We start from the raw sequence: 69,432 nt of genomic DNA, 5'->3' as shown, positions 1-69,432 counted from the left end.
CATTTACCTAGAGCAGGAGATAGGGCATTCTTTTATTCCCAGATTCATTAATCCTTTTTCTAGATCTATTCATTCCTAGATTCGATCAATCTCTTCCAGATTCATTATCTTCCTGATTTATTTTTAATCATTTGTTCCCCGATTCAATCATTATTCTCCAGATTCATTTTTAATCTCATCTAGATTCATTTTAATCATTCTTCTCCAGATTCATTCATTCTTTCCCAAGATTCATTCATTCGTCAGTTAATTTTATTCAGTCAGATGCCGCCAAGGGTTAACTTGGATTTTGCTCAGTTGCCGCTAAGGGTTAATTTGGATTTTGCTCAGTTGTCGCCGAGGGTTTGCTCGGATTATGTTCAGTTAGTTACCGCCGAGGGTTTACTCGGATTATGTTCAGTCAGATGCCACCGAGGGTTTGCTCGGATTATGCTCAGCCAGTTGCTGCCGAGGGTTTGCTCAAATTATGCTCAGCCAGTTGCCGCCGAGGGTTTGCACGGATTATGCTCAGTCAAATGCCACCGAGGGTTTGCTAGGATTATGCTCAATCAAATGCCACCAAGGGTTTGCTAGGATTATGCTCAGCCAGATGCCACCGAGGGTTTGCTCAGATTATGCTCAAGTCAGTTGCCACCGAGGGTTTGCTCAGATTATGCTCAGCCAGTTAATGCTGAGGGTTTGCTAGGATTATGCTCAGCTAGTTGTCGCCGAGGGTTTGCTCGGATTATGTTCAACCAGTTGTCGCGGCTTTTACTCAGATTTTACTAAATTTTCACTAGACCCTCTGAGATTTATCTCAAATTTGAAGTGTACACACTTGCACATTTGTTTCATTAATCAAGAAGAATTTTCTAAAATTCAAATATCTGACGCTGTCAGTGAGAATACGTGCTCGAGGACCTGACAACATTTTAGTTCAATGAGAGTTTTACCCTCAAGGATCCGAACGCCCTGACAAATTGCTAAATCAGGTTGCAAAATGAACTGTCACTAGGTTTGGCATTCGGATATTACATTATCTATCGAAATAGATTTGCTATCTAATTTTTCTTCAACCCTCTGCCAAATAGGGGCATTTGTAGACACCCCATTTTTGCATTGATATGATAAATCAACTCGTCAAACCGATCGCGACGATTCCCAATGATGGATGATTATTCCAAGGCTTTATTTGTTACTAGATATGTTTCAGAAATCTGGATGAGGTATTTCAAACTAACAAAACTGTAGAAACCACACTAAGTTAGGAAAATATAACCCCCAAAACCATAGAGATCAACATTTTTCAGACAAAACGAAGCTTTACGATAAAAATCACTGAAAAATGACCAAATTACCAAAATACCCTTAATATCAAAACATCCCTAGAGCCTACATTACGCTTAGGAAAATCATTTCAAACACATAAAACAACAAATCGAAATCAAATAAACCATTTCGCCAATTTTTGACAAAATTATGAAAATACCCCTCATAAAGTTCACTACATTTCGCACAAAAAATTTCATAAATGACACAAACCAATATTCCCATTGAATTCCTTTTGCAAAATTGATTCCAAAACATCTTGGAACATTGAAAAACGACTTAAAACGCAAAAAGTCCTCTCCGAGGGCAAAACGGTAATTTTATAATTTTAATAATTAAAAATTCTGAAATTAATAATTAAAATATTAATTAATGTAAATTGAAATCATAACTAAAATCAAGTCAATCAAGTGAGACTTAAGTCAAAATCTTAAAATCAAGTTAATCAAGTGAGACTTCAAGTCAAAATCCTAAAATCAAGTCAATCAAGTAAGACTTAAGTCAAAACCCTAAATTCTAGTCAATCAAATAAGACTTAAATCAAAACCCTAAATTCTAGTCAATCAAGTGAGACTTCAGTAAAAAGTCTAGTCAATCTAATAAGACCAAAGTTAAACTATCTAAAAGAAACATAATTAAACTCTAAAACTATCTAAAAGAAGCATAATCTAACTCTAACTCTATCTAAAAAGCACCTAAAAAAATCTATAAATAGGGACCTCTACAACCTATTTTCGTAGGTCAAAATAAGTCCTAGAAAAAGTAGGTCAAAAAGTCTCCCTAGCCTTCCCCAATCCCTAATTTTAAAGTCCTAACTCTTTACCTAACATCCAAATCCCAACTTTTGCTCAGAAAACACCCAGAAACCCTTCTAAGACATTCAAAAATCCATAAAATAAAAATGTCATAAAATACTCAGATCTAGGAAGAAGATACTTCATCTTGGAGATCAGAAACAGATCCAGTGATGGAAACCAAACAAGATATCTCTCCGCCAGTTCTGAGGGAACCATCGTTGCGATCTTCAAGGTAAATTTTTTTTTATTATTTTATTTATTTAGGTCTTTTAGCAATGTAGTTTTATTTGAAAAAAGTAGAGACCGACGTTTGTCGGGCGGGGTTGGTGCCTAATACCTTCCAACCCCGTAACGTGATCCCCAGAATCGTGTTTTCTTTTGTAGATTAGTGTTATTTGCATTTTAGATTCAATGCTCAGTTCATAGACCATAATAACTAGGTGGTGACTCCCAAACCTCAAAAATCAAAAGCGGATCCGCACACCCTGCGGATCGAGGGCGCTTTCACATAATATCAAAAAATTTCGAAAGAGATATGTAATGCCTCAAAGCCTATCACTAATCCCCAAGACTTCATGACAGATTCCGAGTGTGAGATATTAAAATCCCATATATAAATTTGATAAATATAATTAACTTGGCAACTGTTCAGTTCTATCGTAATAATAGCGGAAGCAACTCAACATTCTATATATCAAAGTGTACACAAAAATCAACTCAAAAAGAGAGGATCATATATATATCAAAAGCCCAAGTATAGTATCATCTACTCTCCATAACTGACGTGTATATCAAAAAGAGGAACGATAACTATAATGCAAATATATACAACTGTATCCAAAAGATGACTCCAAACATTTTTGGACTACAAACGTTTTTGAACTCCTAACCTTTCATCAAAAAAACAACTATTGCTCACACCTAATAGAACTCTAGATCTAGATCACACTAGATCTAGATCACAACAAATATCTCTTTTTGGCATCCCTGAAGGACACAAGTCTCTGATACAGGGATATGAAATTGATGATTTGAAATTTTCTTGATAACCACAGAATTTTTCAATACATTGACCTTTATATTGTTTATCCTAGTTAGTTGATAATTTCACTTTGAATCAAATGAATTATCTTGTTTAAGCATATTTCATGATTGGTTGTAATTGACTATTAAAAACCTAAATGTTTTACAAATTTTTAGATGATTATACGATCATGTCATGATTATATGATATAAATAACAGTTTTTCTATTGGGTAAGTCCTATTACTCACCCCCCTCAAATCATCAATTTCATGTCCCTGTATCAGAGACTTGTGTCAAACTATGCTTGATTAGTCTAAGATATAGTAATAACTAATTTAATAGAACAAACAATCATTCATTTTCGGTTTTGCACACTTTTCCTATCGAAAAATATTGTGGTTATCAGGAAATTTTCATATTCATAACTTTTGTTGTAAAATTTAGGCTTCTTTTGAAAGCTTCTATTCTTCTCAACTTAAATTCATCAAAATCATGTAAAACTAACAAAACACTAAATCTATATGCATGAAAACTTAAAATAATATAGTTGAATTTAATCTTCTCACTTAAAAAAAAATGTCAAAATTGAGATTACATAACAAAAATGTAAACTTTTCTACATGATTGAAGAGTTCTAATGATTTTCCTTCAACTTTGGATTGTTGTCCCTCCTTCAAAACCTTTTAGGAATTGATTTTCAAGGTATTCTTGAGTTGAATTTGGTGTTAGAAATCTAAAATAAATTAGTTATTGTGGTTTAGTTCTTTAAGGATTTAAAACTAAATTATATAAGGAAGAAACCAGAATTTTATACCTGAATGTTTCTAGAACTTCTTCTTCTACTTGACTTTTTCTTCAACACTGTCTTAAGCCACAGATGATTGGAAAGAAGGTAGTTATTTAGTTTTATTTATATGTTATTGGAGAAGGAAATTGCAGAAGAAAAGGTGTTAGAGAAGAAAAACAAAAATTGAAGATGAAGATGAAAGCTGATTTTTCTTAGTTTGTTTCTCTAGGTCTAGTGATCAGAAAGAAAGATTTAAATTGTATAAAAAAATTATTTTTATATGAATCTAATGTAGTTGTTTGATGTTTTGTGGTATAGTTATTTTTTATGCTTATCTCATGCAAGGTGTTGACACCTACCCCTCCAAGAGTTAATACACTCATGACTTAAGCACAAGCTGTTATTTGACTTGGTCAACTAAAGTCAATCTAGTTGACTTGGTAAAAAACTTTGTGATGATCCGTTTTCAATCATTCAAACTCCGTTTCCGAATTTCAAATAGTTGATTCTTATTATTTTTCGAGATCCACATACTTGGCTTGCTATTTTTTTCAAAAGATTTCTCTATTAAAAAATCTTGTTTACGACCCTAATGCATATCTCAAGGTTTCTAATTTTTGTGTCAAACTTAGATTTGGTCATGTTTATAGTCTAAAAAACATTTTTCATCTATTTTAAAACTAATGGTAGAGTTAAATTATGTTAAAAACATGTCTGAAATAATTTAGGTATTCTATCGTTATATAACTAAGTTTAAACCTCAAAATTTGTGACGATCCATTAGATTCCTTATTTGTACTTGAAAAATGTAATAAAAAACTACGTCACATTTTACAACTAGGACAGATTGAGGATTTTTTATTCCAAATATGTAAACCCATTAGTTTTTGAGAGTCTAAATACTTCAATATTTTTAACTAAGAATGTCTAAGCCTTTGATGCTAATTCTTTACATTGCCTTTCATTCATAAGCCCAACATAGTAAACAAACTAGAGCTAGATTTGATGCTGGTATCAATCAAGATGGCCCTCTGTCTGATTTGGTTGATCCACCCATGGTTAGTTTAGTAGATGTCAAGCCATGACACTTAGGAGCATATCTTGTTGGATTAATGTGAGATTTATCCTAACGTTTGAATGGAAGTAGAAGAAAAGTAAAAGCAAAAGTAAAAGTTATGTAAGTTGTGTAAAATTTTAGTCCCACATCAAATAGAAACAACTAAACAGGGTAACTCTTATATAGAAGCTCTCGTATAGTAGAGTAAGTATGAGAAGGGTATGGGTCAAGCCTAAGTGCACGTGAGGGCTCATGGGTTCTAAAAGGGATTTGGATCCATTGGTCCAAAAAATCTTAGTGCGTGTGTGCGCATGTGATGCGCGCACAGGAGGAGTGCAAATCTTCGAATTTAATCATCACATGGGTATGTGTGAAAGACCCACTTTTGCTAAAACTTTATTGGACTGAGTTGAACTCAATGAATTGCAACTCGTGATTGTTCTAAGTGACTAGTAGAATCGACTCATGACTGTTCTAAGAGACATAAATGGTGTCTCAACTCTACAGACATATGTGTATGTTCAAATAGTCACAACCCAAACTCTACAAACACATGTCTAGTCGAAAAGTCACAACTCTTTTCAATAGTTCTAGTGACTGTTCAGAGAAACACTTCTATTTCTATAAATTCTCATGTATTCCCTCTTTCGTATTAATTCAAAAAAAAAATTGTGTCTGAAAATACAATTCACAGTACAAATTCATTTGTACGTGTACACTTAGAGTACTGCCTTGTACACGTGTAGAGCGTTGTATCTTTAGAGACGTCCAGAGACTATTGACACATCATAGGGGCGAAATCTGTCTCAAGGCTATTGTATCCAATACAAGCCTCGCTCATTTCAACATTAAGATAGCATATTTTATGATATTTAGAATATACTTTGTTACTTTATTTCACATCATTTTTCTATTTATTGTCTATAATCTAACATCAAAGGTTTTAACATATCTAAGGTGCAATAGATTTCAAGGAGACAAGTTTGTTCCCTTCTATCGAGTAAAAAAAATTGCTTCTTTCCTACTCCCTATAATTAAAAAATTTTATGTCTTTCAATCCTTAGCAAAGAAAGATTTGATGAGAACTCAAAAAATACATAAGCTATTATTGATGTCAAGTACAACTAAGACATCTTTGAGTTCAAGATTTCCGGAAGGAGTGCTCAATGATATATCACTAACATGAGAAATATTCCATTACCAGCATAATTTATCATACCAATGATATGGAGTGGTGTTTTCTAAGATTATTTATATTATTAGTCTTGTGAGTGTATTTGTGTACCAATTTGGATCTTGGCTTTTTAATAATGATATGATAATGAAAGCATTAGGTACTTATGTATATTGGAATATGTGGTCAAATTGCTTCTAGCAATGCATTGCCCCGTATATTTGACTCTTGATTTTTGCAAAATGACCTCCTGACTGATGGGTATTATGTAGGTTTAAATTTTATTGCGAGAGAAGTTGTATGCTAGGTCCTTTCTATTGCATTGTTGTGTTCAATGGTGATGGTGATTGGATAATATTTGGTTTGTGGAGAAGCGCCAACGCCATTATTCCTATAGTTGCTTCTTTGAGAAACAAATGCAATAATCTGATCTATACTAAGATTTTCTAGACTATATGATTCCTTTTGGAGTTTACAAGTCTTTAACGTTAATATAAGTTCATCATTGATGTAACGAAACCTTCATAATTTGTTAACTAGAAGACTTTGTCACCATCAGATGAGTCCTTGAATAGTAGAAAAGTCATCGCATATTGTAAACGATGTTTTTCGTTGGATACCAAGGGGTGACACGTGGCACTTAGGGATTCGAATTAAACACAGAGATCTAAGCCAACTCGTCCGAGGGTAAGCTTGGTGGCTCGGTCACAAACCAACCATGGGTTCAAGTCTCGGTTAGTCAGGAAAATATTAGGTCAATGATGCATGGTAGAACTGTTCAATCAGCCCAAATCCCTCAAAAATCAGGGATTAGATAAAAAATGATTAAAATCTTAGTGAGGTAATCTCTCAAGGAAGAAGGAATGTATGAGGATGGGATATTGATAAGATACGTTCCAAAATACCAATTAAGATCTCCTTCTAAATTGGATAAGGGTAAAATCGGTAACAAGATCTAAAGGGATTCTAGGATTTCATCTTTATAAATAGATGGACCGAAATACTAAAAGGTATTAATTCTCCCCCCTCTAAATTTTACACTATTTTGGTACTAAGATTCTGAATTGGACATCGGAAAAGTGTTATTGCAAGCACACCCATGGGCACAAGGAGTGGAGATCGCGAGTTAACGTCACAAATCTTAAGGTAGTGTCAGGTTTTGCATCTACATATATGACTTTGAACTTTCTAATAATTTTAACAACAGAGTTAGTACCTTTTCAACATAACTATAGTTTTTTTTTTTCATTGTAAGTATAGGATTAAGAACCTCTTATGTCATAGCTGCAGTCAAACAAATCTTTTAAGAGTGACAATTTTCTTCCATAAAATATACTCTAGAAGATTGGTATGTGCATCTCCCTCTTCAAACATAATATGCTCATTAGGTTCACAAATAGAATCATCAAGTTAGCCAAGAAATTATCTCCTTCAAAGAAAGGTAAGAACTAATAACTAGTTCAATTGTGAGAAGTTAAACGTTAGACAATTTGTGTTAGACGAAAATTTGAGTTGTTTCGCACTTGATAAATTCATGTTCAATAGCCTACTATGAACACTATGAAGCAAGAAAGAAAAACAAAGTTTTACAGATTCAAAACCTAAAGAGTGATCGGAAAAGGCAGTACCTTAGATTGGACCCTAAGAGAATACTTACAAAATCAGATCACAACTCACAAACAAAGAATACAAAATTGTAGGAAGATAATAAATTTTAAACTATAGAAAGTTACGCATTGAAGTGCAATATGTAGGTTAACAAAAGTTATTTAAAATAAAATAATATTAAATTAAAAAAAAAAGTTTGGTATGCAACTAATTATTAATGGTGTGCAACTAGTCGATCCTTAAGATATTGGTTACAAAAAAAAAAAAAAGTTATTTTTCAAGGTTGGTGTGCAAATAATTGGTCCCTTTTGTTTATTTATTTAAAAGTACTAAAAGCTCAATATTTATACATTTAACATAATTTTATTTATTTAACTCATTCAAGTCGACTTGCATGTTTTCAAGTTTTTAAAATCTTTCAAACACGACGACATGTCAATTAATTGAAAGTTGCCTGAAATAATAAATTAAATGGGGACAACGGTTCTTAACGTGAGACCAGCCTTTGATTTATTTCCTCGTGGAGGGAGGTGTGGAAATAGAATCGCTTGTGTCGGTCCCTCAACACTTTTTGGGAACTTTGGGAATCTCTCTCACCCCCTCTTCTTAAGTCTTAGGCGTAAGGGCCCACCTTTTCCTTTTCATCGATCATTAATCCATCTTTACGAGTTTATGCTTTTCGGTATGTATTCTCCCATATTTATAATTTATTCTTTTATTTTAATATATATAAATAAAGTTAAATTTGCCAAACGTGGATTGGTTTCGTTGGAACAGAATCTCCAATTTTATTTTATTAAATATGAACCAAAATTAATATAAATATAAATATAAAATCCTCATTATTGTCACCATACCCCTCCTCCTTTTTGGTGAATATCTGAGATACCTCTATGTTTTCAAACCTAAGATTAAGATATACCCCTCTTGACCTTGGTCCTCTGTTATAGACTAATGAAAAATAGTGTCGTTGCTCTTATCCTCGTCAATGTCATCATCTTATCCTAGGGGTTGAAATCACTGATTTTAGAAAGAAAAATTGAAGTTTATTAAGTCATTTTTTCATTAGTCTATAAGAAAATACCAAAGTCAAGGGGAAATAATAAATAGTGTACAGATTTATAGAAAGTTATTGATGTGGACCTCAGCTTCATGTTTCACAGATTATTTTAAGAAAAAATTACTTAAGGCAGTCTGTGGGAGGGACTTCTTTCTCAATCCCCCAATTTTAGTAAACTTTTTTCTTTCTTAATGACCCTGAAAGCCCTTTCAATTGGTGAGATCATTGATTCAAATTGTCGAGATGGATAATAAAATCATTAAGATTGACCTTTGTTCAAATCATCAAGATTAACATTCAACTTTTTGAGATTAATTTTATTACAATCATTGATCTTTGCATTTAAACATGAATCATTGAGATCAACAATTCAAATAATCGAGAACAATAATTTGAATGATTGATCTCAATGATTTGAATCGTTAATTTTGACTATTTGAGTTGTCATCTTATCGGGGTGAGGAAGCATTAAGAAAGAAAGATTTTACTAATTGAGCGGTTAAGAATTAAGAGCCCCAAAACTCAGGGTGCATTTAGAAACAAATACCTACCGCAAAGTCTAATATGTTATTTTCCCTTATTTTAGATCTCAGGTTGCCTAGATTATTTTATGAAAATATGGGCGACAATGATCCCACGACAGAAAAACCATTTGTGATCACTCCAGAAGAAATGAAAAAACAAAAGATACATAGAATTTGGGCAATTATATTCCAACGTCGAAACTTTTCTGAAAATTACATATTTTGGTGCATTCTCATACAACAAGATCAAGGAAAAAATAGTGAAAGCAATGGAATTAAGAAAGACCACTTTGAGTTAAATTTTTTTTTTCTTTTTTCTTTTGCTTATCATGGGTATCCCTACCCTTCGGGTGAGACTAATCCCAAGCTCACACACACTGTCCCCTCGGAAAGAATTAATATGAATGTAGTTTACTATTCTTAAGAAAGAATGAAGTTTCAGCATTTTAAAGATGTCTTTCTTAAATTTTCATTGAGAGAGATGCACGAGTATTCTCGATTCAGGAGATTTTGTGAAAATATTTTATATTAATTCCAAGAGAAAATGATGATGGAAAAATATATTTTCTAGGGAAATGAATTCCAGTGCTAAATTGCACCAAGTAAATTTTAAAAAGAGAATTGGTTTTGATTTTGGTTTTTAGTTATAAGGAGGGGGTAATGGGAGAAATTAATTATATTTGGAGATGATAAGACAATTGTTTTTTTTGGAGAGGTGTTGAAAATGATTTTTTCTGATAAAATGTACAATCATACACTTAAAAATATTATTTTCTAAGAAAAACTATTATTTTCCTCTAATGGCGTTTTGAATGAATGACCAAGATTGTTTGAATTTTAGTAAATGGTTTGATAGATTTGAAATATTCTTGTATGGACATGAGAAAACCATATAAGAAAATAGATGACATGATGCCAATCTTCTAAGCTAGAGAGCCCTGCCTTAAATTTTTGGAGTCACATTTTCCTCAATTTCTTAACTTTTCATTCTCCAGATGCTTCCTCTTTCATAGGGACTATAAACTCATATATGGCCTAGTTAGGGTTTCTATTAGGGCATAAAATGGGTCAGAATTGGTTTGGATCTAAGTATATCCATATTCAGATCTAGATAATAAAAAAATCTGCCTAATGAGGGAAATTTGAGTTTGAATAATGATTTTCTAACGCCCCCCTTTGACAGACACTCTCTAATGTGGCATGTGCTAGAACCATAGGTTTTTTCCTCAGGATACACAGCTGCACGTATGAAAATGTATGTACAATTGTGTATCCCAAGGAAAAAAATCTAAGTTTCTAGCCCAGGCCACGTCAGGGAGAGTATGTTAGAGGGGGCGTAAAAAAATCACGACTCTTTTAGTTTTACAGAGAAGAAGTGAGATTGTAAACCTGGTTTTCATGAAAATATTGAAAGGACTCATCATCTTATGTGGAATTGGCTATCTTTTTCAATCACTAAATTTTGTGTCATGTTATCTTTATCTTTGATTTTGATTGTTATTGTTACTTCTAGTACCTATTTTTCCACGTATTTTGTAATTAGTTTAGAAATATAGATCATGCAAGGCTAACACCTCCTCGTTGGATTAATCAACCAAGGACTCAAATACGACTAGCCTTTGTCGACTAATCAAAAGCAGTGGCTCACTCTCGTAAATGCAAGGTACTTTTATGTTGCCTCTTTCAACTTTGGAGAGATGAAGTACTTTAAATTTATAGAAAGTTTACAAATTTACAAAGATTTTACAGAGTAATCTCAACAGAAAATTTCTTATTTACAAATTACCAAAATGGTTAGGATCTAAAGATTGATATCAACCCATGAGGATATTCATTTGGCACAATTGGAGATATGGATGATTCGAAAGAATACAATTGGATTGAGCAGAGTTGTGGATTTCCTTAACAATCTACTTAACATGCCCTCGCAAACTCAATGGTCACAGTTGAAGATTGAGTTTGGATCGTAAGAAGAGGAATCGAGATGATGAAAGGCCCTTGGTAAGAATGTCTACGAGCTGATCCTGAGTGGGGATGAATTGGACTTAAGGTCTCCTTTAGCAACCTTATCACGCACAAAGTGAAAGTCGATCTTTATGTGCTTAGTTTGAGTATGGAAAACTAGGCAGGCAATCAACTATGTAGCACCAATATTGTCACACCAGAGAAGGAGCGTTTCTGGTAGAAATACATGAAGTTCATGGAGGAGAGATCGAAGACAAGTGAGTTCTAAGGCAGTCGAGGGCACAGTACTCACTTTTAGTGTTGGGGCAAGCCACGATTTGTTATTTCCATGATTGCTAAGTTATTAGGTTTGGCCCCAAAAAAGATGAGATCGGCACCAATGGACTTACGATCATCAAGGCAACTACCCCAATCAACATTCGAGAATGCAGATAAATGGAGAGAAGACGATATGAAGAGTTGGAGACCGTGAGAGATCATACATTTCAAGTAGCAAAGAATGCATTTCAACTGCCCAATATCTCTACTTCGGTTGGTGTAGACATACTTTATTTACGGCAAAAGTAATGTCAAGGCGAGTGAGGGTAACATAATACAGAGCACCCACCGTGCTTCGATAAATGGTTGGGTTAGGCAATGGAGTTCCAAAATGTAGAGATAATTTGGTGCTTGAAGTGATAGGTGTGCTAATGGGTCATGCTCCAATCATATTAGTGCAATCTAAAAGGTACAAAATATATTTTTGTTGACAAAGAAAAGTGCCTTTGGAGTTATAATGAGTTTTGACTCTAAAGAAGAAGTGTAGTAGACCTAAATCCTTGAGAACAAATTCCTGACCAAGAGTCGCTAATAGGTAAGATATAGTGCTTGGATCATTGCCTGTGATGAGAATATCATCGACATAAATGAGAAGATAAAGTGTAGTATCATCCTATGTGTAAATGAAGAGAGATGCATCTGTTTTGGATCTTTTGAAACCAATGCCCATAAAAAATGAACTAAGTCGATGAAACCAAGCCCATGGGGCTTACTTAAGCCCATAAAGGGATTTTTGTAATTTGCATATATAATCAGGATGTTGATCATCAACAAATCTAGGTGGCTGACTCATGTAGATATCTTCATCAAGATTCCCATGAAGAAATGCATTATAGACATCGAGTTGGCGAATGAAGCCATAGAAAATTGCTAGTGCAAGAATTGTACGAATGGTGGTATTTTTGACCACAGGGTTGAATGTTTCAGTGTAGTCAATGCCTTTTTCTTGATTGTAGCCCTTGGCCACAATACGTGTCTTATGTCGTTCAATGGTTCCATCAGCAAGTGTTTAATTTTGAATATCCATTTACAACCCACAAGGCATCGATTTAGAGGTTGGAGGTGAGGACCTAAGTGTCATTTTAGGTAAGAGTATTGAATTAATCGGCCATTGTAGTATGTCAAAGAGTGATTTTGCTATCTTGTGAATAACATGTGGGCTCAATGTCAAATGAGAGGGTTGATACAAGAGTAATGGGTAAAGGATGTTTGGGGGCAAAGTAGGTTTTGGGAACCATGTGCTTAACTGGTAATCATGTGGTGAGTAGGTTGCAGAGGGAGTGGAGATGGTTGAGGAGCATCAGATGATGAAGGGGTATTGAGGCACTATAAGTATCAATAGTGGAGGAAGAAGGGTGTGAATGGACTGAAGATAATGGGGCAGGGCTTGGTGCCTGAAGAGGTGAAATTAAGGGTGGTGACGATAGGACTTCAATGGGTGAAGGATGACGTAAAATATGGGTTTGATGAGAATGAATATTTCGAAATGGCAATTGTGTTGCATCGAATGTGATATGGCGTACAATGATAATTTTATCGGTATCCAGATTAAAATATTTGTACCCCTTGTGCATAGAACTATATCCAATCAATATGCATTTGGTGGAGCGACATTGAAGCTTGTGTTGATTGTAGGTTTGAATCATGACATAACAAGCACAAACTGAAGGTCCGAAGAGTGGTGTAATCTGGATGAGGACCAAATAATTTATGAAATGGTGACTCATTACTGATTGTAGAAGATTGTAGAGAACCTGTTTGCTAACATATGAATAAACCGATTAACCAAGTGTTCATTATCCCCAGTAATAATAAGATCGTCAACATAGACTAGTAAATAAACAAGATGTCCACTGGATTTAAGGACAAAAAGTGATGTATCAGTATGAGAGTTTTTGAATCCTGATTGAAGAAGAAAAGATCTGAGTTCTTGATACCACACTCGAGGATCCTGCTTTAAGCCATAAATAGCTTTGTGTAGCTTACAAATATGTGATGGGGAGTCTTGATCAATGAAACTTGGTGGTTGATTCATATACACATTTTCATTAAAAGTACCTTGCAGGAAAGCGTTATTAACATCAAGCTGACGAAATATCCAGCCACAACTGATGGTGGTAGGCTTGACTTCCGGATTGAAGGTATCATAATAATCAATACCTGGGCGTTGATGAAAACCTTTTGCAATCAAACGAGCCTTAAACCTATCAATAGAGCCATCAGAATTATGTTTAGTATGAAAAATCCATTTACAACCCACAACATTTTGACAAGGATTGGAAAGTACTAATTCCCATGTCCCATTCCAAATAAGAGCATCATATTCTTCAGACATAGCCTTATGCCATTTTGGATTTTTAAGAGCTTGGGTTGGTGTGGTGGGTTCAAGATCAAGAGGTTTGGATAATTGGGTGTGAAGATTGAGTTTTTGAATAGGTTTGCGAATGTTGTTTTTGGCTCTAGTTCGCATGTAATGGTTTGAGTTGGTGGTGTGGTGGTCCGGTTGAGTGGTGGTTGGCAAGGGATTTGTGGAAGTCATTTGATGTGGTTGGTTTTGGGTATTGGTTGGGTTGAGATGAGAAGTAACGGGTGCAGAAGCTTCACATTGGAGTTACTATTGAGGATGAACTGCAAATGGTGGTATGAGTGCTGAAGTAGTGGTCTTGATGTTGATTACCGGTGGTATCCAAGTAGAAACAGAGGTTGATAAGGTCGTGAAGCTTGTGTAAGAAAGGATTTAAAAGGAAAATTTGATTCAACAAATCTAACATGCCTAGAAACAAAATTTTTTGATGTGGAGGGATCATAGCAGAAATAGACACTTTGAGTTAGAGAGTACCCGAGAAAGATACATGGCTTGGAACGAGAGTTAAGTTTATGGCTAGTATAGGGGCGAAGCCAAGGATAGCATAGACAATCAAATACTTTGAGTTTTGAGTAATTGGGAGGAGTACCAAAAAAAAATTCGTAAAGAGAGAAGAGACTTAATGTTGGAGTTGGCATCCAATTGATCAAGTAGACGGCTGTGGTAAAGGCATTAGACCAATGAGTCAAAGAAATAAAAACATGAGAGAGAAGGGTGAGACCTATTTCAACAATGTGAAGATGACGCCGCTCAGAGAAGCCATTGTGTTCGGATGTGTGAGGTGGAGTAGTGAGATGAGATATACCATGGAGAGCCAGAAAGTTAGAGAGAGCAATGTATTCACCACTATTATCAAAGTACTATGTATGGAAGTTTTGATTGAAGTGTTCTTCTACAATGGCTTTGAATCTAATGAATATGTATTTCACTAAGGATTTCTGTTTTAGAGGATAAAACCAGATATACTTAGTAAAATGATCAACAAAAATTACATAATACTTAAAGCCATCATAAGAAATAATTGGTGAAGTCCATACATCTGAATAGATTATTTGAAGAGGACGATTAGAAGTAATTGTAGAATTGAAAAATGAGAGTTTGTGACTCTTATTACAATGACATACGTTACAAGAAAATTTAAAAGACTGGAAGAAGATAAATCTAGATTATTTGTAGAGATGGCATGCTTTAAAATAGGAAAGGTAGGGTGTCCCAATCTGTGATGTCATTCTGATGAGCTGGTTTTTGACACTGGAAAAGGCAAGTAGAGATGATGATACCGGCCACTCATATACACCATCCTTAGTTTTACCCTTTAAAAGCGTTGCTCCTGTGTGAAGATCCTTTACAAGAAAAGAAGACGGTAAGAATTCAATTGAAACATTGTTGGAGATACATAGTTTAAAAATTGAAATCAATTTTTTTTCATGCTAGGTACACAAAGAACATTGGTTAAGGAAAATTGAGCATTGGAAGTATGAAGAGAAAAGGAACCAGTATGTTTTATGGGAAGTCATGTGCCATCTCCAATCATAATGTCATCAGAGCCATTGTATGGTGCATGAATAGAGAGATTACTCAAGTTGGAAGTGGTGTGATGAGAAGCACCACTATCCAATAGCCATGTTGGGGTGTTGGAGGTATTGGCAGCAAAGTGAGTTTTTGGTTGCCAGGATGAGTTTGGCATTGCTGTACTGGAATTGGTGGATGTCTCAATTGGTATCAATCTAAAAGAGGGACAGCACTTAGCTATATATCCTTGAATTCTGCAGATTTGGCTGTAGCCAAGATAAGGCTTTGGAGAGCTGTGATCAGGGCGCTAGCCCGTATTGCTGTTTCCAGTATTGGAGGATGGATGTAGCCTGTGTTGTTGCCAGAGGAAGAATTAGAGTATGGCAGGTTGCGTGACCCATTGTAGGCACTATAGGCTAGATTAGCAGAGGTAGGGAAGTAGGATTGTTCAGTTTTGGTGGTGCTTTGAAGAGAAGCTTCAAAGTTGAGAAGCTTTGAAGAGAAGCTTCAAAGTTTGTGGGGGGAAATTCTCGAATATGGACACGTAGCTCGAACAATTCTCAGAAGCATGGACTTGAAGCTCGGATGGACTGCTTGATGGACACCGTTGACTAAACTCCTGAGATGTACGGACACTCAGCTCGAACATGCACCACCAACTCATCGTGTAGCTCGGATGGAGTACTCCATGGATATCAAATATTAGTATAAATCGGCAAGATGGATCTGACAGATGAGCCGTTGATTGACAGCTCTAACAACCCATAACATGTTAGATCAGTTCTAATTACCCCAGGATTGGCAGAGCAGTTGCAACTACCCCTGCACCTGACATGCCAGAGAGTAAGCAAACTACCCTGAGTCACATCAAACAATGGCACAGAAAGCGATCATCATAGATGCCTATATAAGGGAGAGGACCATGGATAAAAATGGAGGTTCTTTTTCTTCTTCTCTCTAAAAACTAGATTAAGATTTACAGATTTAATAGTCTCTAACTTGATTGTCAGAGTGGGCTAATTCGCAGGTCCGCTCGAGCAAAGGAAGGAAAAGTGTAGAGCGAAGATCAGCATCTACACTTTTCATGTAGTTCATCAAAGGTGATTGGAATATCTCTAGCTTGAACTGCCCGAACCAATTCTTTGTAGTCTTCACCAAGTCCCTCAAAAAAAAATTCTAAGAGATCTTCATCATCAACAGCTGCGCCAAGGATGGCAAGTTCACCAGCCCGAGCCTTAATGGTCTGAAGGAACTCAGAGACACCTATGGATCCCTTTGTGATTTGTTTAATTGATTTTTGACCTGGTTGATTCTTCCACGAGATGGTTTGGCATATGTATTAGCCAATATTGTCCAGGCTTCCCTTGATGTTTTTGCTCAAGCAATGAAGGAAATTATGGTGGGAAACAAAGAACCAAGAATGGCATTGAGAAGGAGTTGATCTTGCCTGATCGAGAGTATATGTGCTGGATTCGGTTTAATGGTTCCTTAAAGAATTGTTGTTGGACAAGGATGTGATCCGTCAATGAATCCTAGAAGATCATACCCAATAAAGAGAGTCTGAAATTGTAGTTTCCAAGATACATAGCTGGTGGAGGTAAGTTTTAATGGAGTTTGAGCTGCAACATTGACACTAATCAATGTGCTATGAGGGTCGTTTGTGTTATGAATGGTGGTGTTGGTCCTGGCAGTCATTAGAAGAAATGAAAGAAATAGGTAGGAAAAAAATTAAGCTAATCGCTCTGATACCATGATAGAATAAGAGAATGGAAATTCAAATATTTTTTTATATTATTATTGAAGGTATCAATCAAATATATACAGCCAAGAACATAATAGAATTGCCTAGTCTCAAACCTATATACACGGAAATAGAAAGCTAGAAAACAGAATATACAGAGTTTGTTATAACAACTGTACAATAGCTATAGAAAACAAGTCTTCAGTTGAGGACGTGCCTGTTATGAGAATGGGTATGAATTGTGAGCTCCCTAGCAGGTAATTTATGGGTGAAAGTTTGATGGGAAAGAAGTGATGAATGTGTGTGGGGGAAATTGTAGTTTGAGATGATGCAGTAGAAGAGGATGATGAGATCAGTGAAGAAGACATTTTCTAGAGAAAAAAATTTTGATTGTATATAGCTATGATATCATATAAATGCAAGGTATTTTTTGTTGCTTCTCTCAACTTTGGAGAGATAAAGTACTTTGTATTTATAAAAAATTTACAGATTTACAAAGATTTTACAGAATAATCTCGATAGGAAATTTCCTATTTACAAGTTTCCAAAATGGTTAGGATTCTAAAGATTGATATCTATTCATGAGGATATTCCATTGGCATAGTTGGAGATATGTTCTGTGTTATTTTTGAGGTGCTCCTATGGGTGTTTCTTCATGTCCTATGTTGCTTTTTACTATATTAGAATTTAATTTGGTCATTTGGGCTGTCTATTTTGAAAAGCTTCTTGTAGATTAGTTCATTTGTGGGGAATTCAGGTTTTACACACCTCAAGATTTGGTGCCTCAAATTAGTAGACCACGAATTTCCTTGGATTTTCTTTACACCACAGAGATGGGGGTACCTACCAAATAAACCCGGAATCTTCTTCAGTTATATTGGAAAGAAAATTTTGAATATCTCATGTTTTTCTCAAGTATAATAAATCTTTGTTAGTTGTCTTTGAATTTATTTTTTATTTTTCTATTATTCTTGATCAATGAGATATCCCCAAGTTCAATTCCCTAGAAAAAGTTGGCTTCCATATTTAATTATGAGAGCTACAATTGCTATACCAATTAATTAAATTATATGTGCCACATCAAAAAAGGAAATCTGCACACCATTTATTGAAGAAAAAAAATTTTACAAACCATTTTGTTTTACTACACACCAATGCTTTAAGGCAAAACAAAACAAATGGGATTCAAAATAGCATCCTAGATCCATCACCAATGCATCATCACAAACATTTGATCAATAGAGTATCTCCCGCAACCAAAATCATATAGTATTTTGACTAAAAACACAGTAACAGTAGATAGAAAAACAACAAAGAAATGTGATAATCAATCCATTTATGCATCTTCTTAGATTTTCAAGTTGCATCCATTCTCTTACACATTTCATCAAACACATTTAATGCCTACTAAATAAACATAGATTAAAGTAAAAAACTTACTCATAAAACCTTCTTCTTTGGAAATTACCCATAGATTCAAGTAAGGAATTACTTGAATCTCGAATGATTGGAATGAAAATTGGAAAAAATAAAAATAAAAAATTGTACAAAAAAATCTTTTTAGCTCTAAGTAACCCTAATCCCCAAACCGCAATAGTGTAACACACACATGGGGAGAGAGAGACAAGTTTGAGAGGTTTTGGTGCGAACGACTACATCAAAGGCGTCGTTTGGTAGGTAGAGGGTGATGTCTGCAATCTGTTCCACTTGTTGAAGGTGTTGATGTTAATCCCGATTTTTATGGATGGTTTAAAACCACCATTTTCGGAGCTCATGAGGTGGTCCACGATCCTCCAACACGTTTCTCTAGTTAGGTAACGTGACTCACTTCAGATCTGGTTTGTGACAACAAACCCAAACGTGGTCGAGTGCTTGATGGAAGCCTCGACCAAGTTTGGTTATAAAAAGTACCGTTTGGTCCCCAAACTCTCTACTCTCTCTTAATCTTCTTCAGTCTACACCATCTAACGTGAGTATATCCGAGTTTTGAAGTACCAAATTGTGATCGACAGATTTGTAAGAGGATCAAAATCAATGGCTGGAGGTATTTATTTATATGGATTTTGGACTTTTTTCAGATTTGATTCTCTTGATTTTATTTCCACATTTATTTTGAGAATCAATATTTAAGATTCATATTTAATCTTACATTTGGTATCAGAGCATCCATAATCTCTGCCTTGATATTTATTTTTAATTTTTTTTATTTTATTGCATTCGGAAATTCGCGATTCTCGGATTTTGGATGAAATTTTATTTTTTAGTTTAATGCTTATTAATGTTAGAAATCATAAGGATAATGGATTTCTATATTTATATTTTGATGTTAAAATGTTGATTTGGAGACCGATTTTGGCTACTGAGTTGTATCGGATAGAAATCGGATACAAATCAGATACAAATCGGATAGAAATCGGTTGAGAAATTAGATTTCTAATTTCTATGTAATTTTTAAACAATCTTTTGGAGTTTTATCTGATGAATTGTATCGGATTCAAATTGGATAGATATCTGATAGAAATCAAATCGAAATCGAATAGATATCGGATAGATATCAGATAGAAATCGGATAGATATCGGATCGAAATCGAATAGATATCGGATAGAAATCGAATCAAAATCGGATACAAATCGGATAGACTGAAAGTTGAAAAAGATAAATTTTTATAAATAAAACAAAAAAATAAAGTAAATTCTAAAATTTTTTAGGCATTTATTTAGCAACATGCCTATCTTTTATTTATTTATTTATTTATTTATTTATTTTTGCATATGATATTCATTTTGTTTAATTGTATGCAATTTATTCAAATTTATATATGTTTGCATGAATTAATTATTCTGCTTAAATTAATTATGCAAAATTTTGGATGAAAATTTATGCTTGAAATTATAGGATTGATTATGCATAATAATGACATGTTAGTTTCAGTTAATTTTTTATGCAAAATAATTTTTAAGCATAAATGAATAATGTCTAAGTAATCCATATAATTTTAATTAATTAGAGAATAACCACATCATCTTTAATTAAACAAAACTATAATTAATTAGGATCACATAAAGTTTATTTAGACATCAATTGTAATTAATTATATTTAATATAATAAATTTTATCCCACAGGAAATTTTATTCTATTTATATAATTAATTAGGATAAAATATTAAATTATTCATAACTTACCCACAGGAATTATGAATTAATAATTTGGTAGTTTTATCATAAAGTTTAATCTAAGATAGAATATATATAAAATTATATACCTTGTATAATTACGAATTAAGTGAATAATTTGATTTATTCTATCATAAAGAATGATTGAATCTTTTGAATTAAAAATTTAACCCACAGGTAATTTTTAATCATTAGATTCAATTTTTTAACATGATTTACATTGGTAAAACATAAAATTATTTAGGTCTCAATTTTAACATAAACATGTAATTTTTTAATTTATGTAGCTTCACAAACTGCGAATTTTTCTGATATTCGATGTGATATTCCCGAATTAAAGGGTGATAATTATAAAATATGGAAAGAGAGAATTCTCCTTCACTTAGGATGAATGGATATTGATTATGCTATTAGGAAAGACGAACCACCTGCAATTTCTGATACCAGCTCTACAACGGACATTACGCTTTATAAAAAATGGGAGTGATCTAATCGCCTTAGCGTAATGTTCATTAAGACAAAAATCTCTACTGGTATTCGTGGTTCTGTAGATCAGCATGATAATGTCCGGGACTTGCTGAAAGTCATTGATGATCAATTCGTCACTTTAGATAAGGCACTCGTAAGTATCTTAATCATAAAATTCTCATCCCTAAGGCTCACCAATGTCAAAGGTGTGTGTGAGCACATCATGCATATGAGGGATATTGTGGCTCAATTAAAGAATCTCGAGATTGAAATGTCGGAGTCCTTTCTGGTGTACTACATTTTGAATACCATTCCGTATCAATACGGGCCCTTTAAAATCTCTTACAACATACATAATGACAAATGGTCAATTAATGAACTCATGACCATGTGTGTTCAAGAGGAATGAAGGCTAATGATAGAACTGGGTGAGAGTGCAATGCTGGCTACGCGAGGAAAGGGCAAATTTTAGGCTAATCAGAAAGGGAAAGGTAAAATACCTCCCCAAGCTGATATCAAGAAAAATTCCAAGTGTTTCTTCTGTAAAAAGACAGGACACGTGAAGAAGGAATGCGCTAAATTTAAGAAATGGCTTGAGGACAAAGGTAATTCAATCTCATTTATTTGTTATGAATCTAATATGGTTAATGTAAATATTAACACATTGTGGATTGATTCTGGTTCAACAATCCACATTTCAAATTCCTTGCAGGGTTTGCAAAACCTAAGGAAGCCAGTGGGAAGTGAGCAAAGCATCTTATCCGGAAACAAGATGGGCTCACATGTATAGGCTGTAGGGACATACTGTTTAACTTTAAGTAGTGGTTTTGTTTTAGAATTAGAAAAGACCTTTTATGTTCCAAGTTTTTCTAGAAACTTGATCTCAGTTTTAAGACTTGTACCTTTTGGATATTCCTTTCACTTTTCAGAAACATCATTTAATTTATTTTATAAATCTGATTGTGTTGGGAATAGTATTTTTTTATGGTCTTTACTGCATTAATTTACAAAATAATACCACTTATAATGCTATGCATGTTCAAACTGGCACTAAAAGATGTGTTATTAATGAGGATTCCTCTATATTATAGCATCGGAGATTAGGTCATATCTCCATAAAAAGAATTAAAAGATTAGTAAATGATGGAGTACTTAGTACTCTGGATTTTACTGATTTTGAAACTTGTGTGAATTGTATAAAGGGAAAGCAGACCAACAAATCAAAGAAAGGTGCTAAAAGGAGTTCGACCATATTAGAAATCATACACACTGATATATGTAGTCTAAACATGGACTCACATGGTCAGAAATACTTCATCTCCTTCATAGATGATTATTCACGATATATGTATCTCTACATGCTTCATAATAAGAACGAAGCATTAGATGCCTTTAAAATCTTTAAGGCTGAAGTAGAGAAACAATGCGGCAAGCAAATTAAGATCATGAGATCAGATAGAGGTGGAGAATATTATGGTAGATACACAGAAAATGGACAAGCACCTGGGCCATTTGCAAAATTTCTTCAAGAACATGGGCTTGTTGCCCAATACACCATGCTTGGTTCAGCGGATCAGAATGGTGTAACAGAAAGAAGAAACCAAACATTATTGGACATGGTACAGAGTATGCTAAGCAACTCCAATCTTTCTAATTCCTTGTGGGCTGAAGCACTTAAGACGGCAGTGTATATATTAAACCGAGTTCCAACCAAGGCTGTTTCTAAAATGCCATTTGAATTATGGAAAGGTTGGAAATCAAGTTTGCGACATATACACGTTTGGGGATGTCTGTCTGAAATAAGAATTTATAATCCACAAGAAAAGAAACTGGACCCAAGGACCATTAGTGGGTATTTCATTGGATATGCTGAAAGGTCTAAAGGTTACAGATTTTTTTATCCATCTTACAGCACTAGGATTGTGGAATCAAGAAATGTAAAGTTTCTTGAAAATGACTTGATCAGTGGGAGCGATCAAATCAGGATTATTGGTTCTGAGAATGATCATTCAGAGTCTCAATCTTCCACTTCAAGTGATAGATTGGTTATTGTTCACAGCGCCCCTCAAGTACAAACTGGTGTTGAACAACCATTGAAGTTCCACAAGTTGTTGACAATATTCTGATAGATCAGGTTGTTCAAGAGTTACCCGAGACTTCTGAACAACAAGTTGAACCTCATACTTCCGAGGAAGATGATGGTGCGATATTAAGAAGATCTGATAGAACTAAGAAGTCAGCAATTTCTGGTGATTATGTTGTGTATCTGTAAGAATCTGACTACAACATTGGAGTCGAAAATGATCCTGAATCTTTTTCGCAAGCCATGAGTTATATAAAGAATTAGAATTATGGTACAATGCCATAGAGGAAGAGATGAATTCTATGAAGAGTAACAGAGTCTGGAACCTTGTTGAGTTGCCTAATAGTGCAAAAGTCATTGGTTGTAAATAGGTGTTTAAGACAAAGAAAGACTCATTAGGCAACATTGAGAGATACAAGGTAAGACTCGTTGCTAAGGGATTCACTCAGAATGAAGGAATCGATTACACGGAGACTTTTTCTCTTGTATCTAAAAAAGATTCCTTGCGTGTTATTTTGGCATTAGTAGCCCATTTTGACTTAGAGTTGCAACAAATGGATGTGAAAACAGCATTTCTTAATGGAGATCTAGAGGAGGAGGTTTACATGAAACAACCTGAAGGATTCCCCTCTAGTAATGGTGAGCAATTGGTTTGCAAGCTTAAGAAATCCATATAAGGTTTAAAACAAGCATCCCGCCAATGGTATTTAAAATTCCATAATGTAATTTCTTCATTTGGTTTTGTAGAAAATATTATGGATCAATGTATATACCAGAATGTCAGTGGGAGTAAAATTTGTTTTCTTGTTTTATATGTGGATGATATTTTGCTAGCAACCAATAATAAGGGTTTGTTGCATGAGGTGAAACAATTTCTCTCTAAAAACTTTGATATGAAGGATATGGGTGAAGCATCTTATATCATTGGCATTAAGATCCATAGAGACAGATTTCGAGGTATCTTGGGTCTGTCGTAGGAAACCTATATCAATAAAGTTTTAGAGAAATTTCGGATGAAGGATTGTTGACCAAGTATTGCTCTCATTGTGAAGGGTGATAGGTTTAATTTGAACTAATGCCCGAAGAACGATCTTGAGAGGGAACAAATGAAAAACATTCCATATGCTTCTGTTGTTGGAAGCCTAATGTATGATCAGGTCTGCACAAGACCTGACATTGCATTTGTTGTGGGAATGTTGGGACGATATCAGAGTAATCCAGGTTTAGACCACTAAAGAGCTGCAAAGAAAGTGATGAGGTACCTTCAAGGAACTAAATACTACATACTTATGTATAGACGAACGGACAATCTGGAAGTAATTGGCTACTCAAATTCGAAACTTTGCTGGCTGTGTTGATTCACGCAACTCAACATCAGGTTACATTTTTATGATGGCCGGTGGAGCTGTATCATGGAGAAGTACCAAGCAGACCTTAACTGCCACTTCTACTATGGAAGCCGAGTTCGTTTCTTGTTTTGAGGCTACTTCGCATGGTATATGGCTTAAGTGTTTCATATCTGGGCTTAGAATTATGGATTTTATCTCTAGGCCATTGAGAATGTATTGCGACAATTCAGCTGTTGTTTTCATAACTAAGAAAAACAAAGTGGAAGTCGAAGTAAATACATCGACATTAAGTATTTAGCCATAAGGGAACGTGTTAAAGAAAAGAAATTGGTTATTGAGCACATTAGCACTGAATTGATGATCGCTGATCCTTTGACTAAAGGCATGCCACCATTGAAATTCAAAGATCATGTAGTGAATATGGGACTTGGTTCCATTATGTAGTTTCTTCATTGTATGAACAATGTTATTTAATGAAACTTTTCTATTTATGATGTTTTCTCATATTTATGTGCACCTTAATTTATTTTGAGAAACTTCATTTGTGTAGGACCAGAATAAACATAGGGTTTATTCATTAAGAAATGTTACCAATAAAGTATAATATTAAGAAATAAATACATAGTAATACATGGAAGGTAATACTCGTCATTATGGGACTTATCGCTATGATTCATGTATTTATTACTTAATACAGATTATCGATAGGTTTAAAATATGACTTTTGTACTGTGGACCAAGTGGGAGAATGTTAATCCCGATTTTTATGGATGGTTTAAAACCACCATTTTCGGAGCTCATGAGGTGGTCCACGATCCTCCAACACGTTTCTCTAGTTAGGTAACGTGACCTACTTCAGATCTAGTTTGTGGTAACAAACCAAAATGTGGTCGAGTGCTTGATGGAAGCCTGGTCCCCAAACTCTATACTCTCTCTTAATTTTCTTCAACCTACACCATCTAACGTGAGTGTATCCGAGTTTGGAAGTAGCAAATCGTGATCGACTGATCTGCAGCGTAAGAGAATCAAAATCAATGGCTGGAGGTATTTATTTATATGGATTTTGGACTTTTTTCAGATTTGATTCTCTTGATTTTATTTCCCCATTTATTTTGAAAATCAATATTTCATATTCAGATTTAATCTTACAGTTGAAACTTAGAAGGTGATGAGGATAGATGCATCTCAGCCTGAGACCATACATTCGTGGAAGAATAAACAAAGGTGATGAGGTCGGTGATTTGTTTGCTTGTGATGGTCTTTTTGATAATTTGTTAGAGTTTTGAGCATGATTTGGTATAGTAATTTGTAGTCAGTCTTGATTAGGATGAAGAGAAATAGAGAGAAGAAGATGAGAATGAGAAGGAAGGGTGAGGTCATGGTTGAAGAAAGAGAGAGAGAGAGAGAGAAAGAGAGAGGATGTTTATTAAACCCATCTGAAACCCACCATGTTCTGAGAAGTCACTTCCCCTTGATAACGTGTGCACTGCATGCTAGGAATTAGGTCACATTTTCATCTTCCCATGGATGAATGATGGTAACTACCTGGAAAAATGTATTGCAATTATCTAATTATATCATTACTTAAAAGATACAACCATTTGACAATTTTGATCCTATTATCAAATTGTAGTAAGAAGTTAACTTGGTCTTTCTTGAACATCTAAAATATGCAACTCCAGATATGTAAGCGTTTGTAGTCCAACGGTTAGGATAATTGCCTTCCAAGCAATAGACCCGGGTTCGACTCCCGGCAGACGCATTTTATTTTTTCTATACTTCGCTGACGTGGAGTTTATATCAATCCGTTAATCCGTGATCTGGATCCGTAGTTCAGATTGTAACGAATCAGGTTTTGGATATTATCCAATTCATTGACAGCCCTAACTCTAATGTTGGCTTACTCTATTACACCAATAAACTAAGTAAGTGCAATTAATACACTTTGAAAATTGGATTTGGTACCAAAAATGCCCTTAAATTTTTTTTACTCAACCCACACTTTATAAACATCAACCCGTGCACACGCCCAATGATTTCTACAAAATTTTGGTTCCATTGTTGAATGTCCCATTACCATCAATTTTGCCTATTTTTACAGGATTTAGTTCACAATCTTCCATTTAATTCCATCACTTGAGAATTCTCTTCTTAAATAAAAGGACATCACACCAATCTTTATTATCAAATCCAAAGCCTTTTAATACAATAATCGATTGATATCATCAAATCAATAAGCATTATATGTAATACAATTTGACTATAACATAAAAAAGGACAGAAACACACAGAAGTAAGATGCACCACCAAAGCCAAGCAAAACCAATGCGAGCAGTATTGGAACTAAGCAGCACCATATCCGGCACCTTGTCTGGCACCATCTTTGGCACTGTGTCTGGCACTGTGTCTGGCACCATGTCTGGACCTTCATGCCTGCGAAGAATGCTTGATTGAGTTGTAGCATGGAAGGATCCTAAGACCATGTTGAATTTAACCGAATATCCTAAAAATAAATTAAATGGTTTTGTATAAGTGATTTACCAATTAAGAGCAGAACAGAAATTTACCGATACTAACTAGATCGGATTGTTTTCATACCTTTGTAGTCGGGATTGTGTGCGCCTGGTATCACAACCAGCAATGGTAGACATATATAGTTAGAGTAGAAATATAAAAATATAAAAATGAAAAAAGAAATTGGTGTGAGTTCATTACCATCATCATCATCATCGTTGTTCCCTTATCCCAAATATTAGGGTCAGTAAAATAATTTTTGTTTCACAATTCAATCCTATCTCAAATTATATCTTTAGTAAAGGTTTAATATCTTGTCTCAAGGCAATGTTTTGGTCAGGAGAAAATAGAGATAGTATGATCAATTGAAACGTTCTAATTTTTCAGGGTCAATGGTTTGTTCTAGTTTCGATTGAAACTAGAATATCTTGGATGAAATATTCTTTAATGGTACGAAATTTAAACCAATGTCCATAGACTCCAAATAATTGGGATAAGTCATATAATGGTGATGATGGTGTTGGCATTTGCAAGAGTTAGTTCAACATGCCTTGTTGGCTGAGGTTTAAGTTTTGGCTTTGGAGGTTCAGTCTCTTCAGTTGGAATGAGTACATTCTTTGCCTGCAATATTGCCACAGAAAAACAATTGAGTGAGTATCAGAAGTAATTCTTTGGGGGTGGCATGAGCAAAAGTTGGTGTGGCAATAGAATCTCTCTTAAATTTATACCCAAAATATAATCAAACCATCTCACCGAGTTTTTAAATTGGAGATTATAGAACAGTTGAATGTATCTTTGTTTGGCTTGCTTCTGCTCCTTGTTCAATTGCCTCCAAAAGCCATAGATGGATCCCATGTTCAACAATTTGGTTGCATAGATCTTCCATGTATAGCTGCAACATAATCCATTAAAGAAATTAATAGAATTCTTCGAGAAAAATCCGCAATGATCTCAAGGTCGAAAACATGAAATCGACCCCACATATATATAGATGATTGGGTTATTTAATTACCACTCGTAAATACGTTTAAGACCCGCTGTTGCCACTATGTTCCAGTGTTCCGGTTCCTTCTTGCACTTCTCGAAGAAATCAGCAATTTTGTTGCTTGATTCTTCGCCATTGTTTGGATCAATATGGAATCCCGAGACCCCATCAACGATGATTTCGGCTGGGCCTCCTTGATTAGTTGCAAATGTTGGTAAGCCACAATTCATTGCTTCAATGACTGTAAGACCAAATGCTTCATATAAAGCAGGTTGAACAAAAGCACCCTTTGTATCTGCAATACAACGGTATAGCTCTCCATTTCGATTTCTATCAGTTTGAGCCGCAATCCATCTGATCTGACCCTTAAGTTGGTATTTCTCTATAAGGGCATGCATCTTTTGTATCTCAGCAATTTCTTCTCTGTCATTCGATTTTGATGGATCGAAAAAGCCAGCAACAATTACAAGATTGACCAAATTTCTTAGCCTTTTGTTCTTCGCATACCATTCGGTTAGTCCCGTGATGTTCTTCACTGTATCGAGTCTTGCCATTGAGAAGATGATCGGTTTCTTTCGGTCTGCAAGAAAGCCACTGTTCCAAGCACAAAACCCAGTTCAGGTATTACATTTGATTTTCGCCTCTATTTTGGTCAGCTTGGAAATGTGATTGATGTGAAACTTGATACAATTTTAGCGAAAATGATAGAATTATTGATGAATTTTTTATTGATAAAATAGACATGAAAACACATGCACTTATAATTCATCAAAATACAATAAACAACTATATGGATTGTTGAAATGCAGATTGATAGGGTTGTGGTATATGTGAATGCAGGAATTCGAGAGCCTGACTTCTAAAATTAAATATACTCTATATGAAAATTAGAATGATAATGCCATAGTAATTCTATATACCTTACTATATAAAATTGCTAAGTAAACAAACTATTTAAGTACTACATTTACATACCATTAAGAGTTAGGATCCAGAAGGGTGTCTATGTGGCGTGTTTTGGTAGTAGTTTAAGACACATTGGGCTCCTAAACAACTAATTTTTTTTTATTTTACACAGCCAAATGTTTTTGTTCTCCAACAAACACGTGCCATGAAGACACCATATTTGCTATAGGAATGGGCACCATTCTGGATTGCGACTCTAGTATTAAATAGTTTTAACTTTAAAATATACATTTATACAGGTTTGCTTATTTGAACATACTAATATGCTTAGAATACATCAGAATGAGATGATGTGTATAGGTAATAGGTAACATATAGTGGTATTAAGATCTCACATGTGCTCGCTGTTGTCCTCTTTACTATAGAGTAGTTCTTCAATGGCGGGATGAAATGAGGTCAATCGATCCTGTTTCTGTGTGTAGGGGAAGTAAACAGATTGATCAGCTCCAGGGGCTGCTATGTTGAACTTAGGATCAAAGACATTGATGCCTGACACAACCCGACACAGTCCTGGCATCGTAAATGCACCATGGCTTTCATACTGTCCAGGCCTATCCTTGCTGTGAATGTATATGCATACATATAAATTCAGTTATTGTAAATTAAGTTTGCATAAGGGCTTTGGTAGAAAACCAATACTAAAGATTCTAACCTTCCCGCAATTTCTTGGTATGTGCTCGTGATGATAAAATCAGTGGCATTCATCGCAATTATATCAGCCATGAATTGACATGAAAAGTGATACTTAGGATCCAAATCCCTCCATTTCACGTCCGAGTCCTCATACTTTGTCTTTTCTAGAGCATGCGCGATCGTCGCCTGAGTTATCCCAAGCTTACTTGCCATTAGAGATGCTACAAGGTTACCGTCCGTATAGTTTCCTATGATTAGGTCTGGTTTCCCTTCCATGCATTCGAGGATCTTCGCTGTGGCATCCTAAGAATTCAAGAAAGAAACGAGGTATCTATGAATAAAAAGTACGAATTATTAAACGTATGAAAATTGGGTTTGCTTTGAAACAGAGAACATGCCTGAGTAAACCTCTCAAGATACGGATATATGTCAAATCTAGAAACCCATTGTTGAAGGACCCCATTCTCGGTTTTAAATGGAACTCGGAGGATATGTGAATGATTGGTATTGAGAATGGGTTCAAATTCTTGGTTGCATTTAGTACCTCGAGCTTCAGGTATGAGTCTAGTAAGCTACGTAAACAAGAACAAAATAAGTTATATATAGTCTACCCAACAATTTGTTAAAGTTCTTCCTGTTTTTTTTTTTTTAACTTACCACAACAATTTGAGGCTTCACATTCATTCCTTGCTTCTTAATTCTAAGAAGCATTTCCTCCTCCAAGGCCTTTACTTGATCCAGTATATAAACAACCTGACCACCAGTATCAGGCAAGCCAAGGACTCCCGCTTGGCCGAAGTATCCATGTGAGGAGACGATAACAATGTTGAAAATTGTCGGAATCCTACTAAAGAACTTTTCAATGTTTAGCGGGTCGGGTGCTTGGAGTAACTCTGAAAGAGATCTCATTGTGTCCTTAACTGTTTCTGCGGTATCACCCCAACCCTTCTCGAAACCCCACTCAGCAAACCTGAAAATGCATGACAATCAGAAATGAAAAATCGGGTTTAAGGCCTTTTACTTATGTTTTATTTTCTAAGGTTGAAATATGGTTGAAGTAGTCACCTCTGGTCGAACTTCTCATATGGTGTTTCTTTCGGGAGTGCGGCTATAAATATTTCGGCTACAATCAATGCAGCTTGTAGCTTTGCAACAGTATTGAGAGTCTCATTGATCATAAGATTCTGCAAATTCGGACACAAAAATTGAAGAAGAAATTAATTGGTTTTATAGTAAGAATTATCGAATTAATTATCATTTTCTTTTAGTTGGGTTTCTTGTAATATTACTTCTTCTTGATGTTTAAGACCAAGTAAGTAGTCGAGCAAAGGTTTTGCACTCTCCACGTCGCTGCTACCCCTAATCTTCGAAGACATGAACTTAGTGATATAGTTCGCTCCATTTCCGATTGAAGAAGATAAGGTCAGAGAAGGTGTAGAGAAATCAAAAGCACCAAAATCAATTTCCAATGCATTGTCATCTTTTGACCTGAAAATCGATAGATGTTTGTGAATGCTAAATTCTAGATCAAACCACAAAGACAATAAAAGAAAGAACACAAAAGGATTTAATGTGGTTCAGCCGCAAGAGTAGGCTCCCCAATTGGTTCACCGAACGTGTCAGTTATATTGTGTGCTTGTGTTTGTGTCTATACATAAAACCCAAAAGGGTATTTAACCAAACAGGACGTCCGAGAAGTCAAAATTACCTCACCAGACCAGACACATTTTCAAAATATTTAGCATATAGGTAATAGAAATTTATACCAAACCGGATACCTATTGTACTTGCATTTAATTAAATAAATATACTTTTGTATCCTTTTTTGACTTCAAATAAATAAATTAATGCAAGTATATTAAGTGTCTTGTTTGGTAAAAAATTCACTACCATAAATGGAATGTATCTTCTAAATATTTCAAAAACGCATATGGCAGTGTAATTTTGGCTTGTTTCGTGTCTTGATTTGTATTTTTTCCCAATCCAAGTACCAAATTTTCCCCTAATTTCGATTTTCAAGTCTCGAGGATGGGGGGTTAAGTACATCCGTTTCAGTAAAATAGTGACATATTTAAAGTGGTTTGATTCAAAATCCAAATTTCTAAAAATCGATACAAGCGATAACATACCAATTCTCGTCGTAGATCATTTCTTTGAATTTCAAGTACTCCGTTGCTGTAATGCCCTCTACCGATAGATCATCAGAACTCACCTTAACAAATTCCCAGAATCCAGGATTGGGTCTTACTGCGAATGCAATGTAGGGAGGTACAATGGCCGCCTCCTGTGATTTTAAAAGAAAAAAATTGTTTAGACCATCTTCAAAATCACTAGTAAAAAAAAAAAAAAAAAAAAAAAAAAGATCAAATTGAAACCTGAGTAGAAGACAGGATGTAACCGAGTAATCCCTCGAAGACTTTGTTTCTTTCCGTCTTGTCTTCTATAGCTTTCTCCATTTCATCCATTAAATGGTGGATTTTCATTAACCTTCTCCCCTTTGCAATAAATCTGTTTTTCAAATTCAGGTAACAAGAAAATAAAATTCATAATTTCTCATGATGAAATCGGAAAAAAAAAAAAAAAGATAGAGAACGACGCGGCCATTGATGAACATACTTAGCGAAGCACCGCTTCATATAGTACCGGCTTTGTTTCAAGGCATCGGGCATGCTATCGGCGATAGAATCCGATCGTTTTAAAGGCGAAGAAGAAGAAGCCATTGGAACAGAGATTGACAACCCAAAAATTCGAAAGCGAGAAAGGTTCGAATTTAAGAATGAGAGAAGATTTGGTTTATCGAAGACAAGACGGATTGGGAATTTATAGAGAAATGGGTTTTGAGTTTGGGAATTTTTAGAGAAATGGGTTTTCCTTGGCTTGATGGAATAAAAAAGTTAAGAGATCAGAATCAAAACTTTCTGGTTGGGAAGATTGTGAGAGGAGGGGAAAAAGCATAAATTAAAGCAAGAAAGGAATTAATGGGGTGAGAGGAGATTCCTTGTTTTAACAAAATTGGGTCTTTGAAGATTTGAAAAACGGGGAAAGAATTTGGTTTTGGATGATCTGATCACTTTAAGAAATAGTTTTTATTCTTTTCTTCTTTGAGTCTAATTCTTCATGTTTGTGACCGTTTGTCGTTTTGTTTCTGTTTATTATTTTAAATTTTACCCGCCAAATTATTTAGTACCTAGTTTGTCCCCTTGATTAAAAATTAGGTTTATTGCAAGATTTTATTTTAACCATTTTATAAATAGATCTTGTTTTTTGCTATATTGCCAACTCTTATGGTTGGTTAGGATCATTTTGGGGACCTACCTCAGAGATCATTTAAATCTTAAAATCAGGCGGGCTCACAAGACAAAAATATATCTATTGTATTTGGATTCTATTTTGAATATATTTTTTAGGGTTCATCCAATGGTAATTATCTCTTATGAGGCTATGTTGAATGAATAACCATATAATGAAAATATCGGGCTTCATATAGTGTCTAGTCGTAGAGGAGGGGGGTGAATAGGATAATTAAAATTTCTTACAATTAACATGGACATTAATTCCCACACACTTCAAGATGAATATTGTTAGGTGCAAGTGGGTCTTTCGGATTAAGAAAAGGGCCGATGGATCTATATATAGATATATATATATATATATATAAAGTGAGGCTTGTTGCAAAAGGATTCCACCAACAAGAAGGTATTGACTATGAGGGAAACATTTACTTCAGTGGTCAAGCCATGCACTATTCAAACAGTATTGAGCAATGTCGTTTCTAGTGGCTGGCCTTTTCATCAATTGGATGTCAACAATGTTTTTTTAACATGGCATTCTTGAAGAGGATGTGTATATGAAACAACCTCCCGACTTCACTGACCCTACTTTTCCTCATCATGTGTGTCATCTTCACAAATCCCTCTATGGCCTTAAATAGGCCCCGCAAGCTTGGTACCATCCTCTAAGCACATTCCTCTCTCAGATTGGGTTTGTATCATCTAAGGCGAACACCTCTCTTTTTATCAAACGAACCTCACAATTTGTTGTTTATATGCTCATCTACGTGGACGACATTCTTCTCACAAGTTCTACCAAATAATGCCTTCAAGATATTATTGCTCAACTTCAATTGACGTTTTCCATGAAGGATCATGGCTCCTTAAGCTACTTTCTTGGCATTGAAGCTTTGAACACTACCGAAGGCCTCTTCCTCTCCCAAAAGACATATGCCATTGAACTTCTCTAAAACAAAAATGCATGGTGCCAAACTTGTTTCAACACCTCTTAGTAGCCAACTTACGTTCACAATGCAATGAAGCAGACCTTTTCATAATCCCACACTCTATCGAATTGTAGTGGATGCCCTTCAGTACCTCACATTGACTCGTCCTGATCTTGCTTTTGTGGTTAACAAAGTTTGCCAATTTATGCAATCACCCACTGATGCTAATTGGGATGCAGTTAAACGAATTCTTCAGTATGTCAAACATATCCTGCACTATGGTCTTTCTATTCATCCATGTTCATCATTTCAATTAAATGCTTTCTCTAATGCCGATTGAGGGAGATGTCCAGATGATCAGTGCTCTACCAACAGTTACTGCATCTATCTTGGCCCCAACCTTATATCCTGGAGTGCTTACAAACAAAAAGTAGTCTCTCGTTCAAGTACAAAAGTCGAATACAGAGGTTTAGCCATTGTCATTGCCGAGCTCATTTTGATATAGTCTTTACTACTAGAACTTGGTCTCTCCTCAACATCTCCCCCTTCATTCTTTGGTGTCACCTAAAATCATGGTTTCAAAACTCGTCTGTGACCAAGACATATCGCCCAAGTCGTATTGGTATCAGGCATGGACTAGACGAATGGACAGACACGTCAATTTTTTAGATGAGATTTAAAATCCCATGTTCATTGTTTTCATTTTTTAACAAGACGTCTCAAATGTATCAAAAAATTCATCCGAGATGACTCGGTATTTGACATGGATGAGATGAGATGCGAAATCAAGTTTTAAAACCATGCCTGGGATCCAACTAAATTGAGTCATTTTGGTCAACTTAACTCGATTGAGTTTCAGGTTAACTCAATTTGTAAAGTTGGGTGTAGAATAAAAAAAATTAAACCTCAGGAGAGAATCTATAAATTAAATAAAGACTAATGATGAAATGTTGCGTGGACACATACGCAGAATGTAAGTGGTTGACTAGGAAAGTTAACAGAACCGTAGATCTTTTTTCATCTGTATCCCGAAAAAGAGCTATGATTATGTGCACACGTCAACCGCGTACAGACAGCGCGTCATTAAAATGATAAAGGACGAAAATAAAAACTTAGCTTTTTAATATGACATTGATGCCCACTACCTTTCTTGATTTTGACAGAACCCATCTAATTCTACAATTGGAATGATCAACGAACAACACAAGTGATGTGATTTGAAAGGTTTCAATGGGCTGGGCTGCGGCAGGCCTTATCAGGTCATTATTAATTGTGCTTCAAAATCTAAGCCCGAATCCAACTGTTTAATGGTCAGGTTGGGTGGGCCCGGACTGCATATTTCATAGATATATAATATAAGTTATCGGGCCGTTCACACCCATGAACGAGCCCGTCCTAAGATTAAATTGGATCTAGGTTGGGCGGATCTAGCCCAATATCTAATAGATCTAATTACCTTACACAAACCTGGTCCATACCAAGCTAGGAAAGGCTAGAACAAAGCCCGACCCAATGAGAATCCTACATGGAGCTCTGCAATACTGTTTTCATGGCTGGTTATGGTCTAGTCCCCAGAAATGTAAAAGGGGTCTTTGTGCCACCCTTTATCAAAACTTGGGAGAGAAGGGGTCAAAGTCACTGTTGCACTCCTGGAGGACAATGAGTAAAATCCCGGCCGATTAGGAATCACCTTTAGGTTGTATCGGGAGAGAAAGTCATTGGGAGTGATGTTCTTCTTCTCCACAGCCTCCACCAGACAGTAGAAGTTCTAAGACATTTGACCGGGAGACCGGTTTATCATACTCAACACCTCTCTAAGGAAAGCAAAGAGAGGGAAACTAAGGCCGGCCTTGATTTGGCTAGCGTAGACAAAAATTTCTTCCTGACGACAGTCATCAGGAGTATTAGAGTCACTACCAACCCAAATGTGCATCGAAGCACGAATGTACAAGCTTCGTTGAAGTTGGGATGCAGTAATAGCCATGGGAAAGCCAAGTGTGGAAAAGGAAAAGAACAAATAAAGAAAGAAAAAAATTACCTCAAAGTAAAGAAGTAACTGCTACAGCAAAATAGAATGAGAAAGAGAAAGAGTCTTCGTAGAAAATTATAGAGACAAATTGGCAGAATTCCAGCACGATAGTAGATGAAGAATGCACTAAGTCCCCTATTTATAAGAAGAGGCAAAGGAACATATACACCTGAGAGGACAGTTCGAATCCAGCTGAAGAATCGCAGTTTGGGGGTTTATGCAAAGAGGCTAAGGGACATGTGGACAGACGCAAATGAAGAAGAATCCATCTGGGCCGTCGGTAGATATTCGAAGCAACATTGCATTGAATGCGTCGATTCGAAAACAACAAGTGCACTTATGAAAAGCCTAAGTAGCTAATAGGAAAGAAGAATTGCGTCTCCTCGAGAGGGGTAGTTGTAAAGGGAAATAATTGCACAACAATCTTAACTGTACACGTGACCAAGCCGACCAAATGGTACCTGACATAGATCAGCTGGCGAGGCACTATCCAGCAAGCAACGCAGGTCAGAGCAGAGACCTCCTTAGTCTTGCTAGCAGGGCAGCATAGCATTAAGCGAAGCCAGTCCTACCAAGCAAGGTAGGTCAGGCCTCGAGAAAATTGCAATGCTATTGCATGCACGTCAATCCCAAAAATCCAGGAGGGGATCTCTGCAAATAAGTTCGATCGATACAAAACTATTGGGAGGGATGGGAGAGATCGGGAGTTAACTAGTATTAATTAATGTTCTTCTGCCTCTCTAACTTGAGCATCGGAGTGTTTGTGACAGGTACTAAGCCACTGCGAGAAGGGAGGAGGTAGGAACGACTTCAGATAGGTGCGGGTTGGGACCATCAGAGCCGTTCATCGGATTCCGACCGCATAACAACCATGCCTGAGATCCAACTAAATCGAGTCATTTTGGTTAACTTAACTCGACCGAGTTTAGGTTAACTCAATTTGTAAAGTTGGGTGAAGAATTAAAAAAAAGAAATTAAACTTCAGGGAGAGAATCTATAAATTAAATAAAGACTAATGATAAAATGATGCGTTGACACATATGTAGTATGTAAGTGGTTGACTTGGAAAGTTTACAGAACCGTAGATCTTTTTTCATGTGTATCCTGAAGAAAAAGATCTATGATTATGTGCACACGTCAACCGCGTACAGACAACACGTCATTAAAATGATAAAAGGACGAAAATGAAAACTTAGCTTTTTAATATGACATTGATGCCCACTACCTATTCTTGATTTTTACATAACCCATCTAATTCTACACTTGGAATGATCAACCAACAACACACGTGATGTGCATTGAAAGGTTTCAATGGGCTGGGCTGCGGCAGGCCTTATCAGGTCATAGTTAATTGTGCTTCAAAATCTTAGCCCGAATCCACCTGTAAAATGGTCAGGTTGGGTGGGCCCGGACTGCATATCTTATATATATATATATATTATAATGATATAAGTTATCGGGCCGTTCCAGGCCGAGGGTCTCACACCCATGATCGAGCCCGTCCTAAGACTAAATTCGGTCTAGCTTGGGCGGATCCAGCCCAATATCTAATAGATCTAATTACCTTACACAAACCTGGTCCATTCCAGGCTAGGAAAGGCAAGACAAAGCCCGGCCCAAAGAGAATCCTGCAGGGAACTCTCCGAACAAGGCCTCTCCATGCAATACTGTTTTCTTGTTGGTTAGAAAATATGTCTAATATTATTGGCTCGTAATTGAAGGTAATGGCCCATAAAATGATCAAGTTTGGGTACCATTGTCATGGTTCTGTATTATTTGCATAATTTAGATGAGGGATGTACTAGTTGCTGATTGCACACAAACCTTTAAAAAATTGTATTTTTAATAACCTCTATTTTATATAAATAAGGGATGTATTAGTTGTTCGCAAACCTTAAAAAAAAATAGTATTTTTTATAACCTCTATTTTAATCTACTAATTGCACTTCATTGTAGTGACCTAGGGTTTAAGGCTTATTCAGCTTCTCGACTTTACAAATTGTAATGTTAACATGCTTGCTATATAACCAAAAATTTGTTACAAAAATTATAGAACCAACAATAAGTTTTGTGGGCATGGTTGAAGAAGAAGAGAAATTTTAAGTGATTGAGTGTTATTGGTACTGGGTGGTGTGCAACTAGATAGTCCCTGTAGATAATACCTCTACGAGTTAGGTGAATGCTTGAGATGCCCCTTTTGACCTATTACAAATTTATAACTCAATTTGGACAGTTAAAAATACTTTTAATTATAGTTTAAAGAATAACAAACGAATTTAGAAAAAAATTAGAGACTTAACAAATTAGAAACCTCTTAAAGTTGAAATGGAGATTCTACTATAAATAGAAAATAGAAATCCTACTAGAATAAAAAAATAAAAACAAATCTTATTAGAATTAGGAAATTACTTAAGACTCTAAGTAAAATTGTAGATGTTTTACATCATTTTGTATGGAGAGCGGATCTAATCATAGATGATACATGGACCTATGGCTGAAACATGCTCTTGCATGGCATGTCTAATCAGTGACCTTCCTTGTCTGCATGCAATGCGTTAATCATACCTTTATTTTCAACTAAATTACTAGTGATAGGCTTATTTGTTTGATCGTCGTTATTGGATAATATAAATTCTAATCATAGGAATTTTTTTTTTTTTTTTAACTTTAAATTTATTTTAGCAAGTACTTTACATGAATGCGGCTTCTAATCCTAACCCTTTCATGAGGTCTCTCGTATCTTTCTCATCATTTCATGGACTCTTTCCTCCATGCCTGACGTTCTCTTCTCTACTCTTCTCTTTTCCATCAGTTACGCTGTGTTTTGGATTGAGAAATATGGAGAGAAGAGAGGAGACAATAAATGAATTTCTCTCCATTTCCCTTGTTTCGATTGTTAAGTGGGGAGAGAAGAGAAAAGAATTGAAGAGAAGAGGAGAGAAAAAAAAATGACAGTTTTCTTTCTCTCCAAAAGTGAAGAGAAGAGGAGCTATACCCTTATAAAATATTTTACAATTCCAACTCTTCCACTAGATCTCTTTTATAATATTTTAAAATTCCAAAGTTGTCCCAAGTTCTTTCCTGTCAATCCAAATATGATGGAGAGAAATTGAGTTTCTCTTCTCTTAATGAGTTTCTCTTCTCTCCACTTCTCTCAATCCAAACATCGCCTTAATGTGGATGCTTGTTTCTAATCGAGACTTTATTTAGATGGGATAACTGGAATCTCTTCAAAAGGCCTTATATGTATTCAAGTTTTAATACTTCATTCATTCATCCAATAAAGGGAACCAAAGACTATTTAAGGCCTCCATTAAAATTGTGGCCATCGATTGTGTTGGAAATATCGAGGCTGGCCAGTAAATAGCAGCAAATTTGCTTCTTTGATGTGCTATTTTCCCAAATTTGTGATATTGAATAATGATTTTGGTCCAAAGTTTATTTTGATTCTACCTATAACTAGTGTTAGTGATGTTTCAAGTTGATTTTGACCTGCACTTGGCCTTATTTAGTGATGTTTCAGATGGCCTTTGGTCACAAATTTGTTACTTTGAAACTATAATCTGGTTAAATATATTTGCTTCAAATGTTTTATTTGGCCAAATTATAGGTATTACAGGTCAATTTGGCCAGTAAATGAGAATATACTAGACTGTTATATGCTACATAGATGCTGTATGCCGAAGTGTTTGGCAGTTGGCTCCATATAGCGAGCATAAATGACGTTTTTTTTTTTTTTTTTTGTTGCAAGTCCGATTTAGAATCTCATTTTGACACAATGTTTTGATCAGGAGAAAATTTGTAATAATCGTTACTGAAATAAACATCTTTTGTTTTGGAATCAGTATTTCACCATGATTTTAGCCCAAACCAAAATATTTAAAAAAATGGCATAAAATTTTGAATCATGATCTTTTTAAGTTTGCCACATTAGTACTGTTAGAGCTTGATTTTAACCAATAAAAAATACTAATCCCTAGAAAACATTGTATTTCTCTTTCCATCTCTCCTTATTTCTTGGACGCCAAGAAATATCCTATATGTGAATATTTGGTTAAATTGTTACACTAAGAACTCTTGCTTTTGCCTGCTCTCCATTCTATAATGTCTTATTTATACAATAAGAAATGAAACAATAGAGGTTATATTAATTGCTTTAATTTCATTTGCAAGAACACTACGTATATATTATATATGGTGATACGTGGAATGGTGTCCTCACCACTCATTCAATCATTGGAATTTGGAAGTTTCAATAAACCTTATCCAATGAGGTTATGGGATTTACTTTAATGTAAGTATTTCCATGATATTACTTTACTCATTCAACTTGATAATGCCATGAAAATCATTGAGGTGATTCCAAGGTAACTCTATTACCTTATCCTTAATCTTACTCTTTTTTTCTTTCTATTCTGAACCCATCAAGAAATCCATCAAATCCTTTACAAACCATAAACACCCATACCATCAATCTCTTCTCCAAATCTACCCTAAACTCTATTACCTTATCCTATTTTATACTCCTAAACTTATTTACAGAAAACACTCTTATTGCATAACTTTGTGTTTACCCTTTTTACTTATTTTATATTCTAATTAACCTAATTTGTCTTTCCATCGCCTTTTTCTAAAGTAGAATAAACCTAATTTGTCTTTATAGATGGTATTGGAAGTCAAAAAAAGATTTATATTATCTCTACTTATGAGTATGAAGAGAACTTAATTTCAACAAGTTCTGTTGAAAATATCTTACAAAATATTGAACATAAAAGATTATGTAGATATTATGACTGAGATTTCATTGTTTAGTTTTGTTACGGAAAATTTGTTAATAGAGCTAAGGGTAAGATGATCCCTTTAGAGGAATGTCATTTCGTTTTGGGATGAGCTTGTATCTTATGTGAACGGATTACTTTTGATGCAGTGTAGGGTATTCAATCTTTTGCTTCATAAGATATCTACTCAAGGTAATCGCCATGGAAATCAAATCTTACATTGCAATTTGCAATCAATCAAAGAGAAGGTTAACGAAAAAAATAATAATAATAATAATAAAACAATTGAATTATCAAGTTTAGAAGATAGCATGTATCAAATCATGCAATTAGATGAGGGTGAGACTAAGAAGTTGGATGACGAGCTAAAAGTATATCCAACAGCAAACAATTCTAGAATCAGCTAAGGAGGAAGACCAGAGTGGCCGGCACGTAAAAAGAACCTAAGAAAGATCTCTAAGAGGAAATGGTCATGTTCATCCTCAAGTATTTCAAAAATCAAGGATGAGTTTTATCCAATCAGGGGAGAATTGATGGGGACATCATAAATTATTTTGATAAATTATGTCTTGTTAGTTCTCTTGCATAAAAAATGTTGAGAAGAAAGGACGTTGATACTTTCAGTACAATAAGAAATACAGGAAACAAGGATTTGCTTATACCTCAGTCTCCATTGAACCGCCAATTTCCATCTCTCCATCGATCTTCTAGCTTTCCTCGACAATGGAAACTCAACAACATTACTTCTCTCCTTCAAACCATTGGCTTCAAAGAAACCGCTTACCTCACCACCACAAACCAACATCATCTGCTCAACCTCTTCAACAGAAGGGTTACCATCCATTTTGTCGATAAATTTTAGGATAAAAACGTCTTTTTCAATTGAACTTGGAAATTTTTCCAAGAGTATGGTACACTTGTTTTTCATCCATTTCAAGACAGCTATCTCGTTCTCTGCCGACAGTTGTAAACCTGAGTAAACAAGGTGACCAACAGATTTTCTATGGTTTGGTGGGGTTGCCCACAAGCGCAAAGCAGACATTAGGGCAAATGATGGCTTCCCATCTTGTTGAATATATAGAGAATCCTTGGGCCATGAATTGGAGGGAATATCTGATTCCAACTGAATGAAGGCCTTTTCGTTTGGGTTTGCATTTAAAAGAAACCCGTAATGTTCTAGGAGCTCCAAGTTTGTATATGTTCCATAACTTAAAAGAACCTGCAAAAGAGGAGGTAGAGGTCAATCACAAGCTTTAATTAATAGAGCTTCTATTGCCACACCAACTTCTACTAACAGCACACCAAATCTGTGATAATTCTTTGGTTATTTACATATAAATTAAAAGTTGGTGTGGCAATAGAATCTCTCCTAAATAAATCCACTCAAAAGAAGAAGACACTTTTATGAGTTATTCTGACATACTTCCATAATAAATGATTGTAACAATCGGAGAAATAAGTGAATTTACTAAGTTCTTCTCTGTTTACATTTTTCTTTTTCTTTGACAATGTAAAAAAATCCTTTTTTTTTTAACAAGTTAAAAAGGAATTCTTTTGAATCAGGACAACTTGTAAGAGTACAATATTTCCTCGGTGTATAATTTGCATCAATGAACATCATCATGTGTATGGTAGAGAGACTAAATAATACTGCAGTAGTATACACCATTTTACTTAAATTGAAGTTATAACCAAGGTTAAAAATTCTTCTCAAATAGGGGGAGCCGCTGACCTGTCAACCTTGCCCTTCCAAGTCAGAAAAAAAAAAAAAAGCAAGATTTAGGGCCTTCGTATTGAGCCTGCAAAGGATGGGAACCAAAACATTTCCAACCCATTAAACAAAGGACGGACGGGCCCGCATTGTATTGTATACATTAGGGTTTAGCGGCGTAAAAGAGAAAAGACAATAAATTTGTAGGGTCATTATTGGAAAAGGGGAAAAGAAGGAAAGGCAATATAGAAAGTTGTAGGGGTGTTTTTGGAAAGAGGTAGAAGAGAAAAGACAATAAAATTAAGAAGTATTCTTGGAAAGGAGAAGACAAAGTAGGAACAATTTTCCTCGAGATACATTCGTTATGAGGAATAAAGATTGACACGAAGGAGTGGGGTCCACCGATGTGTTTTATTATATAGATATTACTTAATAGTTAAACATATAATTTTATAATAGAATTAAAATGGGAAAAAGAACTAAGAGTGGCTTGGATTGTCCGCATAGATCTAATATTGGATTGGTAAAGAAAGAAAAGAGGAGTATGTAACATGGGATTATTCTTTCATATATATATTTGAAGTCTACATGGTCCCCTACAAGGGGAAGAACTAAAATGAGGGAAAGAGGGGGCAAACATTGAATTTTTTTGTTTGTAGGTGGACTGGTTAGGTACCATACCATTTCTTCATTCCTTCTTCATATAAAATTGGGGATGCTTTCATACATGTCGTAGGCAAATCATTTCAACTGGGATTAACATTAGAGCACTATTTTGATGAAAATTAGTATCAAACAACTCAAAATGGCTTTGAAAGGTGAATAAATTTAATATTTTTATGAAGTCTGAAATCAATATGAGCCTGGCCCAAATCCATTAGGACTGGGCTTGGGCTTAGACAACTTTGACTAGAAAGCGGGTTTAGAGCAAGTCTAAAGTACAGCCTGCCTCTTTAGGTTTGGGTTAGTGCTCAGCCAAGCTCTGCTCGAACCTGCTCATTGACAATCCTAGTCCCAAGGCAATTGCAGCATTTGGGCTACTTGGTTAAAGCCCGATCTGGTTGTTTGGATGATCAACAGAGATTGTTTTCAAAATCACTCCAAAGCGAGCTTTCAAGGAATCACAATAGGGATCCCTTGTCTCTTTATGCTTAGAAAGAAGATACTGAACAAAAATATTCTTGGTGGAGATGTGGACAATACTGTCTTCCACAAAATGCTCACAAAATAAAACTTTAGATTCGTTATTTATTGATAACAAGTTTTGGAATGTCTTGAAATGTTTAGGTTGTTCTCGAGTGAAACATTGCCTCAAGAAAAGATTTTAAACCTTGCTCTAATCCTGTTATCCTCATCTATAAAGACTGTGAATTCCTCATTCAAATTAGACAAGAGAATGGAAATACACTCCCAAACAGTTAGGTTACTTGAGACCAAAACAAAGAGTAGGTGTATGGGTGACCCCCCTTCCACCAGACAACTATTCACCAAACACCTTCCCAATTCCAGATAAGAAAAACCTTAAGAAAAAAAAAATCCTCAATTTGATTGTCCATATCATAAGTTTTCCCAAAATAAAGAACTATATCTCCTTTCTGAACCTTCAAGCCAGTCTCCCTTCCCAACTCAAACCCCCATTTGAGATACCTTACCACACTTAATGGTAAAATGACCGAACTATTTTGGAATCCTACCTCACACTCCATGCTCATAATTACTCTTAACCATCTCCTCCAAGGCTACCAATCTATTCCCAAAACCTCCATAACCAATTCCCAAAAGAGATTTATTTATGCCTCTAACATTCATCTTTCCCAACTCTCCCTTTCCCTTGGAAAGTGCCCCTTCGTCCATATTGTTAGCCTCCATCTGAATCTTGATTAGTACCATAAATGCCATGGACCAATAATTAGCCCTCAAAGGAAAACCCATGTATGACATAGGAAAATCATACAACCTAGGTTAGCTGCCAATTGTCTAATATCTCCAACTCCCAAGAAACACCTACCCTTGAAGAGGTTAATTTGCAGATCATACACCACAACATCAAAGCAGTGGAGGATGCATCTCCTGTATCTAATTGCAAGTAAGACCCAGCCATGAAAAAATTGTGTCACCGCAAAGTGAAGATATGAAATAGGTGGGTGAGGCCTACACCCCATAGAAACTGTCTACCTGAGACTGTCCCTTGGCCCGTAGGTGCTGACACAAGGTTAGAATTCTAGCTCTTCCAGAGTGGTATCTCACTGATGGCTCGGGCCCCCCCGGAAGGAGGCCTTCTTCGCCCTCCACCTAAGCTGCGCAGGAAAGGCCCAAAGCCAATCCCAGGGAACAGTAAAGCTTCATAGGGTCTTTCTGTCCAGGTGCGGGTAGTCCGCATCTTCACAGACATGTCTATTTCACCGAGCCTCTCTCCGAGACAGTGCCCAGATCGTTACGCCTTTCGTGCGGGTCGGAACTTACCCGACAAGGAATTTCGCTACCTTAGGATTAACCTTCCAAACACTAGTTTATGAAGCCCTCTCAGTGGTCATGCTTAAGGTTTTGGTCATACGCTTTCTACATGTTAACCTTGTAAAACAAGACCTAGCTTACCGGATTAGACTTTGGAATCTATGGCCTCTTTGGCAACTAGCACTCCATCTAGAATCTTTCTACTCCTCACCCTAGCACCCAAACAATGATAACTCACAAACCTCGGCACCTCATTGGAATGAGAAGCACCCAGAAGGGAATTACAAAGGTCTCATCCCCTCAAACTAAAGATATGATATAGGTGGCTTTTGTTTTGCTGATATGTGGGCAATAATTTTCTACCTACCATGAAACCCGGGGTGAAGCTACATAAGGGCGGGTGGGGCTATAGCCCCCACTGAAAGGGTAAAAAAAACTAGGTCGATAGAGGCAGATATATCCGCCGCTATAGAACATGAAATACACCAGTACAGTTTGATGTTGTCGTTATTTTCATACTTTATTAAATGACAATGCATCAATACATCTCCTTAAAATACTAGATATACACAGAGATAAAATTTCACCTTTCAACCATCTTTTAGTAAATAAAACTTATTACAAGTCATATTTGATTACAAATATTGTAATATATAATACTTCTCTTTATATTATCATGGTAATGCACTCATTTGAAGCTTATTGAAGCAACTGAGAATCACAAACTACAATTAAATTCAACCATTATCCCTGTAGTTTGATTCAGAAATAGCTGAACTACTTTTTTAAGGAAATAGCTCTAGAAAGTAAGCAAAGCTTCAAGACTTTATTATAAGACAGACTTGAGAGGTGCATCTATAAAAGATATATACAAATTCTATGCCTAATCATATACAAGAGTGTTGATCTTAGTCCCTTCTAGCCTAGTTGTTTAAATTAATAATCTTTGTGCCAAAAAGATTAATTGTGTCAATTTCTTCCATTATCTTGTACCTTACACACTACTTATAGATAATAACGCTATCTTTGGGAAACAAAAAAAGACATTTATAAGTAAATTGCTCAAGTGTTGTCTGACTTATATAAATGTCATGTAAAATTACATGATAATCATGGCTCTCATGCACATTGTGGTTTGCTAGATGTGACTACAACCCATTTAAAGCAATCAAAAAGGGTAAATAAAATAGAAATTGTACAAAAATAAGGCCATATAGTGTGCACTCTTAAAATAGACTTTGACAAATAGGAAGTATGTTCAACATCAATGGGCAACAAAATTGCAAGCAATTCAATTAATTATTTTTTAAGAAAAAAAATTGATTTTAAAAATGTTCCCAGCTTAGATACATGTGAATATTTCATAAAGATAGTTGGAGCCTCAAACCAATTCAAGTTGCAGAAAGAATTAAGATATGACATATAATATCAATTGAAACATGATTCAAACCAAGTCAATTTCTATTATTTTATAGGTAGAGAAGGCTCATTAATTCAAACTAACTTGAAGAGAGGATTGAGAATCATCACAGATTGGAATGGAAACATCAACTGTAGATTTATATAATAAAGCAAAGAGTACAATGCCTACCTATGTTTGAAAGGTTATGAATTTAATGTGTTTGAAGCACGATACATTAGTAGAGGCTTCTATTTATATTAAAAAGTGGGTAATCTTGATTTAAAATTTTGAACAAACTAAAGTACTGCGAACGGAACTAACATATCTCTAATTCTAGGAAGGCGCTTCCCATCGAATTTGAGAACTGCAAGGACGGCCAATTGATTGATGCTTTGACCAATGATATTTCACTACACTGCCTTGGTGATAAAATTCACACCCCAACTAGATGTCTTTTCATCAGTTGGATATTGCATTTATTGGGAAAAGGACATGGATTTTTTAAATTTAATCACCCAGCTCCTTTTTCATCCCAAATAATCACCACCCCACCTGATGCACCCAATGCTAGAAGGTCACACCACCCAAAGTTCCTTCTTTCCCTAAAGTTCCTTGATCAAGCCTACTTTCACACTCCTTAAGTTGGTTCCCTAGACAATCCACTCTCCCACTTTTCATCTGATCTTTTACTACCGCCAATGTACAAGGATTTAATATTCCAAGATAGCATTTCTAGATCTATAAGAATGACCACTTAGCTAAGTGGTAAGACCTTGTGGAGGTTGTTCCCAAGGTCTTAGGTTCAAACCCCTTGAACCCCTTCTTATACTAATGTTGACTGTTAACCACTTTAGAGAATACTCAAAACATCGTTGGAACTGAATCAATAAAAAGAGAGAGTGGGGAGGGGGGGGGGGGGGGGGGGGTACGGTAGAGAACTATTGTTGGGTCGTGGGTATGAGTAAGAGAGAAGAGGAGAATAAGATTTGATAGAATTTTTTTCTTGACTGAATGGAGGATTTCCTTCTTTGGATATTTTTTCCTCTCATCTTTTAAAGAGAGATGAGACAATTAGGTGGTTAGGAAGTGTGTTTTAGTCAAATTTTGTTGATGGGTATGATATTTTTTTCTAAAGAAGGATTTGATGAGATTGTTTTGGATTTTTTTTCAAAGATTTAAGTGGAACCCATTTTTGTTGTTTTTTCAAAGTTATTCCTAATTGTTTGTTCATTTATCATTTTTTTTAAATAATTTAACTTTTAATTTTTAAGTTTTACCTTTTTTATTTTTAATAGTTGACTTTTAATAAGATCAGATTTTTGCAAAGAATTTGTCAAAATTGATTATTTAAGATGTTTCATGGCTTTTCAAAGTTTCTTGATGTGGAAGGTATGCTTGGGTCCACTAGGGATATTTTGGTAATTTTTAAAAAATTGGCTAAATGTTGATAAATGATTTGTTGGGTCTAGGATTGTCATTTTATGTGTTCAAGAGTGTCGTCTTAGGCATAATGTGGTCTCCAAAAATGTCTCATGTGTAAAGGGTATTTTCGTTACTTTGTCAAATTCTTCGAATTTTGGCAAAAAACTGTGTTTGATCTCTAAGTGATGATTTCTAGGTCCCAAAGTCATGTGTTCCTAGCACAACGTGGTCTCTAGGTGTATCTCAAGTGTCCAGAGTATTTTTCGTCATTTTGTCAATTTTCACGAAATCCGAGATTTTGTGTGATGCGAACCTAAGTATGCGTAATTTCTATGTCATTGGAAAGAAGGTTTTGAGAGGGACTCCTAGAATATGAAAAAAAATCAAAGGAAAGATTTCGAAGGACAAGGCCCAAGCTTTCGAATTCTTATCCATTATTAGAGAGTCCACAGTAACCAAGGTGATGAGTTGTCAAATCTAGCAAGTACAAAATGGAGTGTCTACAGATGTCCATACTTGTAAATATACTTAATACTTGCCCATATTAAATCCGTATAACGAATTGATTCAATGCCTCAAGGATTGTAGAGAAATTCAAATTTGGATTGATAAATGCTAGCCAACATGTAGAGTTTTTTAGTCAACTCAAGTAGGCATCTATCTTTCAATATGATTGTTCTTGAAGCATGCATATTTTCGCACACTTATCAAACATTGCATCTCAGTCTATTGCTTATTTTCAATCAACGAGAGCTCGAAACTCTACATCCTCATGCCAGACCATCTCTAGGACTTACTCCAAGATCTAGACACCCTGACTCATTGCCAAATCAAACTGCGAAATGAAATACCATCAGCTTTGGCATTTAGACGAACCATCCGTCAAAACGGGTTTTATCATCTTGTTTGCTCCCATCCTTCTATCAAAGAAGGGCAGCTGTAAGCACCCCATTTTGCACTTGCCAGATCTGACAACTCAACACTCTAGTTGTTGTAGATTCCTAAGGATGAGAAAGAAGCAATAGAGAATTGAAAGCTTAGGCCAAACCTTATCAAATCCTATCTCCGACTTTTTCGCCAAATTTTCAAAGTCTCTCCTAAAACCTTCCTTCCAATGACACACCTCAACATAGAAATTACATGCGTTTAGGTCCGCATCGCACAAAACCTCAAACTTCGTGAGAATTGATAAAATTGTGAAAATACCTTTGACAAGAGAAATACACTTAGAAACCATAATGCGTTACGAACACGACTTAAGGAATAGAAATCATCACTCTAGGACTAATCAAAGCCTTACACTAAAATCCAAATAATTTGACAAAATGACAAAAATCACCTTGACACATTTAGAGACCATGTTAAACCTAAGACGACACTCTTGAACACATAAAATAACAATCCTCAATCCGACAAATCATTTATCAACATTTTGTCAAATTTCCCAAAAACTACCAAAATGTCCTTGGTGAGGCTAAGCATACCTTCTATTACGAGAAACTCTGAAAAATCACGAAACATCTTTTTCGACAAATTCTTTGAGAAAATCTGACCTAGGATAGCCAAAAACTCAAAAAATAATTAACATTAAAAAGATTAAAAGTTAACAAACATTAAAAATAAAAAACAATAAAATTAAAAAAATTAAAAGGTAAAATGTTTAAAAAAAATCAACAAACAATTAGCAATAAATTTAAAAAAGCAACAAAAATGGATCCCACCAAACCCTTTTTAGAAAAACTATCATACCCAACCACAAAATTAGAAAAAAAAACACATACTCTTCAATCACCAAATTGTCCCATTCTTTCATCTCTTTATATATATAAAAAAAGTGAGAGGAGCTTTGGAAAAGACAACAAAAAAAATTCAAAGAAGAAAATCCTTCATGCAATTGAGATAAAAAATTATATCAAATCTCATTCTCCTCATTTCCGTCTCTCATACCCACAATCCAATCTCTCTCTCTCTCTCTCTCTCTCTCTCTCTCTCTCTCTCTCTCTCTCTCCATTGATCGATATTCTAACGATTTTTTTTAGACACTCTCTCAAGTTTTGGACGATATAGGAAGGTTGAAAAACTCTTGCACCACCCAAGCACCTCAAGAGGAGATTCATAACTATAAACTCAGCTAAATTGCCCATATTCCTATTCAACTTACATCCTCCTCCCTTACTCTCGTAAGTAGACCGAATCACATTAAAATCCCCTCCAACACTCAAGAAAAGATCCCATAAACCACAAACACTATCTAATTCATCCTCCATACATACCAGAAAGAACCCATGACAATTTATCACTGGAATAACTATACATGATATATACTAAGAAAATCAACACCCACCATAACATCCTATACATCCAACCTCTTTTTCGTCCCAAATAATCACCACCCCACCTAATGCACCCAATGCTCTTCACTTAGAGATCCTTGATCAAGCCTACTTCCACACTCCTTAACTTGGTTTCCTACAAAATAGCCAATCCTCTCTCCACCTTTTCATCTGATCTTTTACTATAACCAATCTATGATTGCTCATAAGACCTCTCACATTCCTTCTCTTGGTTGATTGGAACAAGGCAGAAGATAAGAGTCCATATCTTTCCACAATACCAGAAGATAAGGCAGAAGATACAACATTACAAAAGCATATCTTTCCACAATACCAAGCTGAGGAGGTAATTTAAAATATTATCTTTCCAAAGAAAGTATAATGAATTGCAATATTTCCAGATATTATACATTAAAAGCTGAAGAAATTTAGCATATACCTGCTCTCCTTTTCTATAACTTTTCCTGGCATAGAAGCAATATGCATCTACATCTTCCTCGTAACCAGCATCTGTCAACCTTTGTGCATTCCCATCAAATTGCTTGGCATCTAACTTTTCTTTTGCATCCTTATCCTTCCACAACAAACTGGCTTCCAAAGAAGAAGATTGTGAACAACATTTGACAGCGTCATAACAAAAGGACTCCTCTCCGGGTGCAGCATAGTTAAAAAAGTCGCCCACGGGGCATAAGCATCCAGCATCATCCCAAGGTATATGCATCGTACGAGATGATATCTTCAAGCAAAACAAAAAAAGCAAATTGGGATTTTTAATTTCCAAATAGTAAGAAATAGGAGGGGAAAAATATTGAAGCATAATTAATACAGACTAAAGATGCACAACACTTGGCTCAAATCAGTCAAAATAATCCACAACTGAACCAATCTGTTGAAATTTTCAAACTTTTCCTAAAATTCAAAACCTTGGCATAACTCAAATTTCCAAGCAATATAAAAAGTTCAATTATTCTCACAGTTGCAGATGCCCAAAGCCATGACCTAAAAGTTACAAATTGGGGTTTGAGTTCAAGTTCTTGTAAAAGGGGGAGAGCTTCTCTCCATTCTAATTCAGCCTTTGAAACAGCCTTTTCTGCATCCCAAATAGCAAAATCCACCTAAGAAAATCAGCCTCAGAAAATTTCAAAATCCATTCAATCTTGAAATAACAATAACAACCATCACCCAATCCAAAAACAAGAAAAAGAAATAGAACCTGCAGAGCTTGAATCTCAAAACGAGTAAAGCTCGGGAGTGTTTCGTAGTGACGAGGCAATTGCATCAAGTAAGGGTTCCACAAAGAACCCTTCCCTTTACCCATTTCAGCTAATAAACACACACTCAATATCTGTCGAACATGATCAACATTCGATAACTTTTTCAAATAAAATGGAGGGAACACTTGATTTTAAATTGTAATTGAGGTGATTTACCAAAACAAGCTAAAAATTTACCAAAAACGGCACCCTGTTATTTTAATTCCCAAATCAGTAATTTACCGTTTTCAAAATTAAAATATTTTTGTTAAAGTGGGGGAAAATTTACTATTCATTTCATAATTTTACCGTTTGGGTAAAAATAAGTAATTCCGAAAATGGAAAAATGAATAGTGTTCCGTTTTGGTAATTTTTCAATTTTACTGTGCCATTTTGGTAATTCTCTATTATAATTAGCAGAAACTCAATTTTCAAAAGGGAAAAAGGAAAAAACCTGAGTAGAGGAGAGATGGGGATGTCTTGAGACAGAACGAGAGAGATTTTGATCTTTCAACAGCAATTCTCCTCTTGTGATCAAAGCCGATTTGGGAACTTTGAGAATAAGTTGATGTTTTTGGAGATCACGAGCTGCAGCTAAACCTCTTCTGCAGCAGAGGAGAAGAATCAAATCAAATAAAATTAATAGGGTTTTATAAAGAGAAGATTGAAGGATGAAAGGGTTTACCCTCCTGAGTCAGGAAAGTGAGAGACGATGAGGGATTGACCCAAACAGGAAGATGAAGTTTGAACTTCATTATGCGAGAGATTTGGTTTTGATGAATCTGTGATTCCAAGCTTAGTAGCCCACTTCACAAATGTTTCCACACTTATTATTTGTTGCTCTCCTTCCATCTCTCTCTCATCCGCTCCCCACCGTTACATTACATGTGTGTATGTGTGTCTGCGCCCTATTTTTTAGAAAAATAATAATAGTAAACGCAAAAAGATGCATTTACGGACTTTTACAATTACAGTTTTTTACTAAGTGCTTGAGGTAGACTTTTTCTGGTGCTTAGTTAATCCATGAACTCAAGAAAATGTAATTTTTATTTCCTTGAAAAAAATATTCATCCATTATCATCATCATCTTATCATCATCATCATTATTATTATTATTATTATTATTATTATTCATAAGTTGGGATCAAAAGGCCTAGGACCCACCCTGAAATACAAAACACCTGCCTAATTACATATCACAGATAGTATTACACCAAAAGTTATTCTCAAGGATACTTGATAACTTATGTTGTTTTTGAATTGAGAGAAAGGGAGAGAAGAGAAGAGAAAATCAATGAGTTTCTCTCCATTTGATTGGATTGTTAAGAAGGGAGAGAAGAGGAAAAAAAAAAAGGAAAGTCTTCCTTCTGGACAAAAGTGAGAATAGTTTCGATGCAAATCTCTCTCTATCTCTCTCCGTTGTAGAGATCGTGATAAGTTAGAATCGAAATTGTTTGTGTATGTGTTTTGGGGTATTCGAACCCTAGATTTTAAATTCAATTAATTACAATTAGGATTTTGATTTTTGAAATATTTAGGATTGATGTAAATTTCCTCAATATAAGATTTAATGACTAATTTTCTTGATTGATTTGGATTTGTTAAGTTTTCATGTTTACTATTGACTTTCTAGAGTTGTATTAGATTTTTAATATTTAAAGAAATGCAATGATATTTTTTCATTATTTAATTTTATTAAAATTCAATTGTTAAAATTTAGTAGAATTTTGGATGATATATTTTATAATATTTTTCTCATGAGTTAGAACTACAATTGTTAATGTTTTAAAGGTTCGATAGAATGTGTACAATTTTTTCCATATATTTTTATAGATTTCCTATTTGGTTACAAATAATCTCACTCTTAGTATGAAAATACCATTCGTAGGGAGAATTTAATAAATTGATAAAAAGTAGATTTTGTTGATATGCTTGCACAATGGAGAGATCGTAGACCCATTTGGCGGGTTTATGTACAATGATAAATGCAAGAATAAGTATGTTGAATATGATATTTCATTTAAAATATTAACCGACATGATATATGAAGTCATCATGAAATCTCGACGCCTTGTTGAAATGGAAAATGAACCAACCATGTACAGAATATGTTTGAAAATAAGTATGGGACATCATGAACACGTACCTATCATAATAAAAAATTTATTTATTGTATTTTATTTATGGTTGATGCGAATGATTTACGATTTTACATATACAGAAGGAAAAAAACGTTAGAGCCGATTATGGTCCCTTCAACATTGTTGAAAATAGAAAGATGTGCAACTAAATTCATTTTTTCTTTAATTTTATTGTAAGTTAAGAATTGGTTATAGTCTAAGTTATATCGATGTGATTCATCTTTAATTATTCTTTCAAACCCATTTACAAAGGAATAGTCAAGAGAATCCTATTTTAATAAATCCAACCAAGAGATGCAATTATACTGGATGAGTTCCGGATTCATCACCTATAAGGTTAGTATATAAAACTAGGCATAAGCTAGGGTGATTCAAACCTTAAAAAATCATATATATTTTTTCCTTGATTTTTTTATTCACATTGTCATGTCTATAGTAAAGTTGGGAGTTCAATTTATCCACATGTGCATCAAAATGTTTCAGATTCAGATCCTCCCAATCCAAACCTACAAGTCGATATTTCAGGATGTTCAACTCCTATGTATGCCTACTCGTGTTACTTTCTTCAATTAATCATCTTTAAAATATTTATAAATTTGGCACGTTTATGTTCAGGTACAATTTTCCTTCTACAATGAATTGTCTGTTTGATGGTGGGGATGTTGATGTGGATGAGGGTGTTTGCTCTCGTAGAAAAATAGAAAATTCTTTGAATCGCATAATTCATCCAGAAAGAAAGTCTCAGAAAATAGTTCATGCAATAGTTCCTACCCAAGAGAAGATTTAGTTGCAGCGTAGACATATGATTAGATTTTAATAAAGGATCTGATGATATTGAATCTAACAATATGTGGAAAAAAGATTATGATAAAGGATATGATAGCCCATTTTTTGAGGATGAAGTTCTTGAGTTTTCTCTTGAAAATCGTTTTAGAGGACGAATGGAATTAAAAGTTGAAAATACTTATAGTTTAAAATTTTTATTTCAAGTAGCTTTAAAGGAGTATGCGATGTTGTCAAACTTCCAGATTTAACCCATAAGGACTTGTCACACAACGATCTTAATCAATTGTGTTGTCCAAAGTTATCCTTGGCGCATTCATACTACTAAACTCCATGGGATTCTAACTTTTGAAATAAAGAAGTTAATCTCCAATTATACATGTATATTACCAACACGTGGTCGTGATTATAGGCAAGTCAGTAGTCGTTGGATTGTAGTTCAAGTGAAGGTGACTTTGAATAAATACCCTGATATGATACCTGCTCAAATTATCACATATATTCAAAAATACTTTGGTACTACAATTTTGTATCGTAAGGCATGAAGGGTAAAAGAGTTTGTTATATTGGATTTGGTTGGTTCATGGGATGAGTCATATCGTATATTACCATCATATTGTGCAGAGTTATTGTGTGTTGATCCTGATATTGTCACTATACTTGTGCATAGAGAAGAAGATATGTTTGCGAGATTTTTTTGGAGTTTTGGTACTTGTATTAAAAGTTACAAAAATAACATAAGAGGCATTATATCGGTTGATATAACCCACTTAAAAGGTAAATACCGTTGCCAACTCTCACTTGCAACTGACTTATATGATAATAACAAGATTTTTCCAATAGCCTTTGCAGTCGTCAAGAGTGAAAATACCGATTCATAGTCATGATTTTTTTGAATCCTCGAAAATAGAATTATTGGAATTGAAAGTCGGTTCGTATTGATATCTGATTGTCACACAGGCATTCTAGAGAGTGTCCCTCTTATATTTTCCAACGTTATTCATGGGTTTTGTTTAAGAAACCTATGTGATAACTTCGTACGTGAATTTAAGGACAACGTTGCCAAACAGAAGATCCGGATGATGGAAAAGATATATAACATTCCAACATTCCAACATTCGATATTTGGGTTGCACAACACTCAACCCAAATATTACAAATGGTTAAGTGTCATCGATTAAAAAAATGGATTAGAGCTTACTTTTATGCCAAACAATATCGCATGATAACGACGAACATATTTGAATGTATAAACAAGGTTCTAAAATTAGAAATGGAACTTTCGATTACAGCTCTTGTTCATGCAGTACATACTAAGTTGTTTAAGTATTTCTTTGAGTGGTCTGAAGAATGCAAAACATTCAAGGATTAGTTGACTCATGTTGCTTTGCGTGAAATTAAAAGATTTGATATTTCATCAAATTATGTGGATGTTCGTCAAACTGGAGCGTATATTTACGAGGTTGGTGTACTTAAAAATAAATATGTTATCTATTTGAGAAAGTTGAGTTGCATATATTATCGTTATGACCAGCTTGATCTCTCATGCCTTCATGTCATTTTTGCCATCAAGCAAGGAAAAATGTCACCTTATGATTTCTCAGAGGATTAGTTCACAGTTGATCGATACTGAGAAACATATAAGGATTCTATCAATCCCATGGTTGACAAAAATCAATGGATTGTTAGATGTGATGATGTGATCGCACCTTCTCCAAATGTCTTAATTTAGCCTAGTAGGCTAAAGAAAAACAGGTTCAAAAGTCAGTCCGAGAAATATTTATATTATCAATGTGAAAATTGTGGACATCATGACCGCAATCATAGGAGATGTGTGTACCTTCATGCTTCATAATTGTGGTTGACTTCTACTCGAAAAATAGTTATGAATATTTTTGTACAATTATATTACTTTATTTTTATCATCTGTATAAAATACATTCTGATATAATGTCAAGAGGATCCTTCTAACATTGCATAAAAGATAATTTGATATAATGTTAAAAGGATCATTCTGACATTTTATCAAAATAATTTTATTCAAGTGTCCATAAGATGAAATGTACAAAAATATATTTTTGAAAAATAATGGTCTTTTTATTTTACTTGAGGTATCCATATGAATCATTTTGATAAAATTAGTTGTTTTTTTATAAATTCAATGCCAACAAGATCTTTCTGACATTGTATTTATTCATTGTATTCAATTGTCCCTAGGATCAAATATTTAAGAATTTTTAAATAGCTGAACATCTATTTCTTTTCGATCAATGAACATGTTTAAACAAATTTATATATTTTTTGGTCAATAAACATGTCTAAATAATCAATTAGGTATATGATTTTGATTTATTTTGTTAAATTATGAAGATGTTTAAATAATCAATTGGATTATGATGGTCCATCATTTTGTTATATTATGAAGAATCACTTGTAAGTATTTTGCAAACATGAACTTATTATTATGTCTATGTATATTTTGATGACTTAAATTTCGAACATTATTATGCAGATATATTTGGATGGCTAAATACTATGTCGTGTTCATTGGACGCAAGTCAGAAATATACTCTACTTGGAAAAAGTGTAGGTATATTGATGGTTATCCTGGAGCATGTTATAAGTCATTTAAGACATTAAAAGATGTTGTAAAACACTTTTTTTATGATCAAGTTCGTGGTACTTGTCCGAATCAAAAGAAAAATGACAAGTTGGAGGCTTGTAGGACGTCTTGTGTTTTGGTTGGTATTAGTATGATTTTATTAGCAATTATGTTGTTAGGTTTTTATGTAATATGATGTTATTTTGTATAGATTTTTTTTTCAAATGATGTTATTAGGAACAAATCTTTAAAATTGTAATTGAGCCTTGATAACTCCTTATTGTTTAAAATGGTTGTGAATGATATAAGTAGATGTCTTACCCCTTAAAAAAGTAAAATAATATTTAGTGGGTGCCTTTATAAAATGTTATTTATAGAAAAAAATCAAATGCTGATACGACCACCCTCTGTTTTACACAATTCTTGAGTTACTAGAAAAGATCTTTATTTTTATAAATCATACTACATTATCTAAAAAGTGATTTGTGTTCCCCCTTCATTCTTTTATTGTTATGACATTGTCATGTATCTTTCATAATTAAATAAACTAGAATTTAAATTTGAGTTCTAGGTTTGCATTATTACTATCATCTTATTAACAAAGATAAATAATACGTAATTACAACAGTTGAAGTGGGTTATATTAGTAAAATATAATTGAAAAGTACTCAACTACTTTTATTAATAAACATAAAAACATTTTGATTTCATTCTTTAACATATAAATAACAAAAACATTCACATTTAAATCATGTTTATACATCTTCCTACAAACATAATAAGGACTACTATCTTGATTAATGTCGTCCTCTATATAATATGGAGAGCGAATATTATTACTATCTAATACCTCATCTATGAAATCGAAGTTCATATTTGGATGTTTTGCATAATCAGATCCTAAAATTTGTTGTTTACTTTTTCGGATAAACATCCGTCTATTTTCATCATACATCATGTTAAAGGCACTTTTGTTTTTGTCTGGGTTCTTCCTACTCATATACTATTTTATCTTTTTTAAAATAAATATGCATAGACTTCTCATCATACGCTTTAGTTTTTACCGTCATCGAGCAAATCTTGCTAGAACACATTTTTTTTAGTCTTCTCGTTATTATCGATTGATTCGAGTACATTTCAGGATCGTCATAATCAAGATTGAGCTCATCAACCTCATTCGATTGCACATTTACTATGTTAGAACTTATTTTCCTTCGTAAAAATAATTCTGAAGGTGTTGGTACTTTTTGGGTAAAAACACTTTTCTATTTATAGAATCTTAGGCTCGTTTATTGTGAAGCATAATTTTATTCAATACATGAAAAATATCTAAACTAAGAGATAATGACTTGACTTGACATCTGTGACACATTGATTATTTTGTCAAATTTCATAAAAAAAATTTCTAAATGATCTTTGTAAATCTGAGTGAATGAATGACTTGACTTGACATGTATGACACATTGATTCTTTTGTAAAATTTTGAGAAAATTTTTTCCAAAGATTTGTATAAATTTGAGTGAGTGAATGATTTGACTTGACATCTATGACACATCGATTCATTTATTAAATTATTGAAATTTTTTTTAAAAGATTTGTGTAAATCTTAGTAAATGACTTGACTTGACATCTTGACACATTGATTTTTTTCAAAGATCTATGTAAATTTGAGTTAATGACTTCACTTAACATCTTTCACATATTGATTTTTTTATAAATTCTTGAAAAAAAATATTTTCAAAAATCTGTGTAAATCTGAATGAATGAATTGACTTGACATCTCTGACACATTATTTTAGCCATCTGAAATTTGTGAAATTTTTTATAAAATTGGAACATATAGGTATGGCAAAACATGTAAGCTCTTACGAAAAAATCTAATGTGACAAATATCCTTCTAACATTGAATTTAGAAAAAAAATTAATTTATAATATCAAAAGAATTTGTATAAATATCTTAGTTACAATAAAAAGATGATCATTTCTCATATAAGATATTTTTGTACATTTTGATAATTTTTTTAGTCTTTTCGGGATATTTTATGTGATGTCCCGCCAAACGCTAACACAAATCCCAAGGCTACCTCGAGGCACTAAGTGGCACCTCGAAATTTCGGCATGGTCTCCTCTGTTTATGTTAGCGTTTCATGGAACTCAAACCTGATAAACCAATTTATAACAAAACATGTATATAAAAATGTCGATACAGGAAAAATAACAGCGGAAGACTAACATGTAAATATATCAGTGTACGGAAGGTTAGCAATATATATGATTACAAAATTTTAATCTCACTCTAACACAACCTTGACACTCAACTTCAAAATATGTATACACCTGGATGAAACTGACTACACAAAAGGGTATGGCCCTAATGTTCATCGTGCAACAAATTCTGATCGTCGATCTGACCGACCAGGTACTCCTCACTTATCGACTTTGCACCTGCCTCCGTAACTACAAATGCTGAAGCTAAAAAAATATAGGAAGAAAAGGGTGAGTAACAATGGTTACCCAGTAGGTCCACAAACAATTCCTACTAATAATCTCCTCTAACGTGATCGAATAATCATACTGCATCGTTTCAAAACATGCAAGTTTTATAATTGAAACTACGATTAACTAGTACATACGGCCAGGGATAAGCAACTAAACAATTTAAAAGTTACACATAACATCAATCATTCATACTTATTATACATTTGTCCTTTTATGCAAATACAGTTGACAACATTGAAATAATAGACATGCTTTGCAGTTTATAATTCAAAATATAACAACAGATACATAATACAAGTAGTGGAGTAATTGAATTTGAGCGTTGGGATTCACAACTGGATCGGTCCTAGTCGGGACATGATGTTACTACGTAAATCTGTCTTTTAGTTCCTGATTTTATGGCTGGTCGTGTCTACCACGCTTGCGAGACCATTTATCCGGCTCAGGCTGGTCGTTTGACGTCACCGTAAGCAATGGATCTCTTTTCGATGTGTCAGAACATTCGACTACTACTAGAGTGTTAGTGATCACTGACCAATCATCTTCGTCTATGCCTATCAGGCGTGCATGTGATTCCCAAAATAGCACTCCACTCGTATACGACCACCTTTACAATTCACGTTCACTGGTAAAGATAAGAAAGGAATGGACCCGAATTCCAGTTGTGACTCCACTCTTATACGCGTCCCATACCACGTATGAGCTTGGTAGTCCCTACCGTACATCCCAGGATAGTGCACCCCTCCGGATGATGTGACGCACTATCCCTTCAAGCATTCACAAACCCTTTAACAGCTCACAAAATAGCTACGTATATATATGATTTTTCATTTAAAACAAAAGAGAAATTAATAGAACAGGGTTGAGAATGGATATCCAGTTCCTACCATGCAACTGTGGCCACCCGACCTAAAATAAATAACAGTACTCAGCGCACGCACTAACATAGTCGTAAATAAATATGCAACCCTTTCATTAATAACCTAGATATCCTTTCACCAACCTACATATAACATACAATGTAAAAGACAGACATCACCCCTCGGGTGTGATTCTGACATTTTACTGTTTCATCCCTTTCCCCATTCTTCCGGTACTTTCACTTTTCGTCTTTTCGAATCAAATCATTCATTTTCAATCTTTCAAAGTCATTTTTGAATTCTCAATTGAAAATCATCAAGGTTTCTTCAAAATGAGGTCCCGTGATGCACGGTATCTAAGCTGACCAAAATTGTAAAAGCTGGTGAAGATTTGACTAAGTGTTGGAAACTCAATTTTTCAAAGTTCTCAAAATTGAAAATAGGTTTTTCGAAATGAAAATCTTGATCATGAGATTCGAAATCATATAGTTTTTGTAATCTAATTAAAGTAATACGAAAGTTATTACATTTTGAAAATTTGTCGAAAACGTTGAAAACTACGTTTTGTTCTTGAAACCAAAATTTGGATTTTGATCCTTTGAGATTCGGATCTTGAAACCATTCCCATTGTTCTGAAATGGGGGGTAAAACCTTAATTTCATTAAAGAACTTAAAGTAAGAGGAAATTTACTTAAATGTTTTTAATGAAATGAAGGGTGGGAAATCAAGTATAGGCAATGGGGAAGTTAGGCCAAGAGTCAGTCTGTTTCTTACTCAAAAAAAGGCTATCGGCGGTAGAAGCTTGTTCTGTCTGTGGAACCGACATTTTCTGCCGAAAAAAGATATTTATCGGCGACAGAAGCTTCATTCTGTCGGTAGAACTGACAGAGTGGGCATCAGTGGGTCGATGGGGCCAACGGTCCTGTAGACAACACTGAGCTTCCTCGCGATTTTTGGGTTTTTCGATCCCTTCTTTGGATCTTTGTTCCATTCTTCAAACCCCTTAATCCACCCACAAATTCAACATTTAAAACATAGATTAAACACATCAAATCCTTATTTCTAGCATGAATTTCAATTCAAACAAAGATTTTTACGATTCAAAGCAAAAATAAGTTTTGTTAAAACAACCTAAATGCACATTTCGAAATCTAAAGTTACCAATAGAAATTGAAAGTACCCTACTTGTTTGTGGACACCAAGGATATATGCTAGCACTACAAATCTAGGTTGGATGGCTTGAGAGTCGAGGTTGGGTTGACTTGGATGCAAAATAGGCGAGGGTTTGCAAAGCATTTGATGACAATGCTCTTCGCTTCTACAATAAAAGGTAACTCTAACTCCTACTCGATGGAGCCTTTGGATGGAAGGTGTAGAGTTTCCTTCGCATTATGTGGCTGGTTATTGATGGAGGGTAGGGAAATCAAACGAGAATGGACAACCCAAGATGGTGAAGTTTTAGCCCTCGTCGTGGCCGACAACTTTGCTTTCTTCATCGAGGTTCAACTCGGCTTTGTTCGCGCTAGAACTTGATGGCAATGGGTCGAAATCCTTGGGTTGAAAAGTGACTGTCGTTTGGTTCTTTGGAAAAAAAGAGAAATAAATGAAATAAAAGAAAATCAAATTTCTTTTATAACAAAGCTGAGGGCATACTTATAATTTTTCCATCATTTCTAGTTTCGATCGTAACTTAACTTTTCGGACTCGGAAATTGACAAGTGAGTATACCATTTAGAATAATTTTTTGTTGCGGACCTAACAGTGTCATCAAATCTTTTCGATTCTTGCTCTAATGAAATTCCACTGTTTTGGGTCCCACTTAACGTGAAATTCGAAGATTTTATAACTTTTTCATCCGAACTCAAATTCGAACTTGCTTACAGGCTAATGTATATATTCCGATCATTTTGGATCTAATGGTGAAGTCGATTTTCCTTGAAATTAATCATAATAATATTCGAGTATTTTACTTTAAGTCTCTCCTTCGACATTTTCCTCCAGATCTTACTATTTAATTTCTTCGAGATATGAGTTGAAAATCCAGGGTGTTATATTCTCCCCCCCTTAATAAAAAATTTCGTCCTCGAAATTTGAATCATACCTTATCAGACTTTTTCGCCACCCCACTAACACAACATGTGTAACCAACAACACCTATATGCGATTATCATTCATTCAGGTTTTCAAGCCCATTTCTTTTATAACTCCTAGTCGCATGTCACATAGTTTTCATCAGCCCAATACATCCATCCATTAATCACTCCAAATCATTCTCATGCCCCAACTAATTTATCATTTCTATAATCATAAAATACAATCAACTCACATCATATCAATTTCCCCATCAATTTTTATCAATAATTCTTTCATACCTCCTCTATCATTTATCATTGTTTTCCTTACCAACTACATCGCCTATTATGCGTACTAGTACCTACAATGAAAATCACTCTTCAATACGTTGTTTTACTACAAACACTACTATACTAACACTACTTCGCAAATCACATCAAAATTTATTCCCAATACACCAATATTTCTACATTCGACTCCATATTCCAGGTTTTGCTTATTGTGATATCTCCTCAAGGCCTTTGTCATAATCTTCGTGATTTAAAAACCTTAATCATGAGGGTAACTCTTACATCAAACAAATTGTTTCACAATTAAATCACGCGTGAAGGGTCTGATAAATACTTCTTCAGCATAGCATGTAGAACACGCGGTGAACCTACTTAAGATCTATTCAACTACTTCAACAACACCATAAGCTGCGAGTCACATGCTTTCTTTCCCTACTCCCAAAATCACAGTATTGATCAGTTACTGTTTAAACATCATTGTGATATCAAATAATCCTTATTCATGTAACTTTATTTATTTATTTTATTGCCTAAATCATCCATATTTCCACTTATCATCCAATATTGATAGCACCATGATTAGCCTTTACAAATCTCACAACTATCTCTTGTGAATTTCAATTTATAAGTAGTATCGTTGTCTTACCGCCTTCATCTATTTTCTCATAATTCCTTTAAGTCGCCCTTCATGCAACCTTATCACAACATTATTCTTCCTCGTATCTTATATTGATTCAACTTGCTTTCAAAACTACATTATCTACCTAACTCTTCCCTACTGTCATTCCAATCGTTTTAACAAAACTATCAACTTATGCAATCGTCAAATTCAATATGCTTCCCCATTCGTAAATTCATTTCTTACCTCTCCCAATGAAGCACATCTTTCACACAACAAGTTTTACCTTCAAATACTGATTTGTTTTTGTCATACACCAATTTTCAGTTGTTAGATCGCACACCTCTATTCGGTAGATTCCTACCTAATCTTTCCAAAAATCTCATTCTTCCTTCACCAGGTATCATTCTAACCTCACTTTCTAACAGTTACTTTTAACCTTAATTCACAAATATTCGACACCATATTATTATCATGTTATGAATACTCTTATACTACAACACACATTTCTACTCATAATACTCCTTCCTACCTTACCTAACTATGCCGATCTCATCAACATTTTTTGTCCCATAGTTCTCAACAATTTTTTCGATAGTGGTGTAACTAGTTTTATTACTCGATCCGTCTCAATAAATTACCAGTTTCAATAAGTGTGCAATATCTTAGCAACGATATATGATCTAAAGGAATCAATATTGAATAGAACTCCAATCTCTAACATCATAATTAAAAATCGTACCTTCTAAAATATTGTCGGAGACAGTTGGTTCCTCTTAGGTCACTATCCCTGCCTGCGACTATGATAGATGGCACTCTCTCCTAATATGTCCCAATTGACCACACCCATAACATGTTAATGATTTTGTCTTCGTAGATTTTTGTAGAGTGAGCAATTGGTAAGCTGGAGTCTGGAACATCTGGGTCTGTTTCGTTGGTACTCTTGGCTCTATTGGCCTCGTTGGAATTCCAACAGCTCTATGACTTGGTGATGAGGGAACCCCACAACTCGGTGGTTGAGTAGCTCTATACTGTGTATATGCTGATCCAGGGGAGATTAGCCTCAAGTACATTGGCCTCTTGGCCGGGTCTGATCTGGAAGGAAGAGAGGTCGGGGGTTGACTAATCTGTCATTGGGACAACTGTAATTCCATCCCCTCCCATTTTCGACCACTAGTTCGGTCTATTTGCGGAGGTATAAGCATGTCATCGCTTGCGTTAAAACCCGATGGCCTCATTGTTCCTTGACTTGGCCCATCTAACATCTTTCTAAGCCATGTATCCTTAATTGGTTGCCGTTGACCCGAACATTGCACCCCTTTGTGTCCTAACTTACCACATTCATAATTCCTTCGATTGATTTAACATCATATGATGTTGTTTCTTACAAAACTTCTCCATTTTTTGCATAGGTATTTCTATGGTCTCGCTACTTATGTATGGTCGTTTTCCCCGTGACCCTACCAGTTTCGTAATTGTCTATCTCTTGTTGGATCCTAATTGTCCTTCTTCAAATAGGCTTGGAGGCGATGATTGTACTATCCCTATTTCTTCTCGTAGTCCTCCCTGTGCTGGGATATCTACTCTAGGGTTCTTTTGGGATTCATCCTTAAGATAGTGGTCGAGTTTTTCTTCTATCTGCTCTAACCTCTTTTTCAGTTGCCCCATCATAATCATTTGAGCCTCAAACATCTTCAATTGTCTCTTTTCCATGCGTGCTTGACTTTGGGATAATTTCGAGACTGCTCCTATCAACTGTTCTATCTTGGTGAGTTTACTCGGCCCAGGTAGGTCTTTCCCACCAGTTTGACTCTATGTCATGGGTCCAGTTGTAACTCTGTTTCCTTGCATCTTTCCTAACCTGCGAGTTCAGTAATCTACTATTTATCAGACGCAAGGCACTTCTTAGATCCATGTCAACATCATTCTTACGGAAGCATTAACCATTATTACAACAAGGAATCTAGTAATGAACACCATTTTCACTACTAACATGACGAATCTAGAATCTTATATTAGGCTCTACGGACTTCTAGACATGGAAGAAATCGCAATACCAATACGGAACTACTGAAGAGCTCAGATGTCGGGTTCTTAATGACGTTCTATAATTATCTCTAATGCCTGTGGTATCAGTCTATTCTCCAAAACATAACGGATCTATATCCCATACGGATCTAATATTATGCTCTGATACCATCTGTGACATCTCGACAAATGCTAACACAAATCCCAAGGCCACCTCAAGGTACTAAGTGGCATCTCAAAATTTTGGCATGGTCTCCTCTGTTTATGTTAGCGTTTCACAGAATTCAAACTTGATAAACCAATTTATAATAAAACATGTATATAAAAATGTAGATATAGGAAAAATAACAGCGAAAGACTAATTACATCTAACATGCAAATAGATCAGAGTGCGGAAGTTTAGCGATATACATGATTATAAAAATTTAACCTCACTCTAACACAACCCTAACACTCAACTTCAAAATATGTATACATGAAAGCGCCCTCGATCCGTGGGGTGCGCGGATCTGCTTTTGACCCTTGAGGTTTGGGAGTCGCCACCTAGTTATTATGGTCTAGGAACCAAACTGACTCTAAAAAAGGCAAACATTACTAATCTACGAAAGAAAAAAGGGTCCGGGGATCACGTTACAGGGTTGGAAGGTGTTAGGCACCAACCCTGTCCGGTCAAAGTCGGTCTCTACTAATTTTTCAAATAAATTACATTGCTAAAAGACCTAGATAATAAAAAAAAATAAGAAATTATACCTTTTTGAAGACAACTTTATCGTTCCCTCAGATTTGATTGAGTAACTCCTTGTATAGTACTCCTCGCTTCGTTCTATCTCCGGATCTGATTTCTGATCTCTGCGGTAAGGTATCACTTTCTTAGATCTGGGTTTTTTAAATTTTTTCTATGGATTTTGGGATGTTTTTGAAGGGCTTCTAGGTGTTTTTCAAGCTAAAATCGAAGTATGGGTGTTAGGTAAGGAGTTGGGACTTCAAAAATAGGGTTTATGGGAGGCTAGGGGGATTTTTTGACCTACTTCTCTTAGGGTTTATGATTTGATACGAAAATAGGGTGTGAGGACCCCTATTTATAGATTTTTTTAAGGGTTGATTTAGATAGAATTAGTGTTTGATTATAATTCTTTTAGTTAGAGTTGTATTTTAGTTAGAATTGTTTTAGGTAGAGTTATATTTTAATTAGAATTGTTTTAGGTAGAGTTATATTTTAGTTAGAACTCTATTAAATAGAGTTATTATTTAATTAAAACTCTATTAGGATTTTGACTTTTGGTCTTATTTGATTGACTTTAATATTTTGATTTTAGTCTTAATTGATTGACTTTAAGATTTTGACTTTAGTCTTAATTAATTGACTTTAGTCTTACTTGATTGACTTTAGTCTTACTTGATTGACTTTAATACCTTGACTTTAGTCTTGCTTGATTGACTTTAATTTTTTGGAGAACCCCCCTCTATTATATCTTTAATTCTTTGGACCCCCAAATGGAGGGGTCCTTAAAGAAATATCTTGCGAACCCTCAACAATTTTGCCTGAGAGTCCGATTGATCGATTTTTTTAGTTCCAATTTTTAAATTAATTTTATTAATGTTTCACTTTAATTATTTAATATTTTATTTATTAATTTAAAATTTTTAATTATGAAAATTGTGAAATTATCGTTTTACCCCCGGAGAGGACTTTTCGCGTTTTAAGTCGGTTTTTTATGTTCCAGGATGTTTTAGAATCGATTTTTCGTAAGGAATTCAATGAAAATATTGATTTGTATCATTTATGAAGTTTTTTGTGTGAAATGATCGTGAACTTAATAATGGGGCATTTTCGTAATTTTGTCGAATTCTGTGAAAATTGACGAAATGATTTATTTGGTTTCGATTTGTTATTTTACGTGTTTGAATGGGTGGGTTTTCCTAAGCATAATGTAGGCTCTAGGTTGTTTTGATGTTAGGGGTATTTTGGTAATTTAGTCAAATTTTAGTGATTTTTATCGTGAAACTTCTTTTTGCCTACAAGATGATGATTTCTATGTTTCTGAGGTCATATTTTCCTAGTGTAGCGTGGTTTCTAAGGTTTTGTCAGTTCGAGATATCTCATCCGGATTTCTGAAACATATCTGCTAACAAAATAAAGCATTGGAATAAACATCCATCATTGGGAATCGTTGCGATCGGGTTGACAAGTTTATTAATCAGGCACATGCAAAAATGGGGTGTCTACAGATGCCCCTCTTTGGTAGAGGGTTGAAGCAAACTAGATAGCAAATCTATTTTGATAAATGGTGCGATATCCGAATGCCAAAGCTAGTAACAGTTTATTTTGTAGTTTGATTTAGCAATTCGTCGAGGTGTTCAGATCCTTGAGGATAAAACTCTCCCCGAACTAAAATGTTAGGTCCTTGAGCGCGAACTCTCACTGACGGTGTTAGATCCTTGAATTTTATAGAATTTTCCTTGACTAAAAAGTGCAAGTGTGAGTGTGTGTACTGTGTGAAACTGAGTAAAAATTGAGAAAAACTGAGCATAAACTAAGCATAATTTGAGTAAAATCTGAGCATAAACTGATCATTATTCCGAGAAAACCTTCGGCGGTAACTGAGCAAAATCCAAGATGACCCTTGGCGGCAACTGAGCAAAATCCAAGATAATCCTTGGCGGCATCTGAGCAAAATCCAAGATAACCCTTGGCGACAACTGAGCAAAATCCAAGATAACCCTTGACGGCATTTAAGTAAAATCCTAGATAACCCTTGGCAACAACTGAGCAAAATCCAAGATAACCCTTGGCAGTATCTAAGCAAAATCCAAGATAACCCTTGGCGGCAACTGAGCAAAATCCAAGATAACCCTTTGCGGCATCTGAGCAAAATCCAAGATAACCCTTGGCAACAACTGAGTAAAATCCAAGATAACCCTTGGCGGCATCTGAGCAAAATCCAAGATAACCCTTGGCGGCAACTGAGCAAAATCCAAGATAACCTTTGGCGACAAGGAATTTGGGAAAGAATAAATGAATTTGAAGAAGACTAATTAGAATGAATCGGAGAACGAATAAATCTGGAAGATAATGAATCTGGAAGAGAAATGATCGATTTTAAAAATGATTGGATCTGGAAAAGAATCTGGGAACGAAAGAATGCCATATCTCCTACTCTAGGTAAATGAATTATTAGTCAATCTCTGGGCACAGTCAAATGTGAGATCTGAAGTACTTTTGTTTGAACCTCAAGGTTTTATCCAAAAAGTTTCATGAATTTAAAACCTAAGTTTTTATTTCTTTTGAACCTCAAAGATTTTTCGAAAAATTGTTATCAAAAGGGTAACCTTAAGTTTGGGGTTCTCATTATCTTTTAGGATTAACATTGCTCAAAAACAAAATGCCCCTAGTTTGACAATGAATGTGGCATTGAAGATAATTGAACACATCATGTAAAAATTAAAAAAAATGCCCCTAGTATAAGGGGGAAAAGTTACATTTAAAGAAGAAAGAAAATGCCCCTTGTATGAAGGTTTGAAATATTTGATTACCACAAGCGCAATAAAGACTCAACTTTTAATTTTGATTAATTTTATTGAAGGTTTTGAGTCAGGCTCAAAAGAACAAAATTATTTTCATAGAATTCACCCTTATCTCCATTGGTTCACTTGGGGAAGTAAGAATTTTCAGATCGATCGTAAACAAGATACTTGTGGCTTCTGAGTCTATTCCTGGTTTAAGCTAAGTATTGAACTTGATTATCCGAACTTCTGATGTTTCAGCTCGGACCGCTCTCAGCTTGGGATTTTCTTCTATTTTTCTTTGTTGCTATAACTTTTGCCTAGATCGCCTTTTCAGGTTTTCAATCTATCGAGCTTGCTCTAGCTTTTGCTTAGATCGCCTTTTCAGGTTTTCGATCTAGTGAGCTTTTCTTTTTTTTTCTTGGCTCTGATTGTTGCCAAAGTTGTCCTTTCAGATTTTCAACCTTCCGAGCTTACCTTAATTTTTGCCTAAGTCGCCCTTTTCAAATTTTCAACTTAGCAGGCTTCATCATTTTTTTTATCTTTTTCTTCTCCTCTGAACTTCTAGAGTTACTGTCTGATCATGCTTTGCTATCTTTCTTGACTTTTCGCACGGTACTTAGGAGGACTTTTATAGGTAAGCTTAGGACTGGGTATAAAAAGAAAGGGATTTTGAGGCTCAAAAACCCGAATGCCCTTTGTGTGGCATTTCTTTTACTTTGTCTTAAATTTTCTTCCCCATTTTTAAGATATTTTTATTTTCTTTTGAATTTTTTTCTTGATTTTTTATTGTGTGGGGAAATAGATTTTTTTTATTTTGATGTGGTCGGGCTTGAAGTAACTTCTCAGGTTGCCTACGTACCCCAGAATTTGGGATCAGACCAAAACGTAGTTTGAATTTTTCCCTCCCTTAGGTTAGGTGATCGGGTTGATAAATAAAATGATTTTTTTTTAAATTTATTTTTTTTTAAAAAGACTGCAAAGGGCTGAGAAAGGAGATATTAAACTTTTGAACTGGGTA

The 69,432-nt window shown here is 34.9% G+C and overlaps 2 protein-coding genes and 1 non-coding gene across 6 annotated transcripts; 1 reads left to right on the top strand and 2 right to left on the bottom strand.

Moving 5' to 3' along the window:
- Positions 1-26,006: 26,006 nt before the first annotated feature.
- Positions 26,007-26,078, top strand: TRNAG-UCC (transfer RNA glycine (anticodon UCC)). The gene has a single exon. It is a non-coding gene; the product is annotated as a tRNA-Gly (tRNA).
- A 409-nt stretch (positions 26,079-26,487) lies between these two features.
- On the bottom strand, positions 26,488-41,109 carry LOC147410002 (sucrose synthase 6-like). 3 transcript variants are annotated; one of them, XM_086432191.1, is made up of 14 exons: positions 41,100-41,109; positions 31,790-31,922; positions 31,544-31,698; positions 30,704-30,902; positions 30,480-30,598; positions 30,072-30,384; positions 29,813-29,986; positions 29,434-29,717; positions 29,117-29,341; positions 27,843-28,409; positions 27,584-27,722; positions 27,381-27,451; positions 26,915-26,938; positions 26,488-26,749 (listed from the first exon to the last, which is right to left on the bottom strand). In XM_086432191.1, exons 2-14 carry the CDS (start codon positions 31,895-31,897, stop codon positions 26,557-26,559), a joined length of 2,571 nt encoding a protein of 856 aa, XP_086288317.1. In that variant the 5' UTR covers positions 31,898-31,922; positions 41,100-41,109; the 3' UTR covers positions 26,488-26,556. The 3 variants fall into 3 exon arrangements, with proteins under 3 accessions (XP_086288317.1, XP_086288316.1, XP_086288318.1); XM_086432190.1 differs by lacking the exon at positions 41,100-41,109 and adding an exon at positions 32,031-32,426; XM_086432192.1 differs by lacking the exon at positions 41,100-41,109 and adding an exon at positions 32,031-32,422 and having other exon boundaries at positions 26,606-26,819.
- Positions 40,987-51,944, bottom strand: LOC147410001 (protein SET DOMAIN GROUP 40-like). Of its 2 annotated transcripts, XM_086432193.1 has the most exons (6): positions 51,698-51,943; positions 51,467-51,617; positions 50,973-51,104; positions 50,734-50,874; positions 50,199-50,495; positions 40,987-41,656 (listed from the first exon to the last, which is right to left on the bottom strand). In XM_086432193.1, exons 1-6 carry the CDS (start codon positions 51,862-51,864, stop codon positions 41,000-41,002), a joined length of 1,545 nt encoding a protein of 514 aa, XP_086288319.1. In that variant the 5' UTR covers positions 51,865-51,943; the 3' UTR covers positions 40,987-40,999. The 2 variants fall into 2 exon arrangements, with proteins under 2 accessions (XP_086288319.1, XP_086288320.1); XM_086432194.1 differs by lacking the exons at positions 50,734-50,874; positions 50,973-51,104 and having other exon boundaries at positions 51,698-51,944.
- Positions 51,945-69,432: the final 17,488 nt, after the last annotated feature.

Source organism: Akebia trifoliata, chromosome 2, assembly GCF_017979445.1.
Source record: "Akebia trifoliata isolate Shusen 1 chromosome 2, ASM1797944v1, whole genome shotgun sequence".
Lineage (NCBI taxonomy): Eukaryota > Viridiplantae > Streptophyta > Magnoliopsida > Ranunculales > Lardizabalaceae > Akebia > Akebia trifoliata.
The sequence above is the reverse complement of the archived record's forward strand: the minus strand, read 5'-3'. Positions and strand labels throughout refer to the sequence as shown.

What these genes read in the sequence shown, in the direction of transcription:
- LOC147410001 (XM_086432193.1), bottom strand. Translation starts at nt 51,864, where the DNA reads ATGGAAGGAGAGCAACAAATAATAAGTGTGGAAACATTTGTGAAGTGG. An exon ending in CACTTTCCTGACTCAGGAGG is followed by an intron (nt 51,618 to 51,697) that starts GTAAACCCTTTC and finishes CCTCTGCTGCAG; the next exon opens with AAGAGGTTTAGCTGCAGCTC. An exon ending in CCCATCTCTCCTCTACTCAG is followed by an intron (nt 51,105 to 51,466) that starts GTTTTTTCCTTT and finishes CATGTTCGACAG; the next exon opens with ATATTGAGTGTGTGTTTATT.
- LOC147410002 (XM_086432190.1), bottom strand. Translation starts at nt 32,134, where the DNA reads ATGGCTTCTTCTTCTTCGCCTTTAAAACGATCGGATTCTATCGCCGAT. An exon ending in ACATCCTGTCTTCTACTCAG is followed by an intron (nt 31,699 to 31,789) that starts GTTTCAATTTGA and finishes TTAAAATCACAG; the next exon opens with GAGGCGGCCATTGTACCTCC. An exon ending in ATCTCCAATTTAAAAACTCG is followed by an intron (nt 27,452 to 27,583) that starts GTGAGATGGTTT and finishes GCAATATTGCAG; the next exon opens with GCAAAGAATGTACTCATTCC.